Source organism: Chenopodium album, chromosome 25 (genome assembly GCF_948465745.1).
Source record: "Chenopodium album chromosome 25, dcCheAlbu1.1, whole genome shotgun sequence".
Classification (NCBI taxonomy): domain Eukaryota; kingdom Viridiplantae; phylum Streptophyta; class Magnoliopsida; order Caryophyllales; family Amaranthaceae; genus Chenopodium; species Chenopodium album.
This window is the reverse complement of record NC_137858.1, coordinates 16,415,566-16,473,941: the sequence shown is the minus strand read 5'-3', so window position 1 is coordinate 16,473,941 and position 58,376 is coordinate 16,415,566. Positions and strand designations below refer to the sequence as shown.

The following is a 58,376-nucleotide window of genomic DNA, read 5'->3' as shown; positions in this document are numbered from 1 at the left end:
TCACTATAAGAATCGAGTAGAGGCTAATACGGGCGAATGTGACTCCATGACCCACTTCGTACCATCATCCCCGATCCTCCTTTCGTGGTTCTGAACCATATGGAGTGAGTAATCTCATGGATTATGAATAGGGTGTAACCTTCACGGGTCAATCGTTGTTGCCTTTCGTTGTCCCTTAATCGTGGTTGCCTTTTATGATCCGTGAACGGTTTACAAGTTCCTTAAAAACTTGTTGGCGGCTCCCTACTTTGCTTTGTCCCTAATCGTATATGTTAATTCCCACTTCCTATGAGTGCCAAGCATATTCACAACATGCTTAACGTAGGTGCACTTCGAACGACGCCTACAATTTGGCGACTCCACTAGGGAGGATTCTTGGTTATTTATTGATTTGAGTGATCGGTATTTAATTAAGATGAGTGGATGAGACTTGAAAGATTCTTGAATATTATTCCTGTGATTAATTTGGCATTTTTGCATAAGCATAGACGTTTTAACGTTGCATTTAGATCTGTCCAGTAGGAAAAATTGAATAACTTGATTGCGTACGAAGGAAAACAGGACACCAGTGAGATTTTCTGACTGTTGTGTCACGGTAGAATCTTCCGTGTCACGGTGCAGTTCACTGTCTGATGGTGGGCAACACCGTGACACGGTGCTCTTTGCCGTGTCACGGTAGTCCTTAAATCAGTCCGGTGGCTTATTCTCTTCTCACAGTAAACTTCCTTCGGTTTTTCTAAAAAATTATGTGTTCTACATACGTCTTAGCCCCGGGGGATTTAAGCTCTATCAACCCAAAAACGCTCATGGCAATAAGGGTCCATCCGAGTTATTAAATCCACCCAAACCATGGAGTCGAGTTCGATTTCATCACAAACTCGCGGAGCCACCCGTTGGCATACACCCTCAAGGGAGGCTGCCTTGCTAACGCGTCCAAACTCTTAACCATGGTACCCTTTTGACACCAAATAAACCTGACCATAGTGAAACATAGAACTTGACCTTAGGTTGCGAACTCCTCTTTGCATCATTGTGCCTACGTGTTCTATGTGTGCATATTTTATCGTTTTGATCCTAACCTTAATGGTCCTTCTTTGTCTATGGTGGATTATTTTATGACTAATGATTGCCAATGGACCGTACTCACTTAGTAATTAGCGCAAACTCTATATTGATTAAAATTTGGAAAAATCACAAAACTGGCCCTAGAACTATGCACCGTGTCACGGCAGCTCTGCCGCGCCACGGTGTGCAGTGCCGTGATACGGCGTTTTCTACCGTCTGACGGTAGACTGCACCGTGTCACGACAGTCAGCACTGTGACACGGCGCCTAGGAAAAGTGTCCTGTCAGTATTTTTTTGGTCTTTGTGCGTATTTATGTGGTTCATATGTCAAGTTTGGTGTCATGTCTAGCCGTACGGTCATAACACGCGTCCATAACCCTACTTAATCACTCACGAGTCTAGTTCTAGTCCACACACACTTTCCTTATTCTTTTTTTCGACTCGAGTCATACACCATGCCGTTTATGATCGTATACTAGGTTATGCACCCCCATTTCCGTCAAAAGAAAAGATGAGTGGAGTTTTATTTTTCTCACCTGTTTTTAAATGACTATTGTTTTCCCATTTCTTTCCTATCTTGAGCAATGAGTCAAACAATTAAGTGAATTTATTTCATTTCACAGTACTTGGTCAAGGAGTAGGGGTAGATTGGTACGGTTCGAGTCATTACCGCAGCAACCTCTTAGGTCTAAGAGCGTCCAAAGAAAACTTCACCATCTCTATATCACTTATCATCTTCAAACTACTTTCAGTTTGTTCCAATGGCCACCAAGGAAGATGTTGAGAATATCAACAAATCCATTGAGGCAATGTTTGCCATGATGCAAACACTCACTACCAGAGTCGACACAGTAGAGCAAAACAATGTTACTACGGCTGCAATGGACAAGATCAAAGAGCAAATGAGAAAGATTTCTAAGGATTTCACCTATGTGGAACGGCCTCCCACTCCTTTGGATATGAAGAACACACTGCCTGACAAGTTCTCCACTGCTGATGTCCCCAAGTTCAAGCCAACTGACAACCCAATGTTCCATTTGAAGGCGTTCTCTGCAACTATGGCTCTCAAGGGTCTGGATGTAACACTCTTCCCTACGGTGTTCCCTCTCTCCTTGGAGCATGCTTGCCAATAATGGTTTTATTCTCTAGGTGCCAAGCATATTGCAACTTGGCAAGATGTCATTGACAGTTTCATGAATCGTTACAAGTGTAACATTCAAACTAAAACGTCTGAATGTGAAGTCTCCATTCTCAAACAGAAAGAGAATGAAGGCTTCACCGCTTATCTGAACAGGTGGAGGGAAACGGCTACACTCTTGGTAGATCCCCCTAAAGAAAAAGAGATGGTTCGCCTATTTATCCAGAACCTAACTTACAAGTACAAGCAACACCTTAGGTTCTTGCCTTTGAACACTTTCGAAGTTGTATATGACATTGGCATCAATATCGAGGACGAGCTAATAATGACTGCTGGTAGTAATAATAACAACACTTGGAAAAACAAGAAGAACGACCTTCCTTCTTCTTCGTCTTCTAAGCCTGAAAATACTACCAATAATATAATACAAGTTGATCTCAATGATGTATTAGCTCTTGATGCTCCATTGCCTAAGAAAAGGAGAACCTACACTCCTTTAGGAATGACTTATGATGCGGCCTTTGATCGCCTTTACGGTCAAGGCTTGATCACGCCTATTGGGCCATTTCCAGAACTAAAACCTGAAGAAAGGAGTGCTAAGTGGAATCGCAATGCCCATTGTAAGTTCCATCAAGGAAGGGGCCACACCACCGAGCAATGCTGGACTTTGAAGGATGCCATTCAAGACTTAGTAGATGCCAACAAACTTCCCATCCCTCCAGGTGGTAAGAAATGACAAGCAGCAATGAAGACAGAGCGCACGATGAGCCAGCGAGATTTCATGATTTCTTCTTTTTATTAGTTTTCCCTTTCCCCAATTCAAGTCTAGTATAGATTTCCCTTTCTGTAATTTGATAATTTTGTCAGCTTATTCACCATTTTAAGCAATAAATTGAGTATTCTTTACATCTCGATCATTTTCATCTAAAAAAAAAAAAATTGCCGAACTAAACACAAGGTACATCAATGATTTGAGGCACCTTTGCAACCCTATCATTACCCTTAAACCATTTTCATTCGATCACATATCCATTTATTCATCAACCACTTTGAGCCTCGTCTAAAGTTTGGCCTCATTTATTCAACCCACATTCACCTAACCATGGGATGGGAAGGTGTGCAATTTGTGTAACATCCAAAAAGCAAGTTCAAATAAAAAATAAAATAAATAAAATAAAAAAAGCAAAGAAATAAAATTAAAAAAAATGTCTAAAGGCAAGTGTTCCAATGTCTTTGATATGAACACGTCTCGAATTGTGTCTCTCATCGAGTGCTTGGTACCGTGCCTGAGAAACATGAATTCTAAGTGAGTGATGGACCACATGATCCGGGATTGCCTACATTGATTCAAAAGAATTAAAAAAATAAAAAAAAAACTTGCGATTTCAAATAAACAATTGCATATCTTGGGGGCTTCTCTCGGGTCTTGAGCCTTTTTACCCCTTTCTTCCTTAAACCATCAGCTTAACCACATTACAACCCTCAAAAGACCTCTTTGAGATGTACATGTACTTGTGCGAAGTTCGGTTAGAGCTACGTTCGGCCTGATTCCTAACGGATACGTAGGCAACCTCACATCGAGGTGCGGCCACATTCATATTCATATCCATGCATGATCGAGTCAAAGAATATCCAATGCTTACCCCTACCCATTTAGAGCTAGACTTGGGGGCTTGAACCCACATCACTTAGCTTACGTACCCAACCTAATGAGAGTCATCATCTTTGACTCTTCTCACATCTATTTCCATCACCACAACCTTTGCAGCCAACCTTAGCATCACTTTCACACACTTCACTCACACATACATAGCCATATCATCTTTCCCTTTAAGAACCCTTTATCATGAAATTTTGTTTCAACACGGTGCATGTCATCATCTTTCAAGACAATATTCTTTAGAAGAAACATTGTTTACTTGCCTAGCTTCCTGACCTGAGCAATATTCATTGTTTCACGCATTGCATAATGCGTTGAGCAATATTTATATGTCAATGATTTTTAATCATACAAAGCATATCGTGCTTAGCTCCTTGACCTAAGCAACGTTCATTATGCAATAATCACTTCATCTATATACGTGCTTAGCTTCCAGACCTAAGCGACGTTCGAGATCATTTCTTTACACCATATATGATGCTTAGCTCCATGACCTATGTTAATTCATTTATCGTGTCACATGATGTAATTGTCCTTAGCCTCCTGGCCTAAGAACATGTATCATGCATACATTATCTTCAAGAAACGCAATTCGATCCATGCATGCGATTCATTTCGTCTTGCTGAACGAGGAAGTTCAAAACTTCTTCCCTTTTTCATATCTTTTCTTTTGGGGAAGTTGAAAAAACTTTTTCAAATTTCTTTTTCGAGGGAAGTTCGAAAATAAACTTTTTTTTTCACGTCTTTCTTTTTCGGGAGAAAGTCAGTACCCTCCACTCATCTCATGACGAAAATGACGGAAAATTTTTTCTTTTTCATTTTCGGTTGCTTGTGTCTGTGCACACACCCACTCAATACACATATACACAAAATCATAAGTCATACACATGTCATGTCATGCTTGGTCAAGTCAATTGATCAAGTCAATCATAGTCTATACGAGTCCCTTCTAGACGAGTCCCTTAGCAAATTTTATTTTGCAGGTCTCATCTAAAGCCTACGTCCGGGGACAAGCGGACCATTAACAGCCCATGTCCGGGGACAAGCGGACCAACTACAGCCCACGTCCGGGGACAAGCGGATCATCTACAGCCCACGTTCGAGGACAAGCGAACCAATTACATCCCACGTTCGGGGACAAGCGAACCTTTTATAGCCCACGTTCGGGGACAAGCGAACTAACTATAGGCCACGTTCGGGGACAATCGAACCATCATCATTTTAGTCATCATCTCCCAAGCAAAGACGATTTACGGTGCAAGGTTCTCGATACACAGAGACTTGCAATTTCATCATCAGACAAGTTTTTCCTCAAGCATGGAAAGTATCTCAACCGGTGGGTTTCTTCAAGCATAGAAAACTTCCAACATCATCTGTCAACTTTCCTCAAGCATGGAAAGTATCATCCGGTGGATTCCTTCAAGCATAGGAAGCTACCAAACTCATTTGTTACCGATACACTGGTGTCAGATATGCATTCTATCCCTTTACTCTTTTATCTGTGGAACTAACATTCTTCTGCAGGTATCGGCGTATACAGAGTGATTTAGGATCGCAGAACGTCTTAAATCATTTTCCGTCCCAATCGACTACTTTGACTATCGTTTTCGAAACTGTCGTTTCTACAAACTCAGTCAAAGTGGGGGGATCTGTAGACACCTAAAAATGTCTCCCCAAAACCAAACCCGATGATGAACACCTTTCACCGCCGCTATTGGTCGGGCTGAGTATGTAATCTTTAGAGTTCTTAAATCTATGTTCTATCCAATACATTTCATAAACCAATCCATTTCCTACCTCATTTCCCTAAACCATAACTTACTTTCCACTTTCCGTATCCACATCACAAAACCAAGCTGAACTGATTTTATGGATATATAATTTTGATCCAATTATTATTTGGTTAGATAATCCTTTCAATAAGCTTTCCAACCATATATCATAAGCCCAATTCCGAGCTATAACGAAAAAGATATGAGCAAAACACTAAACTCGGCCCAAAACCGACACCCTTCCACTAAAACGATCATATCTTAAAATCTACAAATGATTTTGATTTGATTCTAATTGGGTTGGAAATTTGAGTTGATAAAATTTCCAATGATATATTATATGCCATATTCCGAGTTACGGATCAAAAGTTATGATGATTTTAAAAACGCGTAAAAAACTGGAATTATCGCGTAGCAGCTAAAATGCCGCGACGCGGCAAGATCTGACGTGGCACGGGACAAATTCCCGTGACACGGTACTTTGGATGTGTTTTTCATGTTTTTAGTGCCCCGTGACTTGGCATTGGTACCGTGACACGGCGCCTTATGCTGCGACACGGTGGACTTTGCCGCGTCACGGCATTTTCTGCCGTGTCACGGTGGGTTGCTGACGTGACGGTGCTCACAAAACTTCCCCACGTCACAGGAGACTGTGCCGCAACACGGGGATTACTGCCATGTCACGGTAGGAATTCCTGTGTCACGGTGCCTTTCACGTGACACGGGACAGCTTCGTGTCCTATCCGCGTAAACCCTTCATGCGTTTTTACTCCCATAGGTCAAATATTTCCCGCGTCATTCTAATTTTCCCCGCATCACACGAATTTCCCCCGTGACACGGTAGAATCTTTCGTGTCACGGTAGCCTTTTTTAGGGTTTTTTTTTATCTTTTTAGGGTTCCGTGTGTTCCCTCTGCTCATTTTCCCTATAAATAGGACCCCCCTTTCTGCAGTTCGGGGCACCAAATCCTTCTCTCTTCCTCTCTTTTCCACCAAAAATCATTATCTTTTGTTTCTCACATATTCTAAGCCTCAAACCTACATTCCTGATTATATCATTCTTCCCCTAAGCACTCCAAGGAGTCCATATTTAACCCGAGGTTCCGTCCTTAAACCAAGGCGTGAAAGGTACAAATAATTGAGGGTTTGGACCAAATCAACTCTACATTTATTTAATTTAATTATTTCAATTTGATTAATATTTTTATTGAAGTGACTAACAATTTATTCATGATGTAGCAATTTCAAGGAAACGCGGAAAGTGAGTAATTAATCACTTAATTACTCTTGTCATTATTTCTTGTTGCTATTATCATGATTAGGGTTTATTATTATTTGATTTGACTAACTCTATCATTGTTAAATTGCTTCCAATATTAATGTTTATTTTATTATTACTTATGATCATGATATTGCATGTTTAAAGGGAATATGTAATTGAATATAACGCTTAATAAGATAATTTGGACAACCGGTTTAGGTTCCTTTAATCTTGTTATTTAATTGAAGTGATCACTAATATTTTAGAATTACATGTTGCATTAATATTCAACCAATTTCGCATAATAATAGTTTGGAGCAAATTGAATCTTTGTGTGTATGCCTTTGAGATCACAGGAATACTTTTCACTATAAGAATCGAGTAGAGGCCAATACGGGCGAATGTGACTCCATGACTCACTTCGTACCATCATCCCCGATCCTCCTTTCATGGTTCCGAACCATATGGAGTTAGTAATCTCATGGATTATGAATGGGGTATAACCTTCACGGGTCAATCGTTGTTGCCTTTCGTTGTCCCTTAATCGTGGTTGCCTTTTATGATCCATGAACGGTTTACAAGTTCCTTAAAAACTTGTTGGCGGCTCCCTACTTTGCTTTGTCCCTAATCGTATATGTCAATTCCCACTTCCTATGAGTGCCAAGCATATTCACAACATGCTTAAAGTAGGCGCACTTCGAACGACGCCTACAACAAGCAAAGGTTTGGCTAAGGGGAGTTTGATTTGTTTAATTTATATAGTATTTTACCCCCGTCCCTTGGTCATAATTAGTAGTGTTTTTGGCTTTTTAGAGCCATTTTTGTTACTGTAAGGAGGGTGTTCCCATCGTAGGGGATCCTTCTCCTTAGATGCCAATGGCTCTTTAAAGCCTAGGACTTTACACTTGTTATGGTGTATTAGGATTTGAATTCCTGACTATTTGGGAGACCTTGAATTAGAGATTATTCTATCATACATGCTTTTTTGTAAGAAACAAGTAGGAGTCGCCAATGAGTTTTAGGAAAACCCATAAACCTCGTTCATGCCTTTCTCCCAAGTAAAGTTCAAGGGGTATTTAGCATGAATCATAAGTTTACCCTTGCCCAAATTGGTCTAGAATCCAGAAATGAGTTCGGGAGCGAGGGTACTAAGATAATGTTCCCTTTAGAGGGGAATTGCAATCTTAGCCCTAGTGCGGCCTCTACTAGCTCTTCCTTTGCACAATTTCATTACCAAACAATATATGCAGCGTGATACCTAAAACTATTTTAGTTGATTTTATTTACACACATTAATTCACGTAGGAATTACATCATAAGGTCGTTATTCTTATTTAATCAAATTTGTGAAAAGAACAAGAAAATAAACAATGTTCGCCTTGGATTAAGTGATCAACCAACAATTATTTTATTCAATTCTAATCTTTATTTAACGAAAGATACTATATGGAATTGATTAATTAATTATTTTTAAAGGCGATCAAACAACACTAATTGATTAATTAAAGTTCTTTTAAACAAGAAAATAAAGGTGATTTAACTAAGTGCTCGGGAATTTACCACTTCTCTTTGCTAGATCTCCGTTTAGAACACTTATGGATTCCTTCTTGTTGGGGAACCTCCACCGTAGTAACAAAGTATCGAAAAGGGTGAGTGTTTAGGACAAGAGGGTTAGGAAGCACAAGTTCACAAGTATTCTGCCAGAATTTAGGTTATTTTTCTGTGTGTTTAAGCCCCGGATTAGGGTCTTATTTACAGGGAATGATTAGGTTTAGGGTTTAGAGCATTCTGCTGCAGCAGGTGTCGCGCGCAAGTGAATAAGTCGCGTGCGGTATACGAGCGCAACTATTTGTCTTGCGCTCAGCTCTATGGTAATATTCGATTTTCCACTATTTTGATATTCTGAATCTTTCGCGAGCGCATCTCCAGAAGTTGTGCATGGTGCTGCGCGCAACTGAATAAGTTAAGTGCGACTGCTGAGCGCGACTTTGTGAGATGCGCGTGACATTTTCTGCGGCAGCTAAAATTTTGACCTACACGCTCCTAAATTCGTCATTAATGGGTTTTAAGCACCGGCTTAAGCCTAATTATGATCGGGTTTAGTTAATTGGACCTTGTATTGGCCTTGTTCTCTTATTCGGGCTAGTCTTTTGTGTTTTGTGACTTAACCAGTTATCCATAAGTATTCTTCACTTTTATCTAACATGAAGATGGCTTTATTTATCGTCATTGCACTTCCTGTCGGGACAGGAGGCCAAAAGTAGATGTCTACAGTTACTAGTTGGTGTTTTCTAGTGTTTTCGTAGTTTTGGTTGAGTTTTGTAGGACATTGCACTTTTGGAGCATTTTCCCGGGTATTTCATGGAGCAACTACGGACATTGGAGGAGCACGACCGTTTTTGAAGCCCAAGGCCGGTTAAAGTCATCAAGCCGGTGATTAAGAGCTCGACTTGTGGAATAGGAGCGTTGGACCGAGTGTTCAGGACCCTAAGTGGATATCCGGATTGGGCCAGGAAACAAGGCCCAATCGAAGTTCCTAGCTCGTTGGAGCGTGGCTGCGAGCACAAGGCGCGCCCGATCGTGCAAGCCCTACGCACGATTGGGCAGCCTCCCTGATGTAGCGTTCGAAGAAAAAGGCGTGCCCGATCGGGCGCGTGTTAATGGAGCTCTTAATTTGACGAACAATTAGTTTCTAATGAGGAGTGTTTTAGAATTTTGTATAAGTACGATTTAGTATTATTATTTGTGCTTAGCTCTTCTCTTAGACTTTCTCTCTCTACTTAGATTATTTCTCTCTCTAGTTTACTCTCTTTTGCAACTTACTCTTGTTCTTGACTCAACTCTTTAATTCCGATTACTTTGGTAATGATTTCTTCTTAATTAATTTCTGTAATGTTATTTCTTTACTCTATCATGACTTCTTTTATTGCTTTTTTTAGTTTAGATTTAATCATGTCTGAGTAGTTTAATTCTAGGGTTTGTGGGGATCCATAATTAATATGAAGGGATAATTTGTTATTGTTGATTATTAATATTGCATGATAATTTCTTATTGAATTGTTTTAATTCTTTGCAATTGGATTATGAATCGAGCAGATGTGATTTGATTGTAAAAGTGTAGCAATATTGAATTGATGAATCGAGCAGATGTTAATTTGATATTAAAGGCTATTTTCAATAGGAACTTAGATCTAGTAAATTACAAGACCCTGTTAGATCTATGTTGATTAATAAATTGCGAGAGCCTGTTAATCATGTTATTTGTGCAATTTTAATTATTGATTGTTATGCTTTATCCCGGAATATTAATTATTGGTGAACCTTTGACCCTAGGCCTTCTTATTATTGATTTTCTCCCTAAACTTGATCTCCGTAGTATATTTTTCTTCATACAACAATATTTTGGTTATTTAATAATTTAGATTATAATAATTAATTAGGAATAGAAAGACTTGTTTCCCTGTGGATTCGACCCTGCTTCCCTATCTACATTAGTTAAAGGACTAATGTAATACTTTTGGTTAGGTAATACGACTTTAGCCTGTCATGTGGCCGTTGTCAATGTTTGTTTTGAATTAACCAACAAAACATGAAGCCAAGGCTAGTCTTAACGTCGCCGTCGAAAGGAATTTCGTCAACCGTTTTCCTGGCGGTAAAAGTGAATTGAAGTTAAGGTTAGGGTTTTCCTCCCTTAATCCAAGGTTGGTTTTAGGTGAGGCGGTTCTTCTTGCGTTGACCTTTGACAGCTGATCTTAGTGGTTGGTTCTTAGTTGGACGGTAAGGTTTTTCTGGAAATCTTCTTCTACTTGACTCACTAGCAGCTCTGTGAATGCATGTTGTTTTTTGATTTGGCTAGTAGTTGTAGTTGTTGTTCTTAGTTTGTTTATGTTAATTTATGTTTTCCTTAGATAGGTTAGTTTTTTTTGGTGATCCTGTTTTCGGCTTTCAATAACGGCCCTACTATTGCTCTGGCTTTATGTCTTGGGTTGGTTTTACTTATGGTAGCTCTAGTTATGGAGGTTGAAGGAGTGTTGTCTTTGGAGTCTTGTTGGGGAGTTTTGCCCTTGGTTTTAGTGGATGCAAGATTTTTTTACAATCTTGTTTGTTAGATTGGTGGTACTTTTAATTGCCTTCTTGGGGTATGACTTAGGTTCCCTAGGAGTTTCAAGAATTCGGCTGCATAAGGGCTCTGAACTTGAATTAGCGGCTTCCTTTGTTGGTAGTGTTGGGAGCTTTCTTGGTTTGGTCTTCCAGGGAGTGGTGTGGTTGTTTGTGCAGAGGTAAGGGTTACCCTGCATTTAGAGTTTGTAGGATGAAGGAGTTGTTGAGGGGGAAGATGTTTTGGCTTATTTTGTTGTGTCTTGGTTGTGGGATGATATAAGTATTCATTCAGTTACTTTCATCCCATTGTTAGTCTTTGTGATGACAAAGTCAGTCATCGCTGTTAATCGAAATCTAGAAGGAGGCTTCCCATCTTTAATGTTTGGGGTGAGCAAAGTCTTTCATTTTCTTGCAATCTTTGATGGTAGAGTTGCAGGAGGAGAAACGATATTTCATTATACGGTTTCTCATGGTGGTCATTAAGAAAGATGAATCCCTTGGTTTTATTCCTAGACTCCTCGGTAGTTACGGTTTTCGAACCCTAGGAGTGGAACTCAACAGGGTGCATTCATCTTTTGGTTGTTTCAAATCTCAACAGTTCCATCACAAATTTGCATTCATGGGTTTGCAAGTTTCAGTTTTCTTCCCTAACTTCAACCTGCATTCAAGGTCCATCTCAAGTTTTTCGGCTAAGTTGGCATATTGATAGAGAGCTGGTAAGTTTCTCTTGGTGTTCCAGGCTCCAAAGTTTATGGTACAACGTTTGACATTATTGGAGTTCTCATTCACTTCCTTTGCCCTCTAATGGTGGTCATGACAAGCCTCGTCTATGGAATGGTTTAAGGGTTTTGCCTCGGATACTGTTTTTAAGTTTTCCCTTTAATGTTTATTAGTTTATGGTCCCGTGCAATGCACGGATTTACCAAATTTTATATTTAAGACAATTTTATTTCAAGTTTTTCAACAATTTTTTTATGAATTTTTACTCTTTATAAAAAGGTTAATATTCTTTAAAAAAAAAATACTTCGCTATAATTTTAGGTAGTTGTATATATACCCACATGATATATATATATAAACTTCGTACAAATTTATATTAAATATTATGCATCTCATTTTAAATATTATATTTTGCTCAAATTTTCTATAAGTTGTTGCAAAATGTTTTATTATTGAATTTGGGAGGGAAATGTTACACTATATAAAATAAATATGGAAGATTTGGAATAGTAATAAACTTGAATGTATATATATGTTGGTAAAGTAGGAAACAAAATATTATAGTAAATTAAAACTTTCCTAAGATAATTTGGCAAAAACGGTAAATAAAAATGTTGGCGGAAAAATCATCTAATCAGATTTTAACACATATTATTTTTTATTTGCTTTTATTATGTAGTTATTAATAAAAATAAAAAATAAAAAATAAAAAAAAAATAAAAAAAAAAATAAAAAATTAGATTCATCTATTAAAATGGTAAATTAAGATATATTTAGATATAGTAAAAATTATAATTAGAAGAAGAATTTGGAAATTAAAAAAAAGGCGGAAACATGTGTCATTTAATATTCGCCTTTAGTATAAGCTATTGATGATTTGTGTGGTTTGATGTATTTGGTTGTTTTAGTTTTGTTTAGCTTTTATAGGTTGTAATTATTTTCACTTTTTATTTGGTAGCTCTTTTGTCCAAAAGAATAAAAATAAAAATAAATTAATAAAAATTAATAAAAATTATTAACAGTTATTAATTGAAATGAATTATCTTGTTATGGATAATCGCAAGCCAAAAGATGTTGCCAATGATGACATCCTCCAACTTCAATATATCTTTTCCAAAAAAGAGGCCACATTGCCACAACTATCAATTATGTTACGGACAAATACAGCAAAATAAGCCTTAAAGAAATTAGGCCAAAAATTTAAAACAACATTAATCTAGAACATTGGTTTATTATTGTTACATACAAGCAAAGACAAAGGCAATTATAATCTTTGAGTTGCCATCTTAAAATTACCTGGCTTACAAGGCAACCACTTCCTATTATATGATTTCCATTCCCAAACTACTAAAGCTCTACGGCTTTGAGCCAAATGCATGAATAGCTAAATGGACCACCCGACGACGGCCATACTTGATCTTCAATGTGATATGCAAAATTCTCCCAGCTCCTTCAAACCAAATAACACAGGAACATGGGACCCACTTATGGACCCTGTACATCCTACTTTAACTAGAGAGCATCATAAAAAATAAGCTCCACCAAAGACCATCAACAACCAAAAAAATTCTAACTTGCTCTTACAGGTTCAAATTTCAGGGGTCTTCAAATGGATTACCACCAGTTTCTTTCACTTTGGCAACAACACGAGGAATCAAAATACTCTGCATCGTAATAAACCATTTATATCACATGCCTGTAAAATTCATATTGATGCCTCGAGAGTTCATGTGACATCAAATTCTCAACCATCAAAACTACCACTGCCTCCATGAGCACCAGAACCAACTAAAGGCACAGAACGATGTGCAAGATCCAGCAAGAGTTTCCGTTGGTGCTCACTAGTATGAGGAAGACTTGCTCGTAACAGCTCAACTGGCATTTCCTTCTTAATAGCCTTGGCCACATCAGTGGTCATATTTGGCAATCCCTGCGTTTGCATTGGCTGCACAATGCTATCGTACTTGTTCAAGCAATATTTCAAGAGTAGATTGAAAAATTCATTAAATGATGCCTGCCAGAAGGCTGGATTGGAAAATTCATGTGCGTCTCTAAGTAGCTCAGCTGCTCTATCAAGAACTGATTTCACAACAACAGAGGCACCATCTCCAGCAGAACTCCCAATAGGCCGAAGTGGAGGTTGCTCTGAGGAACAGACAACTGCAGCGAGACAAGCACCCAGTCCATTAAGATCCATTTCACTTACACGCAAAGATATAACCTTCCCAAGGTAAGCAGTCACCTCAGCAGCGGCTGGATCAGAAGGAAGGGCACCAAACAAGAATCTCAAGTGACGAAAAATGGCCATGCAAACTATTCGGAGGAGCTCACTTCCAGAGGAAATTATACCTAGGAACTTTGCAAGAAGCTTCCGTCCCTTGGGGAGAGAAACTATTCGTAGGAACACAAGATCATCCTTAGGAGCTTGACCATCTTTACCAAGTGGATCTACCAGCTGTAATGAGGATGCTAATCCTTCCAGTTGGCTTTGCCGCCTTTGTCTCAGTTCACCACCACCATCTGGGAATTGATTAAATCGAAGGAAACGGTCTATATCATCAATATCAAGAAGAAGACAAAGACAATCCTCAATAGTCACTCTTGCAGCCAACATAGGTTCTTGTTCCAGGGGTTTATCAATAACTTTTTGTTCACCACTGCCAGAGCTAGTTGAATTCAGAGGATCAACTTCAAGAAGGGGTTTTGGCCTGCGGATAGAAGAGAAAGGAATCCTACCCAGTGCCTCAACTTGAAGAAATTGATGGGGCTCATCAGAAGGACGAGCTCTTGGAGGAAGATCTCTGAGTTGAGTGGGGCAAAAATGATGTTTCAACCTTGCAGTAGCAGATTTTTTGAAAAGACAAGCTTGGTGATAGTAATCATCTACATATGGGTCATTGCTGTGTGTCGCAGCCAACTGCATTCTAAGAATATTCTCAATTTCATCTGATGTCATATACTTTGACCTATATACTGGCCACCCACCATCATTCCTCTGACCATTTGAATCAAAACCCTGTTGGCGAAAATTTTGTCTGTTCCTCTGCGATGATTTAGGTCTTTGATCTCTGAGATCAGGGAGCCCCATCATTGCATCAAATTTGTTCAGCATGGGCGGTGATGCAGACATATGGGGGCCATAAAGTTGAGAATGTACCCCAGTTAAATTACCATAAGGCGGAGGAACTGGATGGTGCAGTCGCTGTTGTTGCTGTTGCTGCTGCTGCTGCTGAGAAATCATCTGAGGCATCAACCCATTCTGATGAGGTAATTGATGTTGCAACATGTTGTTCACAAGGTTGGCACGATCTAACCATTGTCCAGGAGGGCGACCATCCATAGAATGACCTGGAGGGGAGAAGTGAGGCAGATTTGCAGCAAGATGGGAACCATGAGGTAAACCAGACATAGGACCAGAAAAGGATGTTTGTGAATGCAGTGTCATCTGTGGTCCACCAGAAAGGTATGGATTGTTTGCATGCTGTGGATGGTGGTTTGGTGGAAGCATCTGCGGCCTGGTCCCAGAAGAAGGATAGGAGGGGAAGGAAGACCTAGGCATGGGAATTGGTTCACTAGAGAAATTTTGATGACGTTGAGGAAGAAGCTGAGGAGGGGGCTCAGGATATGATGACGTTCTGTGCAATGAATTAGACTCTGCAGCACGAACAGAGGAGCCATATGGTTGTGAAGACCACTTTTTGCTTTCAGGTACACCTTCTGGATGATATTCATGCTGATTATACCAGGCTGAATAGTCGATATCCTGTGACCACTCAGCTGCAGAAGAACCTAAAAAAATAAAAATGGATCAAGACTTGAGAGAGCTCAATGAAATTTTAATGCTGCGTATTCTGGACTAATGGAAGCAGATCAAACCACAAAGGATGATTTTTGCAGATAGAGGAATGGAGACAAAGAAAATTTATAATTTTCAACAATTTATTTCTAAAACCTAGAAAGACAACAATTGTCAAAATTCACCGTACAAGTGACCAGGATTGTACAACAGATACTAACTCCTCTGGACTTTATTAAGGATAATATGCAAGAAATCTCAGAAACGAAAAATACAAATAAATGGAGTTGTGGCACTTCTTGGATAAATTCCATTTTAAAAACATTTTCTGGATCAATATTCCTTTTTCCTCTAAGACCTTCCATGCACCAAATACAGCTATCATGCTCATGTAAAGTTTCAGAACCTTCAGTTGCACAACATTCGTCCCTGATCTTATCAGTCCAAAAAACATACATACTCCTAGAAAACAGCAAGTAAATTCTGTACTAAACAAAATAAGGACTAAGATCAAGTATAAATGATTATAACACATACACCTACGTCCAAACTTCAAGGTCAATAAATAACCAGGATGGCTCAGTCTTCCAAAGTATTAAGGAAGTCTGGAAAAATTCACTATTTTGGATGATTGAACTAAATCACTATACCATTAGCTTAGCTATAGAAGCTTAGTTTAACACAATAAGTAGGCCATGGTCTATCAACTGGCAAGGAACTCCAGTAAGCACTCAAATCCCACAATGATGAAAAGCAAGGAAAGAGTTCAATAGTCACACTCAATGTAACAAAGTTATGAGATATATGCTTGTACTCACTCTCTCTGGACCCCATATCACCAATGAAGCCAGTTCTTGGTTCACTGACTGTCCTGTTTAGCTGCATAGAAATAAATTGTACCAAAATAAGCTCTTAAACAAACATTAAACGCAGTAAACAAACTATAGAGGCATGAAAAGCACCAATCTGTTTAGGCAAAACTAGCACTAAAAGTCCAATCTCACTAAAAAAATTCCTGGCAATTTCACTGGCCTCAATTTCTATTTAATAAATTAAAAACATTTGGGAGCGAAAGAGCAAATAATGATCAAACCAAAAAAAAAAAAAAGCAAAAGGTTTCACACTAACAAGGGATTTTAAACACATACTTGACTTCCACATGTTCCCTAAAGAATGATCACAGGTCACAGGATACATTATTAAGTGTGCACTTGATATCTGCTAGGCCATTGGTTCAATACAAGGAAACAACCTCTTAATAAAAACAAGGGTAAAGCTGTGCATATTTTATTATTTGGACCTTCCCCAGATCTGCGTTATGTAGCAGGAACCTTGTGCACTGGGGTATAAAGTATAAACCATATATGGAGTACTTGACTGCCACATGGTCCCTCAAGGAAGGTTATAAAACTTCTGGATTTCACTAAATGATTACCATGAAGTAAAAACTACAACATTTGCAGCACAAGTATGTTGATAGGGAGCCTACACTACTATTGGCCTAAGTTTTAAAAAGGCGCAAGGCACACCAAGGTGCAAATGGTCCTTGCAGCCTAGGCGCGAGGTGCAAGGCGAAGGTGCGTGCCTTTTGTATGCAAGGCGCCTGTATTTATATATTTATTTCAAAATATTTTTTACTTTGATTGTACATAATACCAATTAAAAAGATTCATAATAAATTAAATAATGATATATGTAAAGCTAAGGTAGTCTGAATTTGAAACAATGTCCATCATTCTTCAGTTTATAGCTTAAATCTTAGTTATTTTCCTTGAGGCGCAAGAGGCGCACGCTCCGTAGGTAACTGAACCTCGCCCAGCTAAAGCCCATTTCTCAGAGCCTGGGAGCAAGGCGCGTCCGAGTCGCACTTTTTAAAACTAAGCTATTGACCCATTTAAAAAGAGGTAATATATCAAACATTTGAGGTATTGCAATGCAAATATGAATGCAAATTTGTAAAGAACGTCCAATTGCAATGTTCATGGTATCACAACACCATCACCAAACAAATATGATTTTTCACAACTTTTGATTACCTTCCCATGCAATGGAATTGCATGGTGATGAAAAATTGTCATAGAAAAAGAGATACTTGGGGTACTGGAGAATTAGCATTTGCATTGGCAAGGAACTATCATATAAAGCTATATATAGATTCATATTTTCACCTCCATTATTACCAGTGACCAAACAAGCCGCAATTTCATTTTAATAAGTTGCATGAAATCACAACAATTCTTGAAAACCTAATGGAGATAAAAACAAAAAAGGGATAGAGGGAAACCAAGCACTTAAAAAACCAGCATCAGACTTGCGCTTAAGTGATCAGGTGAACTTTGAGAAAACAAGTATTCCCTCTTTTTTTTTAAACTGCCCCATTCCCATTGGAGCTTGGCACACATACCGATGCAGAACTTTGACCAATAATATCTTTAATTTCCAATAGATATAAATTACAACAATTCAATATTAAAAATCTATTCATTAAAATGATTCCAACAAGTACCCACAAGGCTACATATTTTCTTATGTATGTATAAATATATAATTCACAAACATAAGTCAAAGTGAGTCAAATGAATACTGCAAAAAGTGTCAATGGGGCACTTAAAAAAAAACGGAGGGACTACTATGATAAAGAATTAGAAACAAACCAATTTGCGCTTAAGTAATCAAGTGAGCTTTGAGAAAATAAATTGTACTCCCTCTGTCTCTAAATATAGTTCCCGTTCGGAAAATAAAACGGGAATTAAGAAATGGAAGGAGATGGTACTATAATTACATTAGAAAACCAAATTGATAATCATTTACAAAAAAGAAGAGAGAAAAAATGTACTTTTTTACTTTTTTCAATGAGCAAAAATATTAATGTAAACAAGTGGAGTAATGATGCACGAAGAATAAGAAAAAATAGAGGGTACTTTTGCCACTTCACCTAATGAAGACAAAAAAAATTGATGGTTAATGGGTGATTTCCAAGGAACATTAAAGGGTAAAAAAGGAAATGGAAACTATATTTAGGACCACCAAAAATGGAAATGGGAACTATATTTAGGGACGGAGGGAGTATAATTAAAAATCAGAAACAAATCAAAACCCGCTCCTACTGCATTCGCTTTTCAAACACAAAGATAAGTATCATTTGTCATTTAGAGTTTTAGATAAAATAACTCTATAGGCACAACGAAAACTAGAAGCATGACAATCAGATGCAGTTCGATCAACTTTGTAGAAATATTTTTCCAATTTACAGAATTTGCTAGCCACGGTGGGGTACAATTCACACAAACTGGAGTGGCACTTTTACATATATTCACCGATAGTAATAGAGTCATTAGATAAAATGGGTATTTAACTAACTGACCTTTGTAAAAGCACCAGCCAGATCATCAATATCAGAAAAAGATCCAATGCCATCAACCTGCAGAAAAAATTTCCAATAGATATAGAAGTTAATATTCAAATCAGATGCTGCTTGAACAATACCATGATTTGAGCACACCTAATATGCAAAGTGCAATTATATAAGCAAAAATTCAAATGATAGAGTATTCAAATTTTCAAATGGGATTAATTTGGGACAAAAAAAAATCTACATGCTATTCAAGTCAAATGTGTGCTGAGTTAAATTCAGTAGCGTATACACTATACAGTAACATCATGTGGTCTGTTTTCAGGAATGAAATACTGCACCATGGGGGTATTGCACAGATTTTAAGATGAGGAGAGATAGAAAGAAACCATGTGCAAATAAGGAAATCTAGCAATATTTGTGAAACTTCCTATAATGGTAATTGTTGCAATACTAAGGCAAAGAAGGAAGTGTAAAATATTTATTTTTTTCGTTGAGCAAACTTACTACTTTCACTATTTTAAATCCACAATTCAACGTGATGACTGAATATCCACAGCTATCTCAGCTTTAAAGGTCAAGAAACTGAACAGAATGCTCTAAATACTGATCAAGGCTTGAAACTTTGTGGGATTACCGTCTTCAATACAATTACAGTTTACTCAAAGAAATAAAACATTGAACCTCTCCAATTCATCAAAATTATTTTGTGACCGAATATTTTCTAATAAGCAGGTACTATTACTAATTATGAAATAAAACAATCACTTAACAATATCACTACATATTGTTTGTAACATTTAACAGAACACATCTATTCACAATTCAATTCGAAGCCATACACATTATCATCTATGGAGTACTTTCTAAAAAATTAAAAAACGGATCCATTCTTTTCTTAGTATTATTTATTATTTATTATAGGTTTAACACAAATGGCAATAAACTATTTTCGTTCATTACATTTAAAAATTGACGCTTCACCAACTAGCTTATTCTATTGAGCAAAGGAAAACACTAATGAACACATCAAGATAATGGAAAGATTTTATACAAATTCAAAGGAGTGACTACTGAGTTCTACTATGAGAGAAAATAATTCAATATTTGTCTCCCTTTTTTTTTTATTCATAATATAAGGCCTTATCTTCACTTTAACATGTAAACAATTCAATTAAATTTAGTTCAGATTGCAATGATGATGTACATTGGCAATCAGCATTGCATTTATCATATATAATAGCCTATAATTTTGCATTTGAAAAGGTAATTTTAATTTTTAATGCAGCAACAATATAGTAAAATAATGCAAACAAAACAGCCATGCCAATATCCATCCCAACAATAATATCCATGGACTTTTCACATTGTAAGAATTACAATTCACGAGTGCACATCAACTAATCATATATGTTAGTACACCACAAATAGAAAATTGTACTCTCATTTAGCTCACTACAACCAACCCGAATACAATTTTTTTTCTTTTAATAAAGAGAACCCACACAATCTGCCCACTTGTATTGACGGGTTGTGGCCAATCATCTCCCCATTTGTTGCTCGAAATTCACACACTTTCTTTTAGTGCTTTATTTCCATGCATGCAACAAGCGTTAAAAAGTTTTTTTTAAAAAAATGAGGTTATATACTACATCAATTTGGAGGGTTGCTCATCAATTTAACAATCCTTACAATCATCAAAATGACACCATAAAGACAGGAAAATTGCAAATAATTAAATGTGACAGAAAACAATAGGAAAGTTAATTAAAAGAATATAAACAAAAACATAAATTTCAAACAAAGTCACATATGCAATCAAAGAATATACACCTCTTCATGGTCGATTTGATAATCATCTTCAATTCCAACTATAGGTATATCCTCCTCATCTTCAAGCCCTCCCAATTCCACTTCTTCAACAATATCATTGCCAAAAAATTCATACTGTGATGCGTCAAACAATCCAGGACCTGCATAAAACAATAGATTTAAATTAAGATAAATAACATGTAAAGCCAATTTAATGATCATATTGCCAAACATATAACATCAAAAATTTGATCATGCATAAAGCTCCGAATCAAGTTCGCATATGCAAAAAGCATATTCTGAAATTGTCTAGTCCATAATTGACATATATAAATAATGAATACCTACATAGTTTCAAACATAAATACCACTCACAATATTAAATGGACAAAACCACAAATCTCAACTACTAATAACTACAATTTGCGTCATATATAATACACCGTTTAGCATTTAACTTATCCAGTTATCCTTCTATGGTCCATGATAAACTATATTCCATTCAAAATTGTTCAACAGCTTGAATGGCCTTTATCTAGTTATTCTTCTATGGTCCATGGGGTTTTTAGCCCTCAATAAACTATATTCGATTCAAAATTGTTCAAATCTTCAATAGCTTGAATGGGCCAGCCACTAAAGATATGATTCCATGCAAATCTGTCATGGTAAGGCCAAAACTTAACACCAAGAGAAAAGACAAAAAGACACAATGCCTATGTTAATTTAGAAATCTTTTGTGCATTATAGTAGAAGCAATGGGCCTTATTTTCTCATTATTTAAAATCGAATTTTTTTAGGAGAGCCGGAGAAATCCATTGAAAATGGGGGGGAAATGGAAATAAAAATGTTTACCATCACTAAGTCATTTGAAGTAACTACGTTCAAAATCTTTGTCCACCTAGTTTATAAGAAAATGCAGCTCAAAAAATATTTACTCCCTCCGTGTTTTTTTAAGTGTTACACTTACCAAATTTGACTAGGTTTTAATAAAAGTTACACTTTCTATTTTGGCAAAAAGCTACATTAAAATATTATAACTCTCTCCTCTCATGGTCCCCACCCAAACCCACTACTACATTTTTTATTATATCTTTTCCCTCACATTCATTATTTTCAATAAACAATTAACCCCACTATCTATCTTTTACAATTTTTTAATACTCCAACTATCCCACTTATCTCTTATTTTATTTGAGTCAATTAAATTGCCTAAAACTATGTACCGATCAAACTGTAACACTTAAAAAAACACGGAGGGAGTATTAGGCTTAAGAAAAAACGTGTCTAGGATCTATATCATTTAGTTGTACACAATGATATTCAATCATTCTTGATAAGGTGTTCAAGTTAAAAATTGCACAGACACAGTGGAAGGATATGAAAGGATGTTTCATGTACCTGAACAATTCAAGGACGAAAATGCCTAGAGTATGTATCTTGAAATATCAAATTTGATAAAGAAAGAAAAAGAGAGAGAATCAAATTGGGCAAGAGCAATGCCAAGGAAGAGGTGAAGGGAGATGTGGTAAACGAAACAAAAACATCAATGATTGATTTGTTTCTTCATTTACTGCTCTCCTATCTTCATCTCTCATGTATTATTTTATTAGGCAACAACTTTTCCTAGGGAAATATGGATGATTGAATTTTATTTCTTTTTTTTTCATTTTTTTCCTCCATATTATTTTACATAGCTAACATGAACACAACCATCCACACATATGCCAATACACTAGGTTGACCTAAGATATACTTCTCCGTTTCAAAAAATTTGCAACACTTAGATCCCGCATGCTAATTAATTTCCGTTCATTTGCATTTGCACGGTCTCCAATGTACATCTTTGACCATTAACATTTTTGGCTATGTATAAGTGAAAATTAGAAGGTTGATACTTGGACAATTATAGTTAAAAGTGAATCTAATAAGATCCCACATGCTTATTTAATTTTTTTTAGAAGGCCTTATTCACTTCACCTTAAACAAATAATATTCTATAAAAATAAGTTCGATTTAATTAAAATAAATTCATTTCTGTAAAATCACGTAACTTTAAAGAAGAAATATAATAGAGAATCAAAAAAAATAATTTCAATTCAGTAAAACTAATTTGAGTTCTCATTCAATAAAAATAATTTCAGTTCAATAAAGATAATTTCAGTACAGCAAAAATAAGGTGAAGTGAACACGGCCTAAATCATAAAATGTGGTCATAGTTGTTTTAATTTTGATCATATGAATAGTAAGGCCTTGTTCTCTTCAACTTATTTTTGCTAATGTGAAATTAATTTTACTAAACTTTTACTTTTGCTTAACTCAAACTGAAAATGAAATTATTTTTACTAATTCTATTTATATTTCTTCTTCAAAGTTACTAATTTAATTGAACTTATTTTTACTTACTAAATGAGTTGAACTTTTAAACACGAAAGTAATATAAAAGAGGTGACATTATGAAGCTTTATATTAATACCCATTTGACAACAAATTTCATGATTAAAAAAAAAATTTGTTTTTAATACGTTACTTAAAAAATTATGATCAAAGTTAGTATATAAATAGCAAAAATAATCAAAGTGCAAACAACAAAAGGAGTATTTGAGAAATTTAATTCTGGGTTTTTTTCTCTTTATTTTATTTTTTAATTTTCATACGAGTAATTTTTTTTTCCATGTCATACCCATAACCTAGAATTTCCAAAATTGTTGTTTTCCGTTCTCGTACCCATTGGCCCTTATCAATGTATAAAAAGGCACACCAAGGCCCTATGGACTTCCCTTAAGGCATTGAGGTGCTCAGCTTATCTGTCCTTGTACCCATCTGGTGCGCTCATTAAAAAGAGGCTAATATAATTAAAAATATATATAATAACAATATTTTTTATGCGAAAAAAAAAAAATGTTGTGTGCCTTTAAGGCATTCAGGTGTGCTTTTTCAAAAATCGATCCCCATACCTGTCTTTGTGCAAACCAGTTTTGGTAACTCCAAGTTAGAGTCTAATACTCTTAACATGTGAATAATTTTCTTTTTTTAGTAACATAACATGTGAATAATTAGTTGTGCAAATTTGGAGATAAGAACGATTAGTATCTAAATATATGGAGTTCCATAAAATTGTACTTGAAAATACCTTTTCACCATTCTAAGGAGCTTGCTATCCTAAGTAATAAAAAGAGCTTAGGCACTACATGATCCCAATAGCAAATGAAAACGCTTTAGGAAACCAATGCGAAGAGTTTAACTTCAGGCAACGAAAAAGCACTTAATGTGCACTCTTTTGGGGTTGATGAGAGTCAGGGACTCAAATTCGCACACTATAATTTGTAATTAAATTAGCACTAATTTGGAGGTCAGTTTGAGTATTTGATTAATTACTGAAATTGAAGGATTACAAGATACAATAGCTTTAGGCTATTAGTCTCAAGCAGCTTTAGGCTACAACTCTCATGAATAATTCTCATACAAATTTCTGGATAAGAGGCTACTACTTTTCTACATTACAATTTATACTCAAGCACTAACATAACCTAAATTTAATAATGGTTGACCTCCAAAGCTTAGGAAACAACAATCTTTTTGCCATTGTTACTAAAGTAGTGAATCTTCCTTTTCAAACTTGTCTTCTTTCCTGAATTGGCTTTCTAGACAAAAGCTACTGCTTCTCTTGTTCTTCCAAATCAGTTTCTCTTGCTGTCCTGTTCTCTGAGTTACCGTTGTTGTTGACTTGCTCTTGGTTGTGACCCACATTGTGAACTTGACCCATCTTAGCCCTTCGATGATAGACCTTAATGGGTCGGCCCAAATTGCGATCCATTACATCACCCGCCGCCTCGAGATTCACCTTGTCCTCAAGGTGGAAAGCCGGGAAACGCTGCGCCAAGGTGGTTGCATCCTCCCAAGTAGCTTCGAAGTGAGGAAGTCCCTGCCACTTAATCAATACCTCTGGTTTGGCCAACTCCCCTGTAGCACGAACCTCCAAAACAGCCTCGGGTTCCACCACCAACTCCATCTCAGCTGTCAATTGCGGTGGTATGGTTGGGTTCACCGGAGTATTCCCTATCGCGCGTTTGAGTTGCGAGACATGGAAAACAGGGTGAATCTTGCACGAAGGGGGCAAGGACAAACGGTACGCCACCCTTCCAATTCGTTCCTCCACCACGAAAGGACCATAGAAGCGTGCCCCCAATTTCTCAAAGGGGCGATTTGCCAGCGATTTTTGACGGTAGGGCTGTAGTTTCAGATAGACCTCGTCCCCGATCTCAAAGTGCTCATCCCGCCGCTTCTTATCCGCATACTCCTTCATCAATTGCTGAGCCTTGAGCAAATTAACCTTAAGTTCATCGAGCATTACATCCCTTTCCTTCAATATCTCCTCCAACTGATCCACCGGCATTTGCCCTCGGCCAACTGCCACAGTTTGGGAGGATCTCTCCCATACACCACCCGAAAAGGAGTAAGTTTAGTGGAGGTATGAGGAGATGTGTTGTCGCATACTCCGCCCAATGTAGCCAATTCGCCCACCTCTTGGGTTGATCGGAAACGAAGCACCGTAGATATGATTCTAATCCCTTATTAACGATCTCAGTTTGACCGTCCGTTCGTGGATGATATGCCGTACTCCTCTTCAGATGTGTGCCCTGTAGCCGGAAAAGCTCGCGCCAGAATATGCTCATAAAAACCCGGTCTCGATCGGAGACAATCGAGGAGGGAAAACCGTGCAGTCTTACCACCTCTTTGACAAAGAAATCTGCTACCTTAAGTGCGCTATATGGATGTTTCAGCCCTATGAAGTGGCTATACTTGGACAGCCTGTCCACCACCATCAGAACGGAGTTGATACCCTTTGAAAGAGGAAGCCCCTCCACGAAGTCCATCGAGATATCCTCCCAAATGGCTTCGGGAATTGGTAACGGCTGTAATAACCCCGCCGGACTCCGCTGAACCGCCTTACTCCGTTGACAAGCTTCACATCTCCGAACATATTCACCAACGGCTCTACGCATCCCCACCCAAAACCAGTCGGCGACGAGGCGCAAATAAGTTTTGACCTCCCCTCGTGACCGTCAGTCGCGGTGTCATGGTATTCATGTAGCAGGATTGTAATGAATTTGGACCCCTTAGGTAGCACTAGTCTTCCCTTGAACAAAACACGCTGCCCCTCTAAGTGAAATCCTAATGGGCTGCTTTCACCATTCAACAAGCCCGTTTTGATTTGGGCCAGCCACGCATCCTTCTCTATTTCTTCTTCTAACTCCCTCCAATTTACTGGCTTGTGAGTGAACCATCACACTTAATTGCACACTGCCTTGATCTCTTCGTGACAAAGCATCGGCTACTCGGTTGGATGCCCCCGGTCGATATTGCACCTTAAAATCAAACCCCACGAGCTTCCTCATCCACTTTTGATATTCACTACTCACATCTCGTTGTTGTGTTACATATTGAAGGCTTTGTTGGTCGGTTCTCACCACAAAGTGTCTTCCAAGAAGGTAGTGTTTCCACCTAATGATTGCCAAACAAATTGCCATGAGTTCCTTCTCGTAAATGGACTTCTCCCTAGCCCTCACACCCAACAACTTACTAAAGTATGCAATCGGTCTTCCATCTTGCATCATTACCGCTCCAACCCCAAACCCGGAGGCATCGGTCTCCACCACGAAATCCTTGGTGAAATCGGGCATAGCAAGTACGGGGGCTTTCACCATGGCCTTCTTTAGGCATTCGAAGGCATGAGTAGCCTCCATCGACCACCCAAACGCATCCTTCTTCAATTGTGAAGTAAGAGGTGCCGCAATTTGGGCATAATTTGCCACAAATTTGCAGTAATACCCGGTCAAGCCAAGAAATCCCCTAAGTTCCCTCAAGCTCTTGGGAATTTCCCACTTCATGATAGCTTCCACTTTCTCACCATCCATGGCTACCCCATTAGCCGAAATGATGTGCCCAAGATAGGCTACTTCCCTTTGCCCAAACTCACATTTCTTCATGTTAGCATAGAGGCTATTTTCGGCTAGCTTTTCCAACACCTTCCTCACATGCTCTTCATGCTCCTTCTCACTCTTGCTATAGACCAATATATCATCAAAAAATGCCAACACAAACTTCCTCAAGAATGGCCGAAACACATCGTTCATTAACGATTGAAATGTGGCCGGCGCATTAGTTAAGCCAAATGGCATCACTAAGAACTCATAGTGCCCCTCATGCGTTCTAAACGCCGTCTTGTGAGTGTCTTCGGGCCTCACCCGAATTTGATGGTAGCCGGACTTCAAGTCCAACTTAGAAAACACCACCGCACCATGCAACTCATCAAGAAGCTCATCAATCACCGGTATCGGATATTTATCCGGCACCGTTTCCTTCTTCAATGCTCGATAATCAACACAAAATCGCCAAGAACCGTCCTTCTTCTTCACAAGCAAAATCGGGCTACTAAAAGGACTAGTAGAAGGGCGAATGATGCCGGCATCCATCATTTAGTTTCTCAATTTCATCTTTTTGGGCTTGAGGGTATCTATAGGGTCTTACACTCACCGGGTTACTCCCTCCCTTAAGAATGATGGAATGCTCATGATTGCGGTTTGGTGGCAATCCGGTGGGCATGTTGAACACTTCCTTGAACTCTCCAATTACCCCTCCCAAGAACCGCGGCATCTCACTCTCCTTACGGCCCATCTCCTCCTTCTCCACCTTGTTAATCTCAACTAGAACCCCTCCCCTATTTTTGCATAGTGTGCGTATCATAGCCCTTAGTGACACTCGTGTTTTCTCCAAAGAAGGATCCCCCACTATTGTGATCGGCACTCCATTCACCTTAAAACTCATTACATGAGTTTTCCAATTAGTAGTTACCGCTCCCAATTTCTCTAGCCATTGAACTCCAAGTATGGCATCCACATTCCCTAACCCCAAAGGCAAAAAATCCTCCACTATTGTCACTCCCCCACTTAACCTCAACTTTACTCCTCTACACACCCCTCTCCCTCGTATAGTTTCACCATTGCCTAGAGATACCTCAAAATCCCCTCCTCCTTCTAATGGTAACTCGGTTTCCTCCACTGCTCTAAGGGATAAAAAATTGTGAGTCGCCCCCGGGTCGACCATAACCAACACTTCCCTCCCTTGGATGACTCCCCTAAGCTTCATGGTTTTTGGGTTAGTCAATCCTACTACCGAACACAAAGAGGCTTGCACCGCCTCCTCCTCCCCTTCATACTCCTCGTCATCCACCTCTTCCGGCCCTTCATCCACCATTAACACACTTAGCCCCTTCCTATTACACCGGTGTCCCACTCCCCAACGTTCATCACATCGAAAGCACAATCCCTTCGCTCTTCGATCTTGCAACTCGGCTTCAGTGAGTCTTCTTGGCTCATTTACTAATTTGTTGGAGTAGCTTGCATTGGGCTTGTTTAGACTAACAGACCCTTGAGATTCACTTATCTTGGGCCAACTCTTGCTTGGGCCCGGATTAGTGGGTAGCCCGTAGGTGGAAATAAGGCCTCCACCCACCTTGCTGCTGGATCCTCCGAGACCCGACCCGCCTACATTAGGCCCACTCCTCCATGACCCGACTCCAGCCTTCCCTTTACTGACCCTATCCCGTTCTTCAATTTTTCCGGCCAAATCCATGGCGCGGTCCAAGGTCGTTGGGCCCAACAGTCGAATTTCAGCCTTAATACTCTCCTTCAACCCATTAATAAATTGACCCTTCATAATTTCTTCAGGTATATCGTCAAGGGGGAACGCCATTTCAATGAAATTTCGTCGATACTCCTCCACCGAGCCGGTCTGAGTCACGGCCAGCCACTGCTCCTGCAAGGTGCCGGAGTTGGGTGGTCAGAACTCCTTCAGCAGCCTACACCGCATATCCGTCCAATGTGCAAAAGGGCGCCTTCGATTCTCCCAATGATACCACTGTAGAGCGGGGCCGTCCATGGCCACCACCGCGGCGGTGACTCGATCCTCATCAGAGACGTGGTGTACATCGAAGTACATTTTTGCTCGCATCACCCAATTATCCGGATCCTTCCCCTCAAACACCGGCATGTCTATCTTCCTTGGTTTCCACCGGGCTTCGCCCCCACCTCCGTCGTCGTTCCACCCTCGGGGGTCCCTGGTTCTCCACTCCGGCATTCCGAACCCACCGTTGCGAGGAGTCCGTATTTCGTTCTCTCCGTTGGCCCGGCTGTTCTCTCCGGGATACAAATGAATCAACGGAGGTTGCTCCCTGGGTACTGTAGCAGCAGCGTACTGTAGCAGCAGCGTACTGTAGCAGCAGCGTACTGTAGCAGCAGCGGCTATGGCGGCCTTCACCTCCTCTCGAAACTTCTCGTTCTCCTTGGTCACCACAGTCGCCCGGAGTTCCTGATCATTCCGAAAATGGTCAAGACGGCTTTCCAACCGAATCCTTTCTTCCTCCTGTCGTTTCCTCTCCACCTCGAATAACGCCGTGAAGTTGTCAGTGATGGCCTTCTGGGTGTCCATCATCGCCTTGCTCACCGCCTCCCCAACTGCTCGCCCGATGGAGGCCTCCTGGCAGTGAGCGCGTCTTCAATCGCCTTGTTCATCCGCCGCGTCGGCGCGTTGACTCAGCGACGGTCCTCCGGCCATGACCGCCTGCTCTGATACCAAGTTGTCAGGGACTCAAATTCGCACACTATAATTTGTAATTAAATTAGCACTAATTTGGAGGTCAGTTTGAGTATTTGATTAATTACTGAAATTGAAGGATTACAAGATACAATAGCTTTAGGCTATTAGTCTCAAGCAGCTTTAGGCTACAACTCTCATGAATAATTCTCATACAAATTTCTGGATAAGAGGCTACTACTTTTCTACATTACAATTTATACTCAAGCACTAACATAACCTAAATTTAATAATGGTTGACCTCCAAAGCTTAGGAAACAACAATCTTTTTGCCATTGTTACTAAAGTAGTGAATCTTCCTTTTCAAACTTGTCTTCTTTCCTGAATTGGCTTTCTAGACAAAAGCTACTGCTTCTCTTGTTCTTCCAAATCAGTTTCTCTTGCTGTCCTGTTCTCTGAGTTACCGTTGTTGTTGACTTGCTCTTGGTTGTGACCCACATTGTGAACTTGACCCATCTTAGCCCTTCGATGATAGACCTTAATGGGTCGGCCCAAATTGCGATCCATTACAATGAGCCATTACTATGAAACAGTGGAATTTTCTCCAAATTACTTCAATAAAAACATACCCAGGTTTACAAATCAAAAACCGTAATTTTATTAAATTAATATTCATCGATTTGAGGCCCAATTCAAAAGCCCTAAATCGGAAAATTCCTAAACATAAATTTGTTGGCCATCATCTCTGCCATTTCAGCTCCCAATGGCCCATCTAACCAACAAGCATTCAGGTAAATTTCATCTTTTTCTCTATTTGATATTAATTTCTTCTTTCATCCTCTCTTCTATCCTCCTTCGATCTTTTTCAATAAGGAGACTTGGAGGATGGCTTTAGATTTTTTTTTTTTTCTACTCTACAATCTAGAAGTATGCCCCACAACGTAGTTAGCTATTCACTAGGATAGTCATGTGGCACCCCCCTACCCTTCTTTTGGCTCATATCTATACTCTATTAATGGGAAAATTCAATACCACAAAACATTTTACAAAAATGATGTGCACCTAGACTATGAAATATGCACACCTTTGCCGGCCTAGGCTCCAAGGGCCCTATGTGCCTCAAGGCAGCGTACACTTTTTGGACTAAACTTATATCTTATGGAATGGAGAAAGATAAAGCAATGACAATGACCAAATACATCCCTAATAATACGAGTAATATTTCTAGTGTTTTGGCCAAATTAAACATGGTTTTCGGATTAAAGCATTAGAATTAGATGAAATAGTAAATAACAAACCATATCAAGCTGAAATTGATGGTAAATTACTAAAGAAAGACTATAGATCACTTTTGAAAGGCTTAGTTTGATTCTATGTGAGAATAGTTGTCTATCTTCTTCCTTCATATTCTAACCCATCTTTCACGTTTGCACTTTGGTCATCTCAAAATGAGTACAATGAAGCTAGTTGACAAGTTCGATCATCATAGGTAATATTTTACATTGGAAATGGAATTTTATTCTCCATCTTGAAGTTATTGTAATTACTTTGTCATTGTCACCTAATAATCTAATATAAATGGTGTAATGGACCAAGGACAATTCTTTTGTTGCACAACAATTGCAACATATAGACTTTCATGCTTATGGATGCACAACTATGACTACTAAATACTTTTCTCTTCCCACATATCTTTCACCATGCCTAGTTCTTCATTAATATAATTGATAACCACAAACCACCATACATTTTATCATCTAAAAAAATGTGTCAAATAAAAGAGGTGATTAAGATGTGATGTGGGAAAAAATAAGAAATTGGTCACTAATATATGAATAGAGCAACAGTCAATCTGTAAAAAGCATGAAATATATAATTTTTAAAGTAGGAAACAAATACACATCACTTACATATGAGTACAAAAGGTTAAAACCGTGTGTTAGCCGATATGAGTTGTATTGATAATTATTGTGTATAGTAGTGTATAAATTTGAGTGACATTTTACAAGTGAATGAGGGTAAAAATGCATCCTTTACCTTCAGCATTTCAACCCATGCTTAACAATAGCAATATCTAGTAATTAACGAAACCCATCATTAATCAAATGCCGGAGCCCTAGCACCAAGACCAGCAGCATCTGCCTACAACAGCATCTAGCCTACATCCTAATATCTATCCTTTCACAACTAGAAAAAAGACGAAGCAAATTACTAGCAACACACTTGCTATCAGCAAAATTCGATTAACCACATTTCTTACTTGAATATCAGGTGCTAAATAGTAAAATTCATACACACCACTTTAAGAATTTGAAATTCTTACCAGGCTTGCCAATTAGCCCATTTTTCTTTCCATTCTCCGGCTCTTCCCCATCGACTTGAGTCGATGTAGGATCCATAGTAGATTCCACTGTACCTCAAGAACAAGAAAGTAACTTTCAATAAAGAATATAAGGAATACTGAAAATACGAACTTTTTGCAGCTAAATAAGTCGAACAAACAACCAAATTTGATTCAATTATCAAATTAGTCTCATAATTATAGAGAAAAGGTCCAATTTCACAGTTCCATCCGGAAACTTTGATTCAAACACCAAATTCATAATTTTTCTTCTGTAGCAACAAATTCGATTTTAGTAATTAAAACTCGAATAGTTCAATAATTGAGTTTAAAAGAACCCTAAATTGAGTATACTGAGAATTAAATCAACGAAAAACCCTAGATTATGAAATTGAAATTCGATGAGAGCAACATCTTACGAGTACCTCAGAAGCTGCTTCAATGGAAGATAGAAATATCAGAAGTCGCGTCAATGGAGAAAGTGGATTGCGCTCGAATAAGAAACTGAAAGAGAGAGAACGAGGACAGATCTAGGTTTTTGGTAAGATGATGTTTGCTTAAATTATGTTTTTTTTCATTTTATTTTCCGTTTTAGTTTATTTACTCCCTCGGTTCTTGAATATGGACACACTTTGACTTGGGATTATTAATCTCTTTGTTTCTTTTAAGTGCATTGGTTAATTCATTTGGTCAATTATTTGAAGAAGGTGAGTTGAATGGAATAAAACATTGCGTTGGTGGATGATGTTTATTGAAAAGTAAACTAATTAGAAATAATTTATATGCCCCGAACAAGCTTTCAAAATTTCAGCCCAAGCCGACAAATTTTGATCTGCGATCAAGGGTCATCTTCGGGACCGCTTTTTAAAAATGTGAATAGAATATTTCCCCAAAAACATATTCTTATTTATACCATACAATCTTTCGATCAATACCCATTGAGTAGCAATTGAAATAAATAATTTCGTTTTCAAACTGTTGTAAAATAAGATGTTTACAAGATTAAGAGAAAAAAATTAAACAATAAGATCAAAATGTCGATCTTATAATCAATGGAACAAATGTGGTGTGTCGTGATGCAAATCACTAACTTGAAAAAGGAAATTTTGATGCATCCATGGTGCTCATTTGTATTCGCTGGCACAGTCCCTATTGTTCACACACCATTGTTACACTAAAAACACTTTGGATGAAAGATTGGAGTTATATAAACTTATACCCAAAGAGAGGTATGTGTTTAGTTTAGTGTATGTATTTAGATATTATCTTGAGTATGTATTAAGAAGATGTAAACTGATTTTTACAACCATGGAATATATAATCAAACAAGGAAAATACCACAGGTTGGAAAATCCAAACAGACAGAGCCTCAAAAAATATTAAGAGGAATTAACTACAAGATAGAAGATGAGAGACCAACAGACATAGGTTAAACCGTCAACCAACCACGAGCACATGCCCGATTAGGCAAGGAGACAACGAGCTGGAACTTATTCTCGTGTGGGCAGGGCTTGCCCGATCGAGCCAATTGCCAACTCGTGACAGCTCATTGCTTGTCACGTCTTCTCTTTTCCAAGTATCCTTCACTTACCACCTCCCGTTCTTCTGCCAGGATTCATCGTCCTTCATGGGGATGTCGAGGTCTAGTGGAGGGCTTTTCTACTCTATCCCAGGGAATAGCTTGGAAGGTTGGCACAAGCTCTCAGGTTAGGATTACTGAGGATACTTGAGTTTTGGGAAATTCTATACAGTTTAAAGCTTCTTATTTTGAGTCAGTTTGTCTGTCTCGTGTTTATGATCTTCTTGATTTGCGTTCAAACACGTGGGACTCCTCTAAAATACATCCGCTATTTGATGATCCTACAGCTTCCTGTATTCTGTCTATGGATTGGCCTCTTCTACCGATGGATGATTTTGTTTATTGGATGTTTTCCAGTCCTTTTCTACAAAATTTGCATATGTGATGCTTATCCGACAATGTTCCCCTACTGTTCTTTCTATTCAGGTTTCTTCTTCATGGTGGAAATAATTTTAGGAATTGCCCGTTCTTCCTAAATGGAAGATTTCTGGTTGGAAAAGTTTTTTATGATACCATTGACTCCTAAACTACGATCCAAGGGTTTACCAGTGGACCCTGGTTGTGCTTTTGGTCAGCAGGATCAAGAGTTCGTTTCTCATCTCTTTCAGGATTGTCCTTTGTCGATCCATTTTTGGGTGTGTGGTCCGTCGGGTTTTAGTCGTAACTCTTTACATTCTGAATCTTTTCTGGTTTGGTTTACCACTGTCATCGGCCTCTGCACTTCCTTTAAGTTTTGGGATGGTTTGGCTTGTTTTTTTGTCGGCTTTTGGGCGCTTTAATTTGGATGGTTCGCAATGACGTTCGCTTTCAGCGGTCTTCTAGGATCTGCTATTGGAAATAGCAACGAAGTGGGTTGCTAAGAATTCTCGGGCATATAAGATAAAACAAAAAACCTGTGTTTTGCATCGTGATGGGGACACCTCTCCTCCAGATTATGTTCATGTCTTTGGGGAATTCTTCGGATTCTGTGGATTTGTGTTTAATTTTCGACGGTGCATGGTCTGCGTCGAATAATTGTACTGGTATGGGTTGGATTCTTCGAAGGATTGACTCGTCGCAGGTTCTGGGAGGTGGCGCAAAGGCTTGTCACTCAGCTTCTACTCTTCCGGCGGAATTACAAGTGTGTCTCTGGGCACTCCAAATAGGTATTCGAAAAGGTTACAGTCGTATTCTCATGTACATCGATTAATCTACCTTGGTTTCCGTGCTATGTGGTTCATGGTCTATTCCTATTTCTGCTAATTGGCTATTCCGTGATATCCAATCTGCTATTTTTACAATCTTGGATTACTCCAACTCATTGGTTGGCCACAACAACGAGACGTCGTCAGCTTTTATATTTTTCTTTTTGACTTCTTGTTTTGTGGTCAAACTTTGATTTCCTTCTTTTATTTTAACAGGAAGGTGTTGGGTGCTGGGGAGGATGGGTGATGTTGGTGTGGGAGAGGAGTGCTGGTTGGGTAGGGTGCATTGGTTTTTTTTTTTTTTTTTTTTTTAAAAAAAAAAAAATTGTTACAAAAATACTTAGGAAGTAAGTAATTTTTTTAATTTTTGAAAAAATAAAAAATACTTATCAATAGTTAAAGATTTAATAATAAAAAATCATTAATGTCACAAATGACTTATTATCAATAACTTAAGATAATGGATACATACAAGAAAATTGTATTTTCATACCGTTATGTTATTGTAGAAGTTAAAGAGTTTGCAGGTATTTGTGGATTTGCCTTCTCTTGTCATACCTTATTAACTTCAATCACATCAGCAAATATATATATATATATATATATATATATATATATATATATATATATATATATATATATATATATATATATATATATATATATATATATATATATATATATATATATATATATATATATAGATATATATCAAATCAAATAAATAAAACTATGTTGAACTAAACATAATATTATACAATGACACAATACGAGTGTCAAGTTACATATGGCGATACAAAAATTATGGTCGATTTGCAATACTTTTAAATCAAACAATCACACTTTACTTTACATTATACTTTCTAGTCAAATTGTTACACTCTGTGATTAAATATTAGGAAAATTTGAATTTTGGTACCTCGAAAATAGGGGTAATTGAATTTTAGTACCCATCTAAAATTTTATTTTAAATTAATACCTCCAAAAGTGTAACTTTATAGATTTTGGTACCTCCGTCCATGTTCCGTTAAGTTTTCCGTTAGTGGGGTCCATTATCTAATAATTTAATAATTTAAAATATTAAAAAAAAAACATTTTTAAAATAAAAAAATAATAAAATTAAAAAAAAAACCCACGAACCCACCACCAAGCCACGGCAGCTGCCGCCGTGGACAGGCACGAAGCCCAGCCACGGCAGCTGCGGCCGCGGCCAGGCACGAAGCCCAGCCACAGCTGCTGCCGCCGCGGCCAGGCACGAAGCCCAGCCACAGCAGCTGCCGCCGCAGCCAGGCATGAACCCCCAAAACCCATGCACAACCCACGAACCCCACCACACCCCACCCACGAACCCCACCACAACCCACGAACCCCACCACACCTCACCACCCACCACCCACGAACCCCCAAAACCCACAACCCGACCACCCACGAACCCCTAAACCCACCACCCACAACCCACGAACCCAGAAACCCACCACCCACAAACCGAAAATCCCGTAACCCACCACCCACAAACCGAAAATTTAACCCTAAAACCCTAAAAATTGATTTGGGGGAAAGGGGGAAGGGGTGATGTGGTGGTTTTCGGGAACCTCGAGGCAGCCAAGAGTGAGAAAGAGGAGGGAAATCGGCGACGGGAAAGGGAGGGGGTTTTCGATGTGGTGATTTTCAGATCAGGTGGGTGGGGGGTGGCGTCGTCGCGGGGAGGCAAGGCTGGTGGGGGGGTTGGCGTCGTCGCGGGGAGGCAGGCAGGGTGGGGGTGGCGTCGGAGCAGGGAGGCAGGGCTAGGTGGGGGGGGGGGGGTTGGCGTCGGCGCGTGGAGGCAGGGTGGGTGGCGGGGAGGCACTGAGGCAGGGCTGGGTGGTGGGGAGGTAGGGCTGGGGTTTTTGTTTTTTTTATTTTTTAAGTTTTTTTTTTTATTTTTAAGTTTTTTTTTATTATTTTTTAAGTTTTTTTTTAATTAAATGTTTTTTCTTTTTTTTAATAAATTAAATTATTAAAGAATTAGATAATGGGACCCACTAACGGCAAAGTTGACAGAATGCTAACGGAGGTACTGATATCTATAGTTTAGTCATTTTTGAGGTACTAATTTAAAATAAAATTTTAGATGGGTACTAAAATTCAATTACCCCCATTTTCGAGGTACCAAAATCCAAATTTTCCTAAATATTACCTTCTTTTACATAAATATTTCCTATGTCCCCAATTAAAGTTTACCGTTTATACAAGTATTTCAGAAATTGTATAAAATTATAATATAACTGGATTATTCGACCAATTAAATGTGAATTTCTGTATATAAAAAAAATTAATTTAGTTGATTAAAGGAAAATATAAAAATACATGTAAGATAGTAAAGTTTGACGGATTTAAAATTTTTACTTTTATTTAAGAGTTAAAATTATCATTTATAGATGAAGGGAGTATATATAGTACCGTAAGAACTACCCAAGGTTAGCTTTTTTTTTTTTTATTTTTTTTTATTTGCTCCTTTGATAATTAAATGAGCAAAAGTTATCAAAATGAGCAAAAATACCTTGTATGGTTGCACCTGATAGGGTTTAATTTATAACTTGCACTCGGGTAATATAAGAATCTTGGATTGATTAATTATTTCTAATAAGATATATAGTTACACTTGTGATGGAATAATAATCAACTAAGTACTTGAATAATTATTCTTTTTGATCAACAAATATATAAAAAAAAAAAATTACACCTTATGATCAAATAGTTATAACCGCGGAGTAATAATTATTTACACTTCATACAAATCTATACTACTATATAAAGAGAAAGGACCTTTTGGGTGATAAATTTGTCTTTTTCCAAAATGTCCTTCTCAATTTACAAAATTACTTGTTCACTAATTAATTTTTTTCCCAAAACAATAAAAAAAATAAAGTTCATAACTAATCATAAAAGTAATCTATTCAAATAAAAGATAAAAAAAAAAAACTATTTACCCACAAACCAAAATTATTGTCACTAAAAAACAAACAAAAATAAGAAAAATAATAACTACCACGACCACATTTTACCTTTTTTTTATTGGAAAAAACCACATTAAACTTCGTAAAAAGATAACTGTAACATATAATTATTAATTATAAGGAAAACTAATACCAATATACTCCCTCCGTCGCTAAATTACATTCCTACTTCTAGCATTTATTCCTCACACAATAAAGAGAAGTAGGAATGTAATTTAGGGACAGAGGGAGTAGTTCCCTTAAAAAAAAATCTAATATAGCTAGCCTACATATACCACATTCATCTCTGTTACAAAGAAAAAAAAAAACCCTTAACATTTATTAAAAAAGAATAAAAGGAAAAAATACACATCTATCTAATCTATATACGTATGCCTTCAAAAAAAAAAAAAAAAAAATCCATATATGTACTATTATCGTAGATGTTTACTCTATAGTCTTCAATCTTGTAAGTGGAATAGATGTGTTATTGACAATTTTATTTTTCTCTTCAATTTAAAGTTTATGCAAGTATTGATTTACGAAAAAATCTACAATAAATCAATAATAATGTTATGAGTAAAATAATAAGTTTCCTATATTGTACACACGCTAGCCACCAGTTCAACTAAAGGAAGTAGCTTACGGAAAGCCGGTTGGGGTATAGGGACCAGTGAAGAGGAAGTTTATGGTATATGTGACATTTAGTTTAATTTTTTTTTTTTTTTTTTTTTTTACATTAGGATGGGGCATTTAATTCGTTGTGTGTTTTATTTAAGGGAAATTCTCATTGATACACCCGTGGTTTTGGACTTTTCCCATTGATATACTCTTAAATTTTTGCCTTCCCAACGGTACACCCGTGGTTTGATATTTTTCCTAACCGTGACTAACACCGTTAAATACTATTTCACTAAGTTAAAATAATTCAGGAAAAGACTATAATACCCCTTTTAAACATCTAATGTCTTGATTTGCGTGTCGAAAATTGTTCGGTTAAAGTTTTGGAAGTCATGTTAGTTCTTAAGGATCCAAACCTCGAAATTAGCAAAAAAAAAAAAAAGGCAAATGTCTCATGTGCATGTCAAAAAATGTCTCAGTTTGTGTGTCGTTACTTTTTTGTGATAGTAATTGTTCGATTAAGGTTTTAGGGGCCATTTTTACCCTTTAAGACTCTAAATTGAACTCGAAATTGTCAAAAAATTAACGAAAATGTCTCGTTTTGCGTGTCATGACAAAAAAAAAAGAAATATCATGCCGTGCAAACTGAGATATTTTCATTAATTTTTTGACAATTTCGAGTTTGATTTAGGTCCATAAAGGATTAAAATGACCCCTAAAACCTTAACCGAACAATTATTATCACAAAAAAGTAACGACACGTAAATCGAAACATTTTTTGACACGCGTATGAGACATTTGCGTTATTTTTTTTTTGCTAATTTCGAGGTTAATTTGGATCCTTAAGGACTAACATGACTCCCAAAACTTTAACCGAACAATTTTCAACACGTAAATCAAGACATTAGATGTTTAAAAGGGGTATTATAGTCTTTTCCTGAATTATTATAACTTAATGAATACTTTCTAATGGTGTTAAGTCACGGTTGGGAAAATGACCAAACCATGGGTGTACTGATGAAAAGGTAAAATTTAGGAGTGTATTAATGGGAAAAGTCAAAACCACGGATATCCCATTATCTAAAATAAAGTGTTAAACTTTTTTTTTTTTTTTTTTTTTTTTTTTTTTTTTTTTTTTGAGGCAATAAAAGGTTTAAACTTTGTAATTGGATAAGTAAGAAATATTAGGTATCTATAATCATGGTGAACATAAATAAGGTAATAATAATATTACTAACTAAGATTGTTGGTCTTTTATTTTATTTTATTTTAGTTTATATATAGTCAAATTTTTTTGCTAACAAATATATGGAGTACTATGTACATAAGATAGAAGATGTATATTCCAACAATTTAAAGTCATAATAATTAGCAATGACATGTCGAACTTTAGTGCACAAATTTTTCATCAATTTATTTTGTACTTGAAAAAAAATTACTGGTAATAAGGAAAATTTTCCTACACAACTTCATTATAAAAATTTATTAAAAAAAAAAAAAACCTAAAGATTTGTAATCCATTATAAAAATTTTGTCAAAATTGTGCGTTGCAAAGGATCTAAGCTAATAAATAATAAAAAGATTACTTAGTGTTGGTGAAAATTAAACAAAGGTTTAAAACTTATTAGCCCCGCAAGCAAGCTCGGCACGTGTTTTTTTTTTTTTTTTTTTAACAGGAAGATTAAAGATTTCATTTGTGAAATGCCAAACGACACTTACAATCAATTTTTGAGAAATTTAAAATTCCAACAAAAGTATATAAAACCCTAAAAATAACATCGCAGAATCGATTGATAATAGCCTTAACAAAAAACTTCATCCGAAGCAATACAATCTGTGAATTCGCTCTAATTCTACATAAGATCTGCAAATGCATAATTTTTTGGATGAATATTCTTCCATGGTCTTCTAAACTCCGGTAGAAATTGTGAAACCTTCGATCTTCATTCTTCAATAAACAAGTAATTAAAATCCCTACCATGAACACCATCCTAAGGATGGTATCTTTTTATTGAAAGCAATTAAAGCGATTTTGGGGCTTTCCACCGGTAAAAACCAGTGGAAGCCCCTACAAAATTCACAAATAAAAATCAAGAATGAAGGAGACGAAGAGAAGTAGGGAAGGATTGAACAAAAAACCTAGCAAAAGAAGCAAGGGAAAACCCTCCTAAGGGAAAACCCTAGAGGGAACTAAGAAAAATACCTACTTGGAGATCCTAAGCTCGGCACGTTCAAAGGGTGGGTATGTACAAATTGTCAAGCCGCACAAAAAGGCCTGTGTTTGCTAAATTTAGCCTGTTGGACAAAAAAAAGTATATGCTCAACCCGTTTCCTACTGAGCCCGCAAACGACCACCTCTAAGCTTGTCCTAGATAAACTCGACAGCTTAGTTCATATAGATTTGTCAATGCTTATAAACTTGAGGCATTAAGTTCATCAAAAGAATCATCGTATATTAGAAAGCTGAACGAGGCCAACATGCAATGTAGTTCATTCTATAAGCAAAGGCTTGTAGTACATTGCCAAAATTCCACAAGTCAACTAAAGAAAAAAAAGTGAATACATGAAGTAGAGTATTTGCAACAAAATTGATCACATCCTTCAAAGAACAAAAAAAAGTACTAGGAACAAAAATTTCAAATCATACACATTATTCCAAAATAAAAAAAAAAAAATGGGAAAAAAAAAAAAAAAATCTGTAGTATGTATTACTGTTATACCAAAGGCCCATAAAACAGCACCCCAGGTAGTTGTGATTTGTGATGGGCAGGTGTGCAGCCATCTTATAGCAATCATTTCTAGCTGACAGAAGTCCAAGCCCGGATAAATTTTTAATTGGAAAAGAATCATTTCAAAGATGCATCAACAAGAATTATGAGCACTTCAATTCTGAAGAACAACACAAACATGTTAAAATCAATAGAGAAGATCCGCAAAATATTTGAAAATGAATCACCTCAGTACTCTAGTTATGGCATCTCCGTATTTGATAATGTTAGGCAATCCTGAGAAGCAACCTGCTGCAAAAACATACAGCAAAATTAGAGGCTCTGAATTGGCAAAGATTAAGGATACAAAGAACATAGAAATCTCTTTGCTAAAAGAAAAACTACCTTCTCTGTTGTTGAATTAAATATAGCTTTGACATCCTCAAATACAGCCTCAGCTTGTTTAGCAGCATCAATCTTAATACACATGTATAAAAGCTTCCCAGTCAGTTTGAAAAAAAATAGACATACAAAAGGACCTGATCAAAACTCTCTGGGTTAGAAAAGCATGAACAATGTCTGACCTTTCTAACTTTGTCCTTCAAACTGTAGTACGCAACAACTGGAAGACTGGACTCCATATATACCTTAAAACGCTTCTTGATAGTCTCCAGGTTATCATCTTCCCTACCCTTCAAAAATGTAAAAGGTTGGTGAAGTACAAACCAAATAGGCCAAATGAAAACGGAGATGGACAAGTAAAGAATTTGAACCTGATTTCTACTCAACAGACGCTTCTCCATCTCCTCTTCTGGACAATCAAAGAAAAGAACAAACTCTGGTTCTATACCAGTCTGCACCACATAAGAAATTTGATAAAACAAAATGCACAGTTTTGAGCCGAATTTTAATGATCTATGTATGAAACACGTGGAAATTTAAGACTCACAACAGATTCAAAAGTTTCACGGTTCTCTTCATTACGAGGGAAACCATCAATAAGAAACTTGTCATTTCCACTTTTCTGCATAGCTTGCTGGAGAAGCTTAACTGTAACCTCTGAAGGCACAATCTTTCCTTCTTTGATCATGCTCTGGATCATGGTTCTATATTTAACCAAAGCAAAAAAGCCAATGTTACTATCAGAAGAATACTTCAAGGACAACTACTGATAAATCCTACTAATGAAATGCAAGATAGGTGGACTCATACACATTATTTATGGAGATCAATATCCAACATAAGCAACCAGCCATCAAGCAACTCTTGCCTGAGCCCCACCAATACACTTACCAATACCTAACTATATTAATGCTTTCCAAATGCAGCAAACCACAAGTCAACAATCATCAAAATGGTTCCAGCCCGTAAGAGTGTCAATAGATAAAATTCTAGCAGCAGAATTACAAAAAAAATTTAAGCAAGAGAGAGAGCTAACAAAAAACTTTCCACCATAGTGACCTATCCACACACACAATGGAAGGATGCAGTGGAGAAGTGTAGCTAAAAATTTAAAATGTGGCACAAAGTAACAGTTACTTGATGGTCCCCTCTCAGATTCTTCAATTAAATAGTAGTTTCAGACCTCTCAAATGCAATTCAATAATCTAACCACCAAGAATGCAATATCAACCTATCAACTATGCAATAATTGCACAAGAGAACCATTTAGAAAGATTGTCAGGATGTAAGAAACTTTGGGGCCAGCTTTTATCATTGCATTTCATGGAACCAAAAGCAGTAAATCAAAAACTTAACACTAAATTCATTACTCTAATTATGGATTGATCACCCTACAGCCAACAGATACAAAATATAAAGCGGACAGCCATTTTAAAGTCAAGATGGAAAAAATAGACCAGGAGTGATGATAAAAACAACCTTCAATTATACAGGCCTGCCACAAGCAATTATATAGTAGTTTGAGAGAAAACAGACAATACCCATTCTCAGAGCCAGATTTAATTTCTGCTCGCAGAAGATCACCAGCACTTAGGTGAGTGAATCCAAAGTTCTGAACAATATTGGCGCACTGTGTACCCTTTCCACTGCCAGGACCCCCTGATACACAAAAAGCAGTAGCACCAAAGATTTAGACCTTGTATGGTTATAAGTAGCATTAATAATGATTCAAAGTTGCTAAGGCTAGAAACTGTTGTGGCCTGAATGGATAGAGAATACATCAGCACAACTACATGTAGTTCATCATAGAGGCATTTATATAATATTGCCAAAGGTGGAAAGGATTACCACACATGTCCAAGCGTGCAATCAATGTCCATTTGGGTTAGGCTAGGCTAAGGTAAGACTGCAGATGATTACCTAGGCCTTCTACTTTGTATTTAAAATCTTAGCATTTAGGGGGTCATTTGGGTGGATCTTTTGGAATGGGTTAATTGGAATTAGAATCCTTCCATCTATTATATTGTTTGGTTGAGCTTACCAAAGGGATTTTCTAATTCTACCTCATCTCCCTGGAATCTCATACCCTCATAACCCCCTAAGATTCATAATCCATTCCATTAAGAAGTGTAGAAATCATTCCAACAATAAAACCAAAACACTTTAAACAAATATGGGATTTTGAATTCATACCTACCTAGTATGAGATTCCATACCAACCCATTCCTATTTAATGAACCAAACACCCCCTAAAAGCATGCTATTACCAAGCTAGGTGTTTGAATGTTCTCCCAAAACTGACCTTATTTACACACAAAAACACAAAGGCCAAAAAAAAATTTATTTCCAGCTTTTGTAGTTGCCTTCATTTATATAAGTTCTGCAGTAAAAAGATAGAGCACAAACACAGATAAAGAAGGGCTCTAGGTTGTCCTCTCCCCTTTTACTATACTTTCTTACGGTTTTCATTTGGTCAAAGAAATTGGTCACTCTATCTTATTTTCCTGTATATATATTACAATAATATTGATTTTGGAGGACGATATAGAGGGGCTGCCCTAGAGGCTTGGCAAAATTAGTCAATTAGAACTTTCTGTCCATGCCCATATCTTTGATCAATTTCCCCAACCTCACTGTCTCTTGATTTTATCATAGGTAAGATGCTTTTAATTGATCCAATTTACTGTTTATTCCAACAAATAGCGGTTTCATTGACACAAATCATCCGTTGAATAATGAATTCTATGGAAGCAATTACCATCTTCGATTCATCAAGAGAACAACAATGGAAATGCGAGTAGAAAGACCTCCATGATTGGGTAGCTTAGATACAATTATTAAGAAGTTTGAGTATACGATAATGTAATTGTGGCAGAACTTAATTTTTCCAATAGTTGTGCTTTGGTTGGACAAAAAAAATAGTTTTCTCATTGAAATGTTATTTGGTTACTTCAATGAAAGAGAGTGGCGTATTAGTCATCTCTTTGGGTCCAAGGTCATGGGCCACAGGTAGACATGTCAGTTGGATCAGGGCCGGTCAATCTGATTTTATGGTTTAAAACTTTAATTTGCTTATTAGAAGTTAGAACTGCCTTTAACTGGCTTTCCAAGTTCTTGGCTAAACTTTTGCAGGTTTTTTCTGGTAGGGTCGAGTTATTTGCTTAAAAATTCATCTGTTAAACAAAAAAAATTACTTAATCTTAATCATGGCAAATAATAGATAGATTTTTTCTTTTACTCATATTAGGACCACTTTCCTCTCTCCAATACTATTTAACATCAAATATAGTAAATCCATACCCTATTTTCAACATTCTCAGATTTCCTCTCTGCTTGCAAAATTGGTGTGTCAGAAGTTTGTAGTCCTTTATGAAATGGAGAGTAACTATTTTGAGGCTACTTTTAGCAATAAATTTAATCAACCTAAGAAACGAGTTTAAATTACAATTCACAATTAGGAAATAAGTTTACATGGGATTCAAAATATCAAGTAATTGGTTTAGTCATAGCGGCCACGGGAGTGTTGTGACCGAAGCATTCTTTACAGCTGAAAGGGAAATTCTATATATAGGACTCTCCGAAGACCATTGTTGCTCTATGGTACATAATGTTGTGCTTCAAAGAAGCAGCACAGTAAAAAGATGGAGGTTACGGAAAATGGCATGTTAAGATGGATATTCGGGAACACTCTAAGAGATAGAATTGATTTGAAGTTATTTCCAAGAAAGTGGGTGTCGCACGCATTGCAGACAAATTAAGGGAAAATTGCCTCTAGTGGTTCGGGCATGTAAGATAGAGATCCCAGGGTGCATCGGTACGAAGAGTGAAAGAATGGGATCATGGAGAGGTTAAACGAGGTAGAGGAATACCGAAAAGTACTTGGTTAGAAGGAGTTAGGAAAGACCGAAGGATATGAAGCATATGGATTTGTATGAGAATGAGGTATTTGATCATAAGGAATGGAGGGGGAAGATCTTTGTGGATGACTATATGGAATAATCATTTTTGGTTCATGAAGTCAACCTCACTTATGGGAATAAGGCTTTGATTGGTTGATTAAATTAACTGAAAAGAGCACATTTGATTTTAAAAGTTGAAGCTAGCTAATTTGAAAAATCATTTATCAAATGATAATGTGAATAAACCATGTACCTATTCATCCCTAAAGGTATCTTTCTACTATTAATCATCAAACCATAGAGAAATTACGACATCGGTAATGAACTAACTTAATAGAATAGGCAGTGCAGGTACTAAAAAAATTAGCTTGTTTGTAGGTCAAAGACAAAGATAATTGGTTGGTTCGAAGGAAATGAGATCACACACTATGTTACTCAGGCTCTTCGTTTCACATTAATTACCGTGTTGGACCCTTGACTTTGACAAGGTTGTAACACTTGGACGCTTTACTTTTCGTTCAAAATAATGGAATCTTTTCACAAAATAGCTAAGTCCAACGTTGAACACGTATCCATGTCAAACATGGGAAACCAAGTCTAAGTAACCTATATTGTAAGTGCTATAAATAAGGGAGCATAGGGAAGAGATAAGAACCTTAAACATTTAAGTTGTTCTCATAGATTTGTTTAGCCTTTGGGAGTGAAACAAGCCACTCGAAAGCTTGTATCTATCAATCATTTGTCTTATATATCAAATTAATTGTCATTATTAGCATCTTGTTCTAAATTTGACCATTTTTATTCCCCATTATGCTACTTCATAACAGCCCCCTTCATTTTCTATTTCAAGTTCAACCACTATTTTATCAAAAATGCACAATGGTTCATAATATGAAATATATGCATAATATATACTTATATAACAAAATGTTTTAACTTTTATTGATATATACTTCCTCTGGTTCTAAATGGTTGTAACACTTATATTTTTGCCGATGCATGATTTTGACCATGTATGATTCTCCATCAGTATAGACTTTAAAAGTTGAATAGGATTTCTTAAGTATAAATCATCATATATATTCATAGAAGAATATATAAATAGAGTAAAAATCAGTGTTGCAAGTACTAAGAAATGAAAAGAGCATATGGCCCTACTAATTGTGGATAGGGGTGTACATAAACCGGACCAACCCTGAAAACCGACCGGAACCGGACTTGTTGGGACCGAACCTAACCCAGACCTATAGATTTAGGTCCGGTCCCGGTCCTTGAAATTCAAGGATTCCGGTCCCGGTCTAAAAACGGGTTTTCAGGTCCGAACCTGAAACCCGGTTAAATTGTGTTTTAGTAAAAAATTAAAAATTAAAAAAAATTAAAAAAAATTTCAAAAATCACGACAACAAATCAGTTTCATTTCTAAACCCTAAATCCCTCACACAATCTCTCTCAGCCGACAACCACTCACTCACTCCCCTCAGGCGACCACCAGTTCACCACTACCAGACACCGGCCAGGCGCCCATCGCCTACCAGCGGCAGCGCAAAAACACCCCTTAGCCCTTACGCTGCACCAATTACCAGCGTGAAAATCCCTTCACGCTGCTAGCCACCAACGCGAAACCCCCCGCCTCCTCCACCAGCCACCAGCCCACCAGCGCAAAGCGCGAATCCCTCCTGCACGCCACTGCACCAGCCACCAGCACGAAACCCCCCTACACGCCGTTGGCCCCGCTGCACCAGCCACGACGCTGCACCACCAACCAGCGTGAGTGCGCGACACACCTGCTCCCTAAGCCACCAATCAGGCAGTCACCCTCACGAGGTGACGCGACAACTAATAGTTCAACCACTGGCGTCCGTCGCGAGACAACCCTTGCTCCCAGTGGCGGATCCAGGATTTTACAGGTGCTAGGTCACCGCCAACCATTGACCACTTAGTTTCTCCAAAATCCAACCCCCTAAAGCGGAAACAATCCAAGATAATTAAGCCGAGTAATTGCATATTTAATTATCAAAGCTAGTAAAGACTACTATTTGTAAAAAAAATTACAAGCCTACTAGTTGCATAAGTTTGCTTTGTAGGCTCCAAATTAACAGGAATCATGGTCAAAAAATTTCACCTAATTTGGGTCAAAAGTCAACAAATTCCTACAAAATTTGACACTCCACTGCATACCCAGATGCAATTTCTTGTTCTAATTGACAAAATATAACATTGGGATTAATGGATAGATCTAAATTGGAAAAAAATCACAACCACATCTGACTAACAAAATTATAAATACTCTGACAATATTTGGTTGATTAAAAAACATCCCTCATTACCCTTATAATATATACTACCTATAGCAGTATTAGTTCATTAATGCAATGTAATGATGTATATAATAAAATACATGTACAAAATTAAAATGTGAGGGAAAAAATTGAAAAAAAAAAACTACATAAAGTGTAGCCTATAAAGCAATCTGACAAACTAATGTCATGATACAAACCATTTAATGACAAGAGCAGAAGAAAATTTTGTATCTGTATTCATTTTCCTGCAAGCTCGCTTCTCAAAATTGCAGCAGGAAAAATTGGAAAAAAAAACATAAATTGTTTGGTATGGGATTCGATCCTGCGCCAATTAAGCAAGACACTTAAGCTTTCAACCAATGAACCATAGAGAAGCATACATTACATTTATGCTTTCCATTTACTTTTAACCTGAAATTTCCTAGGTCACGTGACCCAGCGTTGGTCCGCCACTGCTTGCTCCGGTCACCAGTCTAGCAGGCTATTTATTTTTATTTTAAAAAAAAAACAGAAAAAATCATGAATCAAGTCTATTCAAGTCCAAATCCGGACTAGACCTGATTGTTTAGGTCTGACCCAGAACCTGTTAAGGTCCAGTCTCCGGTCCTCAAAATTCACTAATTCAAGTCCCGGTCCATTCAGGTCCGGTCCGGTCCGGTTTCGGACAGTGTGCAGCCCTATTTGCTATTTGTGGAGAGTTGTGTACCACACATGGACAATAGTTTTCTTTAATGTAAAACTGACCCAATTGCCCCACTTTTATACTTGTATTATAAAACTACATTCCATGACCCTAGCTCTTGCAAAATTAGAGGCCAAAGAAGGTGTTTAAGAATTTAGTAACCAAATGAAAACATGGCCTATTAATCAAAGTACAACACATGGGTGCCTTCCTCGATTCTCCTTGCTCTTTATTTCAATACATATTATCGTGGAAGATTAAATAACAAACAGAGAAAGTAAACAACTTCCAAAGTTTTGTAGGAAGTTTTGTAGGGAGTTGACACAAAGCTCAAGTTCCATGGATGATGGCCAACCGCCAATCTAAGGATCTTACTTCTATTTTCGTAAAACATTAAATTCCTAGGACTAAATAAACCCAAAGTAATAAGGTCAAAGTGTTTATGTGTGAACCCTAGAGGTAATACTTACATTAGCCATGATCATTATTATTGAGAATCTAAGAGATCAAATAGAGACAAAGGGCTCCATTCCATTCCACATTTAAATATTTAAATTTCAAGCTTCAAATCCACCATCTAATTAGTGACTAATTGACAATATACAAATTTAAAATCATCAATCCTAACAAAGTCTAAATCAGTCTATCATATGAGAAATTTATTTAGTATTAATGTATACCTTCAGCCTAATACACAAACAAGAAAATAAACTTGAGAGAAAAGCTGACAGCAAGTTATTCAAGAAGCATAAGAACCAAATATGCTCATTGCTGGGAAATAACAATTTAATTGACCCATTACGAATCAAAGGAAAAAAAATAATCATGCTAGGAATCAGCGTGTTCACCTAAAACAAAGATAACAGTCACCTTCCTGCCATTTTCCTGTAGTCGGAAACACCAACAAATAAAAGAAAGCAAATCAGTTGACACAGAAAATACACACAAACAAACTAGCATTTTACAATGATTAGAATCAAGCAGCATCACATGAATAAAAAGTAAGGTTAAGTATTTACCATGTTCTGAGCGTCAACAGCAGTTCCCATATATTTGCTTCATCCACACAACCATTGGGGTTTTACATTAGAAACGGAAATAACACAAATCAGACCTAAATGTAATAAACAATTGAACATAGCCATGACTAAATCAAAAAATTTGGAAATCATTTCGGATTAGGAGTGTAAGTATAACCAGTATTCTCACTGGCATTAAGGGTGTAAGTAGTGTAACCATGTATTCTCACTGGGATTAAGGGTGTAAGAAAATGTTAAAATCATTCCGGATTAGGAGTGTAAGTGTATAACCAGTATTCTCACTGAGATTAAGGGTGTAAGTGTAACAATGTATCCTCACTGGGATTAAGGGTGATAGTGTAACCAAGTTGATCGAACCCGGTCATAAAGCCTCATTCATTTTGCAATTAAGACATCAAAGGCTTCAAACCAAAGGCTATAATCAGCCAAATATGACATGTCAAATATGTATAGAGGTGAAAGACAAAACATCAAATTAACATTTAAAGCCTAAACTAAAAATACTCGATATAAGGCATGTCCTAACCCTGGGCAAGAGGGGCAGCCCCATAACCGCCACCCCGACAAGAAAAAGTCCATTTTATTAGCTCTATTCTAACATTTAAAGGTTACAAACAAAACCCTGCAACACATTTGCAACCAATCTTATCTCAATCATCAAAGTATGCTTGAAAAATCACATAAATTCTTCTTGCTTAAGAATCCCAACATAAATTGCATATAGAAAAATTCAAGCAACAAAATCGCTCGTTACAATATTTCATAACTTGAGTAATCATAACCTGTAGTTCGATAAATCACCATAGAAGAACCCTAAATTAATAATACTGAAAATTAAATCAACAACAGTGTGAAATTAAACCCTAGATTATGAAATCGATGTCGAATGATATAAGAAAATATGAAAATTCAGACCTGAGAAGCTGCTTTGATGGAAGAGGGAAAGCTCAGAAGGCGGTTCAATGGAGAATTCAGAGTACGCTTCGATGGAGGAGAGCGACAGTGGTGCAGCGTTAAAGTAGTGGAACGCTCCAAAGGGTAACAAATAATGCAAAACCGGAAAGAAGAATGACACGCCATTTTTTTTTTAATTAAAAAAAAAATATCCAATTGATTGATTTTTAGTCGTTTTAAATAATTTGCTTTTTTAAATAAATAAATAAATAAATAAATAAATAAAGAAAAATTTAAGAACAACAAATCAATCTTTGTCGTATTCTTAAAAAATGGACCAACCTTTAAATCTTTCCAAAATAAACACAAGTTTGCAGTTTTTCTCCCAAATTGAAATCAACAAATCACCTTACCTGTTATTCTAGGTAAAAATCCACGTGTTATTAAATCATTGGTGAATGTTTTTTTTTAATAATTTGGATAATTTTTACAAAAAAGAAGAATTAAAAAAAATAAATTAAAAAAAAAAAACCAAACACCCTTAACCCTTCCACATGCCAGCCACCCTACTGTCACTCACTAAGGGTGTGTTCAATTCACCTGATTTTCACTGATATGTACTTATCTTAAATTATCAGAACTTATTTGAACTTATTAGACCTTACTAAAACTTATTTTAGCTGTAATTTGTACTTGGGTAGCCCTTATTATAACTTATTAAACCTGACCTAAACTTATCAGAACTTATTACACCTGAAATAAGTGAAAATAAGGTGAACAGAACAGACCCTAAGCCTGACCCCCCTGCCCCCGGCGTTGGTGTGGCGCCCAGATGCTCCTCCCCCGGTCGCCAGTGCCATCTCTCCTCTTCTCCTTCTCTCTCCCCTTCTTTTTTCTTCTGTCTTTCGTTTCCACCTCCTTCTTCTCCTTCTCTTTCCTCTTCTCCCTGCCCTTCTCTCTTCTATTCTCTTCTATTCACTTTACTCTTCTCTTCTCTTTTATTTCTCACTGGTGATTGGTTGATGGAGTTCACGGCGGTGAGTGTGGTTGATGGTGTTCACATGGCGAGTCCGGTTGGAGGTCGATTTCTTGCCGGTTTCTAGCATGTTAATCCTGTTAATTTTTATATTATTGGTTTTTAAGGAATACTCGACCATGAAAAGTCTAGATCTAGACTTTTCATGGTTGAATTTAACGTTCTTAAACCAAATTCATGATGAAATTCAAAGCCAATTTTGGTTAAGGTATGTTTTTCCTTTTTTTTTATTTTTTTTTTGGGTTGTGGTGTCATGGTGGTTAGTTTGATTAGCTCATAAAAAAGGTAGTGTGTGCGTGTTAGGGTTTGCCGGCAGATTTGGGTTGTTGTGGAGTGTTTGGTGAGTTTGGACTTTTGGAGGTGCTCGGATTGGCAGCCACTCTCAGGTGGTGGCGAGGTTGGGAGATAGTGTGTGCATGTTGTGGGGATGGGAGCAAGGGATGTGAACAACGGGTGCAGGTGGGAAGTGTTTAATTTGAGAATTTTTTTTTAAAATTGTTCAGTAAATGGCGGTGGTGGATGATGGTGGTGGTTGTATGGCAGTGAGGTGGGGGAAGAGTGATCTGTTTTTTTTTTATTTTTTTTTTTTTATAAAATTGTTAATTTGAAAAAGATAATTAAAGGTTTTTAATTAAAAAATAGGAAAAATTGCCTGGAATAATCCGACCTTTGCCTCATCCGCCCAAAATAATCCCACCTATCGATTATTTTTTAATAATCCGACCTTTATACTGTTGGGGTTTGGTGAGTCCGACTCACCGCGGAAACAACCCCACCCGAGTAACCACTCGCAATAATTAAAATCATAAAGCATAAATAAATAATCACAAAGAAAAGATAACGAATCTTACCCTCGAAGCGAGCTTCGCCCAAAAAACCGGTGCTCTTACTTGAAAGCTACGAGCACGTCAAGCGCCGTGCCTCCGACGGTATCCACCCACAAAAAGGCGAACACAACTTTAAGGTCTACTACTTTGGGGTTAGCAAGGTCCGACCAAAACCCGAGTGTTATATGAGTTTAAGAGTTTTCCCAAAAATTATGGAATGCTCTTTTTAACTCCCACTCAAGCACTTTACTCCAAATCCCAAGGTTGGTATTTATTGAGGAAAGTATGAGTGGGAATTTCTATCCCATCAATGTGGGATCATGAAATTCCACAAATTAATTTAAAGCTAAATTAAATTAAAACTGCAAACTAATAATAAATCTACAAGTGGCATTACCATGTGAGATGAGTTGGTGAGGACCACATGGAGAGTAGGGGACCATACTTGCTCCCCACTCAATACTCTCCTTGTGCCACATGTCCTCACCCACTTACTCCCATATTCCAAGCTTCCCCTTATTCACGGCCCTATGGCCCGAGCCAAGCCACGAGCCAAGCCCGAGCCCAGCCCGCACCCAGCCCGCACCCAGCTGCTGCTATGGCGCGGCTGCTGCTGTGGCGCGGTGCGGCTGCTGCTGTGCCTAGCCGTGGCTGGTCGTGGCTGCTAGCACGGTGCGCTAGCTTGCACCAGCCAGCCATGGCTCGGCTTGGTGCTTGCTAGCCACCTTTGCTAGGACATTTTGCCCCTAGCATTCGGATGCTCGGGGCACTCCGATGCTAGGGGTATTTTTGGGAATATGGTCGATTTATTATTATTTTGCGCGTCTCGTCTTTTATTATTTTGACTCGACTTCCGACGATCGGTTTCGACGCTCTAAGCTCAAATCACCGACGTCTAAATATTTAACACTCGGGCGACGAATTAATTTCTTACGAATTAATTCGTCGAGTTGGTTCGCATATATTTGCTTGGGTGTGACCCGAAGGGTTCAGTCAAGATTAAGCTGTAATATTAATTATATTAATATTACTGATCGGAAGCGGCCTCCACCCAGGCATTCCGATCACTTGACCTTACTGAATATATTAGCTTTCTAATAATTCTGAACCCGCTATCAGAATAATACACTTGTTCGAAGGACACCATTCCTTTCAATCTCCCACTTGTCCTTCCGGACAAGTGTGCATTTAATGTATAGCCCTTATCCTATGTCTCTTCATGTCTCTTCATGAACTACAGAGTAAGATTACTAGTCATCTCTGTTACGTCCAGAAGTGTTTCTCGAAATCCGAGTTTTGACTGTCAATAAGCAGATGATTTCTAAAATCCATCTGAGCACGGCCATGCATTTTTCACAGTCTCGCTCTTCGAGAGGCCTTTTAAACAACAAGACATGTTCCCTATTGTTAGTAGGGGGACATTTCCAGTCTTGTAATGTAGCTTCTCTTACTAAGAGGACTCACCCGCCTGATATCTGTCTTTATAATCCCCAATTACGGCAGACGTTTGGCGGATACCAAAGCGGACCAGTACTCAAACAAGAGATCTCCCACTACTCATGGTCGGAGGAAAAGAGTTCTGATAGTAATAATGAGAAAATACTTATGACGATTTTTAAATCTCTTAAAGTATCCTCATAGGTCGATCCAGTATGGTTCTAAACCAATACCTGTGCAAATGATTTATATCCTCATAGAACAAGAAACGGTGCTACAGTTCATACTACACACTAATCTCTGATGGTCATCAATCGTCAACAAAATATGACCTTGATTAGGGATAATTTTCGATTAAAATATTCAATGTTCACTTAATAGGTGTTTCTTTATCCAAGCCATTGACTTGATACCCTATTTTGAATATTTATTAAAATCGAATGGACTCATTATTTAATTCTAAACCACAATTAAATAGTTTTGTGGAATATTTAGAAATATTTTATTCCACTATGAAACTTCACAATGTTTCATCTTTATGATAAATGGTTTTTCCCAAATGTTTTAAGAGTAGTACTCTTCATAAAACATTCATAGAAATCACACTCATATTTGATATGCTTGATTTCTTTCATGCAATTATAAATGTTGTCGTTCACTTATTGCATAGGTTTAGTTATAATTACTTTGCAAACCTTAGCATCTTCATTATCCACCATTTCCATAATAAGATGATAAAATTTTGAGAGTGTTAATGGATTACATGTGATTCAGAATTTATTGTCCAAGCAATGGCTCCCACTCATTTTCATGATTTGAGACCTTCTACTTGACAACCTACAATCATTAATGTTCAACAACGAACCTTTCCATTTAACATCTATCTTATTATCGCCTTTAAGGCAACAATATTCTCAACATATATTTTAGTAGACTCCTCGATGATGCCTTGCTTGGGTTTTACTCCAAGCGACTCACAACGATTTGGGATACCCTAATCACTTGTGATCATGGAAATTTTCCTTAGATTCCCGCACATCATATATGGATGCACATCCATGTTACCATTCTCAAGCCACAACGCTTCTTGCCTCGTGCTTATAAATGGTTTCCTTGCTAAGGATCTAATCCTTGTTAAGGTTTGTGCTTGCAACATCAAAACTCAAATTATATTTGTTTCCATGCGTCAAGAACTTCATCCTACTACTTATCTAAGTTCTATGGATGTTCTTGACTATAATCTAATGATCTAATACTTAGATTAATGTCGATTAGTATTATATACGTACTTCACATGCTCTAAGCATGTAAGTCATCCGACGATTCCATATCATAGTCTTACATGATGGATTTAATTCTAGAATGATTCTCAATTTTATTCCATCCATGTGACCTTTAGCTCATACAGTTACATTGAGTCTTGCCAAATTGTTCGCTATATGATATGATTGAAAGTCTCTTACTAGAGTATTTCTTGTTTGATTTAGTACTTAGCCTAGCTTATACTTAGTTCAAACATTTACTTAGCTTCATACATATGGGTTGAAAGCCTTTCAAAGTCCTTCATGTTTAACATGGTAATTTCCTTTACTCATTTAAACATTTTAATTAAGTCTATACCATAGAACTTAATTCCCAACATGTACTAAGTATCGTCTTTAGCTCGGTCCATTGTCAAAAATACTTTCAAATCTAAGCATTTAGCATTTGATAGTTGTTTCACAATAGAGTTCGTAAACATCTTGTTGGACCATTACTTTTGCTCCCACTAAACTTCTTGTTCATCATAATTTCTATGTTTCTCCATAAGTCAATCCTCTTATTAACTTTATGAGAAAACATGTTCCAATTCCTTCATGCAATGCTTCCTTTAATCCCATGACGGATTCCATGTGCTTGCTTTCAAATCTAGCATTATTTAGATTTTCAAAACCCTTAGACTATTTCATAGTCACTTCCGAAATTCCATTTTGGGAAGGCGGTTTTGGTATCTATTTTGCCATATTTCATATGCGCAATTTTGCTAGATCAATCACTAAAAGACTTGAGCATTCCGATTGGTGAATGGGATTTTATTAAAATCAACTCCTTGAAATTAATTATATCCTTTTCAACCAACCTAGCTATGTATGCATATACATTTCCACATTTGTCAGTTTTCTCCTTGAAAACTTATTTGCAATCGATGGGTCTTTCACCTTTCATGCAGATTAATCAAGTTTCAAACATGATTTTCAAACATGGAGTCTATTTCGGATTTTCATGGCTTTTAACCATTATTCGGAATTTGGATTTGTCGTAGCTATCTTACAAGACATTATTCCTTTACTATCTAATAGTAAATAGTATGCTTGTAAGTCTTAGGTTTGTTTCTAACTTAATAGAAAATTTATAGGATTCAATCCAAGCCTTTGGTGAATTCTGTACCTATTTGGGGCAATTGCATCAAACACTGAGTTTTAAGGCGCTTTCAAAGCCCTTTTATTATATTGATTTTACTCCAACATCTTTAATGTTTTGTGAGTAATGAATTCTCTTTTAAGGTACTTGTAAAGTCCTTTTGAGTATTCTTGATCAAGCATTATCACGAAGTCCTTTAAGGTCTTCCGAGATTCTCGGTTCTAGTTTGTTGCTAAGCTCGATGATCATCGAGTTCATTTTCCTCCCACTTGTCGTTTTGGAAACGTGTTACTTTCCAGATTGACACTACTTAGAGCAACAAACAATTTTTGTTCTCAATTAGGATGTGGAGGTAATCCCCGTAGTCTCACTTGAATGCTTACAAAGAGACATGTATATTGTCTTTGGGTAAAAGTTCGTTGTAAAACAAACAGTTAGCTCCTACTTGAGCTATCTTAGTCTTTATTGAGCCATTCAGCTCCCACTGAGTCACCTAGCTCCCACTGAGCCAGTGAACTCCCACTGAGACTAAGAGCCTTAGACATATACTTGAAAAGATTTTTAGAAGTTATTTCTATCCATAACTAAATATGGCATCCTTTCTTAGCTTCGACATTTTGTTTAGTGTAACATTAGTCATTTGTGCAAATCTTTAAGAACTTTATAGGAAGGGTTGTGAACCATCATCGTTCGAGTCATTTTGAAATGACACCGAGGTCTCCGTGAAAACACACCATGTTCTTTGTGGAGTTATTTATGAAAATTTCCATTCATAACTTTGAGATAGTCACGCTTGGCTCAAGCAAACATTGCTCGATCTAATCTAGATGTTTTGATATTTTTCCAAGTCGATTCTGTACTTCACTGAACTCTTGAGCTACTCAAGTCAAGTTTGTTCACATTTGATGAATATAGCCATATCCTTTCAAATTCTTTGTGAAACGTTGAAGTAATTGAATCCTCTTTAGCCTTCGGAGTCAATTGTCTATACCAAGAACAATAGCTCTCTGCTTTGTCGGTTTCAACAAGTAAGACTTTCTTGTCTTAGAACGATTCCAATTCGAGCAACTATCAAGAGCCTATCTAATAGATCCTTGAGTACGTTCTTGTCTATGTGACATTTCTAAAGATGTTTGGAACGCAAATCAAGCCCATGACTTGAACTTAGTGAGTTTATCATGTTAGGGAGATGTTTGTTTATAATCAAGCATTCTTGACTCAACGCTTGGATAGCCATGCCATTCAAATAAATCTCGCAACTATTGCTCATTACTTTGAATGTGAGTCTTTCCGTGTGTAAACGGATCGATTGCTGATTATGGAACATAATAACCATTACTTGTTCCAGCCTTTGGCTTAAAAGGTCTTTAAACAAAACATACGACCTTACAACTGATGTAGCTCTTCTTGCTTCATTCTAAGCTTGTAAGTCGATAACTTAGCTTAACTTCAATAGTTTGAGGTCACTATCATAGTGGAACACTCAAGCAGTATCCGATACTTGTGAAGATAACGAATTGCTAAGTAAACTACAATAACATGAACTCATGAGTTGAAATGAAATCTAATTCCTTTTCTTCGTTCCTTCTTTCCTATATTTCTTATCATACAATATCTCATAATCTTACTTTAAGAATCATTTCTTTAAGTACCTTGACTCTTATACTTTGTTAGGCATAATCAAGCACCTAGTGCGCCGTAAAACAAAGTTCCATCTTTTCCATTAATTCTTACTCGAATTACTACATCAATGAGTCCTACTCAATTATGTATGATGCGAAAAGATACGTTGGTTGTCAAACATTGACAATCTTGAGTTTGCAACTCAATACCTCATGTTTTATCAAAACTACCTAGTATTTTGAATACATGATGTCCAACCGTCCTTTCGAACTTAGTTATAAAAGTCATTTATGAGAATTGTATTTTAGAAATGCTTTTCCTGTCTTTGAGAACTATTCTCAAGGATTTCCTTTACCAATCATGGAAACAATATTATTTGATTTAGAGTACTATGAATATAAGTGCAAAGTATAACCATTTATCAAGAACATAATAAGTTTGAAATTTAATAGCATTCATGCAAACTTCAATCTTATAAAACGTCTTATTTACGCATAAAAATTGTCCCTATTTGGCGAAAATAAGGCAATTCCAAGATCCGAAGAAACAAAGAGTGGTTAAGCATGCTTTGGCTTGTCTTAAACACTCAATCTTCTAGGGTAAGCATTGCCTTGCTAATGGCTCTAAGCCACTCTTGGTTAGACAATCGTCGCATCTAATGCATCTTTGACGATGTATCTCTTTTTCCACGGTATGTGAGGACTCCTCACTCATACCGATGAGTTAAACCAAAACCAACTTGCACACCCGGTGTGCCTTATGCCCCTTAGAGAAGTGATGGCACCTCGCTTTGGCGTAGCCTACCATCACCATCGTCCGGTTAGTAAGTGTTGTTTTGGAAAGGCAAGTTTGACTCAATATTATTAGGGACCTAGGATTTCTATGTTGGTTGATTTAAGTGAACTTAACTAATCATCGCAACATCAAGAAAACCTAAACATGCATCTAACGAATAATTCACACACATATATATATAAGCATAAAACATAAAGCGAAATTATAGATGCATATTGGCAACTAGCATGACCCCTTGAAATCTTCATATCTTCAAAAGGTCTTCATTTGCAATTTAAGGCTTTGTCTTCCAAGATACGCCGTCTTCAAGACTTAACCAAACTATGCAAAAACTAGTGTCTACAACTATGAATAATCTAAATATT

At 37.3% G+C, this 58,376-nt stretch overlaps 2 protein-coding genes across 7 annotated transcripts; both read right to left on the bottom strand.

Annotated features, from left to right (window-relative positions):
* Positions 1 to 12,788: 12,788 nt before the first annotated feature.
* On the bottom strand, positions 12,789 to 32,221 carry LOC145614486 (protein PAT1 homolog). The gene is made up of 6 exons (XM_081669540.1): positions 32,035 to 32,221; positions 31,592 to 31,678; positions 20,698 to 20,837; positions 18,877 to 18,933; positions 16,331 to 16,391; positions 12,789 to 15,505 (listed from the first exon to the last, which is right to left on the bottom strand). Exons 2-6 carry the CDS (start codon positions 31,665 to 31,667, stop codon positions 13,461 to 13,463), a joined length of 2,379 nt encoding a protein of 792 aa, XP_081525666.1. The 5' UTR covers positions 31,668 to 31,678; positions 32,035 to 32,221; the 3' UTR covers positions 12,789 to 13,460.
* Positions 32,222 to 40,510: 8,289 nt separating this feature from the next.
* LOC145613470 (UMP-CMP kinase 3-like) lies at positions 40,511 to 50,056 on the bottom strand. 6 transcript variants are annotated; one of them, XM_081668579.1, is made up of 9 exons: positions 49,915 to 50,056; positions 48,979 to 49,015; positions 48,808 to 48,844; positions 42,620 to 42,737; positions 41,626 to 41,782; positions 41,450 to 41,530; positions 41,261 to 41,368; positions 41,082 to 41,153; positions 40,511 to 40,988 (listed from the first exon to the last, which is right to left on the bottom strand). In XM_081668579.1, exons 2-9 carry the CDS (start codon positions 49,006 to 49,008, stop codon positions 40,938 to 40,940), a joined length of 654 nt encoding a protein of 217 aa, XP_081524705.1. In that variant the 5' UTR covers positions 49,009 to 49,015; positions 49,915 to 50,056; the 3' UTR covers positions 40,511 to 40,937. The 6 variants fall into 6 exon arrangements, with proteins under 6 accessions (XP_081524705.1, XP_081524706.1, XP_081524707.1 ...); XM_081668580.1 differs by lacking the exon at positions 49,915 to 50,056 and having other exon boundaries at positions 40,511 to 40,857; positions 40,925 to 40,988; positions 48,979 to 49,854; XM_081668581.1 differs by lacking the exon at positions 49,915 to 50,056 and having other exon boundaries at positions 40,511 to 40,770; positions 40,925 to 40,988; positions 48,979 to 49,854.
* Between the last annotated feature and the right edge of the window lie 8,320 nt (positions 50,057 to 58,376).

Excerpts from the sequence above, each read along its gene's own strand:
- LOC145613470 (XM_081668579.1), bottom strand. The coding sequence starts at position 49,008 with ATGGGAACTGCTGTTGACGCTCAGAACATG. Across the intron at positions 41,531-41,625 it reads GTGAAACTTTTGAATCTGTT|ACTGGTATAGAACCAGAGTT; the intron begins GTGAGTCTTAAA and ends TATGTGGTGCAG. Across the intron at positions 40,989-41,081 it reads TTAATTCAACAACAGAGAAG|CAGGTTGCTTCTCAGGATTG; the intron begins GTAGTTTTTCTT and ends ATGTTTTTGCAG.
- LOC145614486 (XM_081669540.1), bottom strand. The coding sequence starts at position 31,667 with ATGGATCCTACATCGACTCAAGTCGATGGGGAAGAGCCGGAGAATGGA. Across the intron at positions 20,838-31,591 it reads TGGGCTAATTGGCAAGCCTG|GTCCTGGATTGTTTGACGCA; the intron begins GTAAGAATTTCA and ends TGTTTTATGCAG. Across the intron at positions 15,506-16,330 it reads TGATATGGGGTCCAGAGAGA|GTTCTTCTGCAGCTGAGTGG; the intron begins GTGAGTACAAGC and ends TTATTTTTTTAG.